General features: G+C 47.2%; 5 protein-coding genes and 3 pseudogenes across 8 annotated transcripts; all 8 read left to right on the forward strand.

Annotated features, from left to right (window-relative positions):
* The first annotated feature begins 715 nt into the window (after positions 1 to 715).
* LOC120708530 (abscisic acid receptor PYL5-like) lies at positions 716 to 1,321 on the forward strand. Its single transcript, XM_039993828.1, has one exon. The coding sequence runs from the start codon at positions 716 to 718 to the stop codon at positions 1,319 to 1,321; it is 606 nt and encodes a 201-aa protein (XP_039849762.1).
* Positions 1,322 to 3,525: 2,204 nt separating this feature from the next.
* On the forward strand, positions 3,526 to 5,270 carry LOC120708526 (phenylacetaldehyde reductase-like). 2 transcript variants are annotated; one of them, XM_039993822.1, is made up of 6 exons: positions 3,526 to 3,798; positions 3,882 to 4,054; positions 4,135 to 4,320; positions 4,427 to 4,589; positions 4,706 to 4,892; positions 4,980 to 5,270. In XM_039993822.1, the coding sequence occupies exons 1-6, from the start codon at positions 3,666 to 3,668 to the stop codon at positions 5,119 to 5,121; spliced, it is 984 nt and encodes a 327-aa protein (XP_039849756.1). In that variant the 5' UTR covers positions 3,526 to 3,665; the 3' UTR covers positions 5,122 to 5,270. The 2 variants fall into 2 exon arrangements, with proteins under 2 accessions (XP_039849756.1, XP_039849757.1); XM_039993823.1 differs by having other exon boundaries at positions 4,706 to 4,839; positions 4,930 to 5,270.
* A 46-nt stretch (positions 5,271 to 5,316) lies between these two features.
* Positions 5,317 to 7,324, forward strand: LOC120708527 (annotated as a pseudogene).
* Positions 7,325 to 13,811: 6,487 nt separating this feature from the next.
* On the forward strand, positions 13,812 to 15,753 carry LOC120708528 (phenylacetaldehyde reductase-like). Its single transcript, XM_039993825.1, has 6 exons — positions 13,812 to 14,018; positions 14,111 to 14,280; positions 14,380 to 14,565; positions 14,659 to 14,821; positions 15,185 to 15,371; positions 15,457 to 15,753. The coding sequence occupies exons 1-6, from the start codon at positions 13,877 to 13,879 to the stop codon at positions 15,596 to 15,598; spliced, it is 990 nt and encodes a 329-aa protein (XP_039849759.1). The 5' UTR covers positions 13,812 to 13,876; the 3' UTR covers positions 15,599 to 15,753.
* Positions 15,754 to 23,411: 7,658 nt separating this feature from the next.
* Positions 23,412 to 24,268, forward strand: LOC120710243 (annotated as a pseudogene).
* A 7,455-nt stretch (positions 24,269 to 31,723) lies between these two features.
* Positions 31,724 to 44,371, forward strand: LOC120708531 (annotated as a pseudogene).
* A 431-nt stretch (positions 44,372 to 44,802) lies between these two features.
* Positions 44,803 to 47,269, forward strand: LOC120708529 (gamma-interferon-responsive lysosomal thiol protein-like). Of its 2 annotated transcripts, XM_039993826.1 has the most exons (6): positions 44,803 to 45,329; positions 45,669 to 45,734; positions 46,028 to 46,168; positions 46,290 to 46,382; positions 46,465 to 46,581; positions 46,986 to 47,269. In XM_039993826.1, exons 1-6 carry the CDS (start codon positions 45,075 to 45,077, stop codon positions 47,046 to 47,048), a joined length of 735 nt encoding a protein of 244 aa, XP_039849760.1. In that variant the 5' UTR covers positions 44,803 to 45,074; the 3' UTR covers positions 47,049 to 47,269. The 2 variants fall into 2 exon arrangements, with proteins under 2 accessions (XP_039849760.1, XP_039849761.1); XM_039993827.1 differs by lacking the exon at positions 46,986 to 47,269 and having other exon boundaries at positions 44,810 to 45,329; positions 46,465 to 46,902.
* A 945-nt stretch (positions 47,270 to 48,214) lies between these two features.
* LOC120708532 (probable methyltransferase PMT23) lies at positions 48,215 to 54,285 on the forward strand. Of its 2 annotated transcripts, XR_005689384.1 has the most exons (9): positions 48,219 to 49,155; positions 49,774 to 49,923; positions 50,190 to 50,460; positions 50,608 to 50,718; positions 51,993 to 52,164; positions 52,390 to 52,650; positions 53,371 to 53,565; positions 53,676 to 54,008; positions 54,106 to 54,285. XR_005689384.1 is itself a non-coding variant. In XM_039993829.1 (8 exons), the coding sequence occupies exons 1-8, from the start codon at positions 48,409 to 48,411 to the stop codon at positions 53,878 to 53,880; spliced, it is 2,112 nt and encodes a 703-aa protein (XP_039849763.1). In that variant the 5' UTR covers positions 48,215 to 48,408; the 3' UTR covers positions 53,881 to 54,285. The 2 variants fall into 2 exon arrangements, 1 of the variants encoding a protein (XP_039849763.1); XM_039993829.1 differs by having other exon boundaries at positions 48,215 to 49,155; positions 53,676 to 54,285.
* Positions 54,286 to 57,018: the final 2,733 nt, after the last annotated feature.

Raw genomic sequence — 57,018 nt, forward strand, 5'->3', positions numbered from 1 at the left:
CTCAATCCGATAATTCCCTAAAAAAAAAAGCTCAATCCGATTTTCTTACACCATTTTGAATGAGATATTGTATATTCATATTTTCTAGAATGCTACGTAAGCGAAGGGTATTTAATTCATAGTTCAAATAAAGTCATACAATCAGTCTTTCAAAAAAAAATTGAAGTCATACATTACATTGTTTCATTTTTGTTGCTTCCTAAGCTACATACAAGACACAAACTATCTTAATATTGTATACTCCTATAGGATTTTACCCCCATAAAACGTATTTCACCCCTGTTTTCATTAACTCTTCGTCTCATCACCAAAAACGGTAACATAACGTTATATTTAATAAAAATAAAATTTCGATTGAGAATGATCTTAAAAACCTCCTACCCCTTTTAGGCATTTACTCCATACCATCCATTAAATGCCACAAAGTCAGAAGTCTCTCGTTCCAAAAACTGCACTGACTATTCCCAGTCAGTTCCTAGAGTAACCCTAAACTATCGCATGGATCAACTTAATTAACGAACCACACGCACAGTAACAATAGAGCTTATTATGTGTCGACCACACAATATATATTCAACATGCAACCATCCATTTCTCTTTCCAACATATATATAGCATCTCCATGTGGCTATGAGACCCTTTGCTCGTTCACCCCTCCTAACCAAATCCTCCTCGCAGATTGGAAGAACGATCAACGACACCGCCTGAGAGAAAGATGCCGTACGCAGCCACGAGGACGTTGCCGCAGCAGCATACCCGTATCACCGCCACCAACGGAAAGGCCGCGCCGGCGTGCCCGGGGCACGCGGGGGTGCTACCGGAGGAGGAGGCGCCGCACAACGAGCACGCGTTGGCTGCGGGGCAGTGCTGCTCGGCCATCGTGCATCGGATCGCGGCGCCGGCGGACGAGGTGTGGGCGCTGGTGCGGCGCTTCGACCAGCCGCAGGCGTACAAGAGCTTCGTCAAGAGCTGCCGGCTCGTGGACGGCGACGGCGCCACGGTGGGGTCGGTGCGGGAGCTGGTCGTCGTGTCCGGGCTGCCCGCTGACAACAGCCGCGAGCGGCTCGAGATCCTGGACGACGAGCGGCGGGTCATCAGCTTCCGGATCCTCGGCGGCGAGCACCGCCTCGCCAACTACCGCTCGGTGACCACCGTGCACGAGGCAGCAGCGCCGCCGCCGGACGGCGGGCCGCTCACCGTTGTGGCCGAGTCCTACGTGGTGGACGTGCCGTCAGGGAACACGGCGGAGGAGACGTGCATTTTCATAAACACCATCATTCAGGCCAACCTCCAGAACCTGGCGCGCAAAGTTCTGCGGTAGCTCGTGATGTTATTGTTAGTGTCGCACCAGAGCACAGAGCTGATCCCCTCCGAGCCGGCCAGCCGTTGGATATACCTCCACAGTTGGCCTAACGGTTTCTTAAGTTGGTACTGTCACGTACACTTTTGCAAAAAACAAGTTATTTGTAGTCTCTTCTGAATTTGAGATCTTTTGTTCTCTATGCTATACTCGAAAAAGTAAAGTATTGTATGGTTCCGTTATATTACTCGTAATATTAGACTGGTAGTGTAGCTACATGTATGCATGTGTATACCTTGAACTGGCCGGAAATTTTGTCCCACAATTCTTGTTATTCTTACCGTTTTGATAGGTGCATCGTAGTGTACATGTGCATGTAGCAATTAATGGTAAATATAGCTAATAAAGAAAAATAATTAATATCATTTCATATTTTTGTTAATTTATTTGGGTTTTCCTAGGCCCTATTTGTTTCAGCCTATGCCGGATTTTGAAGGCTCAATGGTGAGAAATCCAAAAATCAGGTGACTCATAGAATCTACAATTGAGAATCCACAATCAGCTGGATTCTCGATTGTAGAAATCATCTGATTTTTGAATTTTTTTTCAAAATTGGAAATTGGCCACTCTATTGGATCTAAACAGGGCTTTTTTTTTCCCGTGGGATATTCCCAAAACATAAATTTGTTTAGCACACACTGCGCTCTTCATTTTCGTGCGATGGACACTCTAAATATACTATTTAGCTTCTTACACACCAGCTCTGAAAAATGGATTTGCAGCCACCGAAGGAAAGAATGCCTAGTAAATGGATGATTTTGCCCTTGCTTCATTCTGTGATGGGTGCAGCTTCTGCTGCTATAGCCTTATCTTTGTCTCTTCATTGCATTTTTCTCTTCTGCACGCACATCACCTCCATTCCTGTCCTGCTGCCGCGCGGCGCTGCACCGCCGTTCCTGACTTGCCAGCTACTGCACACCGCACGCAAGTGAGCAAGCAACGAGCTGAGTATGCATGCCGACACCTCCAATCAACCTGAGTACCTGGCCTACAGGTGAGCGATGGAGGAGGCCGAGTTACATGGTAGAATGGCGCCGGGTATTTATGCTTGATTGTAAGTAAACTAGATAAAGTCTTTTAACATCCCAAATTGATGTAGTTTGAGATATGTTAAAATTTGTGACACATGCTGATCCTTATTCGTACATGCGTAAAAAAAATATTACGTGTGCGAACTCTTTGATATGGTCGGTTAGACATCTTGACAAATTGCTATTGGAAGGCTTTGCCGTGGCCCTGGTTTTGGTTTGTTATTAAGTCCACGAGCATTTAAGTCTTTTTAATAGGTCATCTCTCACTTCCCATGCTGGAAAAGATTAATTTTATGGAAGCGGTGTGTTTGGAACAAAACTACATTTTCGCAGTGTCTATGGACCTAAATCTATGAGTGGAGTGCGCTGGGCACAAAAACGGGTCCGTGAGACAAAAACCCATCTAAAAACCTTTTCAACCCACTATGAGCATAATGCTTGGGCCTGCTAATCGCTGCCAGTCCAAAATAGACCTAAGCAACGGCCCATGTTCGCCACCCTCCACTTTAAAGTTTTCAAAGCCGATGGTTTGGCCCACACAAGGCCACGACAATTAATCTACGCGCAGAGTAGTATGGTCAGGTTGTTCGGGAGATCAAAGCAAGGATGGCAGATCTTGATAAGTGCGAGATCATCTATAAAGGGAGGAGGATGAATGTCGATGCTCATAGACTAGCGAGGGGAGCCCTCAGCATGCATGTTGGCCGACATGTATGATTTCTAAATCCACCTGATGTAAAAAAAAATTCTAAGCGGAGAGCGTAGACAAGTCCTGTGTTTAGATCCGTAAAATAGTGGTAAAAAATATTACATCAAACACTATAGTATAATGTAGTATTTTTTGTTTGTTTGTGATAATTGTTGTCTTACTATGATCTAACTAGGCTCAAAAGATTCGTCTCGTTGTGTACATCAAAACTATGTAATTAATTTTTTTATTTATTTACATTTAATATTTCATGTATGAGACAAAAAATTTGATGTGATAGATGAATAGTAAAATTTGGAGAGAGAAATTTTAGAACTAAACATTCGTGGCAGGCCGCAGGCCTCCGCTTGACATGACACGCTACTGGCCTACTACTGCGCTACGCCTCTCGGTGCCACGTATATCTCCCTCCACACGGTGTGCGGTGTGCCGTCGGCGTCACCTCCCGCTCTTGTTTGTTCCTGGCTTCCTCTTCCACAGTTCGTCAGTTCCACCGTGCCGTAGAGCGGAACAGGTCAGGCCAGGCCACCACCATCCACCCAAGCTCCCGACGAGGTCGACGGCGATGGCGTCGGACGGCGATGGCGGCGGCGACGGCCTCGTCTGCGTGACGGGCGGCAGCGGCTTCATCGGCTCGTGGCTCGTCCGCCGCCTCCTCGACCGCGGCTACACCGTCCACGCCACCGTCAAGAACCTCCGTGCGTGCCGTGCTCCGTCCCTCCCTCGCGTGCCTGCCTCTGCGCTCGCGCTCTAACCCAGCCGAATCGGGAACCCCGTGCAGAGGACGAGGGCGAGACGAAGCACCTCCGGGCCCTGGACGGCGCGGGCGCGCGGCTCTGGCTGTTCCAGATGGACCTCCTCGACCCGGCCTCCGTGCGGCCGGCGGTCGAGGGCGCCCGCGGCGTCTTCCACCTGGCCTCCCCCGTCATACTGCACCCTACGCAGGACCCCGAGGCAAATTCCTTCTCCAGATCCATGGTCGGACAATCGCCGGGGGAAAAAAATCCACATCTTGCTTTTCCTGCTGCTTTCAGAAGGAGCTGGTGGAGCCTGCGGTGGAGGGCACGCTCGGCGTCCTCCGCGCCGCCAAGGACTGCGGCGTCGGCCGCGTGGTCATGGTGTCGTCGCAGACGGCCATGGTGCCCAACCCCAGGTGGCCGGCGGACAAGGTCGTCGACGAGGATTCCTGGGCCGACGTCGACCTGCTCAAGGAACTCAAGGTACATAACTAACAGATCATCGCATCGCAGAATCCGATTCAGATACAGAAACAGTTCAGGATGGATCGTGCATTCGTGCTGCTGATTCCATACCTCTGGAGCTCAGCTTTGGTACAGCGTGTCCAAAACACTGGCAGAGAAGGCTGCGTGGGACTTCGCTGAGAAGCAGGGGTTGCAGCTCGCGGTGCTGAATCCAGTGCTGGTGTTGGGCCCGACATTGACGCCGTCGATTACCGGTAGTCTCCAAGTATTTCTGCAGATTATGAAGGGTCAGTCATCTACAAGACTACAGCTGTGACAGGCTTGCCGCTCATCATCTGTGATCTATCTTTATTTTATTGCGATGAGTAGTAATCTTTTTCTCTAAGAGATCAAGCTGCACCAGGCCAGAGGTTCGACATGGACGAGTACTTCCTTGGCTGCGTTGATGTCCGGGACGTGGCGCAGTCTCTCGTAGCCTTGTATGAGAGCTCGTCGGCACAGGGACGCCACTTGTGCGTGGAGTCCATTGAACGGATGGTTGATTTCACCAACAAACTTGCCGACCTTTATCCTGAACTTCCGGTTCAAAAGTGATATGCTTCTGACAGCTCCCTTTTTTTTTATCAGATTCAGATGCACCCTGTTCTTCACTTGCTAAAACTTCTTTTCACATTCAGAATCCAAGAGGACAAACAGGAGTGGGTGGTCAGGGCAAAGGACCCATCCAAGAAACTGATCGAATTGGGTGTTCGTTTCATTCCATCCGACAAAATCATCATGGACACTATGGATTGCTTTAGGAGCAAAGGACTCATCTAGCTCTTCATGTCGATTTCCTCATGGAAAAATAGCCCATCTAGGTCGAATGCGATGGTGGATCAAAACTGCTGCTGTTAATTAAAAAAAAGTGCTGCTGTATGTAAGTTTTCTAGTCGAAAATAAACTGGCAGGACACATGAGTATCTCTCTGTGATGTTTGTCGTTTTGGCAGTATCAATCTTCCGCATGCCGGCATCCGTTCCCACCGTGATGCGTTCACATGTCAGCCCAACCAAAATATGAAGTAATGGTACCAGGTCTCAGTGGTAACAGATCACGGGGCAAAATAGCCGAACCAAACAGCACCTTTCTCTTATCGAAAAGAATCTTGATCCATTTGAGTGATCTTGTGTAGACGGAAGTAACCAGCACAGCGGGACACATTTGTGGCAGCTTCTGACTGCATACGGGCCGTGGCCACGCCACGCCACGCCTGCTAGTAGCTGCAACACGCCAAGGGCCGGCCCAACCAACGTGCGGTGCCTCTGTCTGGCCGTGTCTCTCTCCCCTTGGGTTTCTGGTGCCTTTGCTCTGCGAGCGACACCGGGTGCGAGATGGCGTCCGCCGGGGACAGCGGAGGCGCGGCGCGGCGCGCCGCCACCTCGTCTGCGTGACGGGCGGCAGCGGCTTCATCGGCTCCTGGCTCGTCCGCCTCCTCCTCGACCGCGGCTACGCCGTCCACGCCACCGTCAAGAACCTCGGTAACATGCTCCCTCTCTGCTCCGCGCGCCAGATGAAATGGAGCGAGATTATCTCTTGTTCTTGACGGATTTCCCCCTTGCAGATGATGAGGGCGAGACGAAGCACTTGCTGGCCCTGGACGGCGCGGACACGCGCCTGCGGCTGTTCCAGATGAACCTCCTCGACCCTGCGTCCGTCCGGCCGGCGATCGACGGCGCCCGCGGCGTCTTCCACCTGGCGTCCCCATTTATACTGCAGGCACAAGACCCAGAGGCATGTAATTCCTTCTCAATAACCACCCGATCGATGGATATGGCAGCTTCAGACTCCCGTCGCTCGAGTAGGTAACCCTTTGGTTCTGCTGTTCCAGAGCGAGCTCCTGGAACCGGCGGTGAAGGGCACGCTCAACGTCCTGCGTGCCGCCAAAGATGGCGGAGCCCGCCGCGTCGTGCTGATGTCGTCACAGGCGGCCATGTTGCCGAACCCGAACTGGCCCGCGGACATGGTCATAGACGAGGACTGCTGGGCCGACGTTGAGCTCCTCAAGAAACTTCAGGTAAAGATTGAAACCTGGAGACTGTTGCTTCTGAATTCTGACTTGTGCTATGGGTTGAGGCCTCTACTGATTTATCCTGCTCTGAGCTGCAAGCTTTGGTATAGCGTATCCAAAACACTGGCAGAGAAGGCAGCATGGGACTTTGCTGCAGAGGAGGGATTGCAGATGGCTGTGCTCAATCCAGGGATGGTGTTGGGCCCGATGTTAGCACCATCAGTTAACGCCAGTCTCCAACTTCTTCTGCAACTTCTGGCAGGTCAGTCAGTCACATCATTATTAGAAACAAGGGCTAGGAGCCATGGGCACTTCATCTTTTTTTTTAACAAGGCACTTCATCTTTTTATTGCAACTTTGCAACGAATACAAAGAATGTCTTCTTTTCTCTAAAAAAATACAAAGAATGTCTTCTCAGAGTGCAAACTACCCAGCAGGTGAGAAGCTTGATTTGGCCGACATCTACATTGGCTGCGTCGATGTGAGAGACGTCGCGCACTCTCTGATAGTGTTGTATGAGAACCCATCAGCACAGGGACGCCACTTATGCCTGGAATCCATTGAACACTTGGTAGATTTCACCAACAACATTGCGGATCTTTACCCTGAACATCGGGTTCAGAGGTGATACGTCTCTAAGAACATCATATCTTTTTGTTTCTTCCACCGGAAACAATGTTTCTCCTCCATTTGCTAACGTTTTCTTTCACATCAGAATCCGGGAGGACAAACAAGGCTGGGTGGTGAGAGCCAAGGACCCTTCCAAGAAATTGATCGGTTTGGGTGTTCGTTTCACTCCATTCGATAAAACCATTAGAGACACTGTTGGTTGTTTGAGGAGCAAAGGGTTTATTATCTAGCCTGTAAACTGTGCTCTATATGGAAAATTATTATACAACTGTTCCCTAAACTCAAATAAAACTGCTAGAATGCCTATACATACATGTGCGATGTTTTCACGTGCTTTTGTAATTCAACCTGTTTCCCTATATCTAATTACCCACCGTTCATAATTTTAAGCCTCAAACTTTTTTTCAGTTTGAATGTATTGCTAAGGCAGAAAGATTGCTCCTTGCTGCTGAGACATGAAAAAAAAATACAATGAGGGAAAAAGCTGATAAACATACATTCACACGAGAAATTTTACGGTGCTTGAAAATTTTAAGAGCCGTTGAAAGGCTCAGATCCAACGGTTAAAAAGTAGAAGGAACCTATTACGAAGAACGTAGAACGTGGACTGGAACTTATTATTTTGTGGATCAAGAACTACTCATGAAAATAATTGAAAGTGATCGGGTGCTCTAGCCTAAGAGGGGGAGTGGGTGAATTAGGCACTCTAAAAACTTATACCTATGGCTCCAACTAGTTTGCACAAAACTTAAACTAAAACATGTTATCTAGATGTGCAACTAGGTTGTTCTAGTGTGAAAACCCCTATCCCAAAAGAGTTTAGCAACATATAGCCTTTCCTATCAAGAAACTATTCTATGAAAGTAAAGGCACACAAATTGCTAGTATGAAATGCGGAAACTTAAAGAGCGGGATAGGAGAAAGCAAACTCTTGACGCGGGTGTTTATCCCGTGGTTCGGTTAGCCACAAAGGCACACCTACATCCACGTTGTTGTAGCACTCACTAAGAGTACTGCTACTCGGTCACCAAGTCTCTTCCGTGAACACAATCACGGTCACCTTGGCCCCGGGTTCCACTAAGGAGCTTCTCCACAAAGGATGGGGGTCTCCACGTCCCCCGCACAAAGTTGTCGTCGCCGCTCCACACCAAGTCGGAGGGTCGATGACGTTGCCGGCGAGCTTCACGCTCCAAGGTGCCGGCGCACCAAGCTCTTGTTTTGGTTCGCTAATGAACCACAGCACAAAGGCTCTAAGCCTTGCAATCTCACTCACTAAGAGTTAATCCTTTACACAACACTCTCAAAGTGTGCTAAGGGCTAAGGATATGATCTTGATGCTTTTGTATGGCTTGGAGATGTTTTTGGGTGTGTGTGGGATGTCCAGCAACTCCAGCAATCTTCAAATGGCCGGGGTGAGGCGTATTTATAGGCCACCAAGTCTTATAGCCGTTGCTCCAACGGTCAGCTGAAAATCTGCGTATCACCGGAAGAACCGATGCCTCTTGGCGGGGTAGCGTCGGTTCATCCGGTCACTCATAACCCGAAGTAGCCGTTGAAGTCCTGACAGCTGACGCAGAGACCACCGGTTGAACCGATGCTTTGTACCGATGCATCACTGGTTCATCCGGTGCTTAAGAATCTTCTCCTGGGCGCTGACGTCATTGCACCGATGCAATACTCCGATGCACCGTCGGTTCAACCGGTGCTGAAGAAACTTCTCCTGGGCACTTGACATCGTCTCTGGAACATAGGACGCCCAATGCACCGATGCCCTTTCTTGGACCGTCGGTTCAACCGGTGCCTATAGGCTAACTTGGCTTTGTTTTCCTTCTGCACCAAAGTACCATGGTGTCGGTTCTTCCGACTACCATCGGATGCTCCGATGCCCATGACGTCGGTTCTTCCGGTGCTCCTGACCGAAGAGCTTTCAGGGCGCTGCCCTGAGACCCGCGAGGGGCGGCTCCCCCTCGAGCCCCGTCCGCTAACCGGGTAGCGGAACCCTCGTAGGGGCGGCCCTTCGGGCCTTGCTACGCCTATCTTCTCTTTCTCTTTGTCATCACTTGAACCTAAAAGCCTGAGAATGATCATCTTAACAATCATATTAGTCCAAGTGTTGTGTTGTCATTCGATCACCTAAATCACTCGAAATGGCATAAAAGGTGCCATGTTCATTACAATAATGCTATGGCTATTTTGGTATTTTCCTTTATGGTTTTTCGTTCAATTCATTAACACGATCAATCAGATCCCTATACGTGGACCGAGGTCTAGGTCGAGACAGCCTACACGAAGAGGCTCTGGCCGGAGCTCCAATCAGGGATGGCTAGTCGATGGAGGACTGCGCTTCGGCCGCCGCCGCCAGGAAGCAGCCGCACGTGGATGACCAGTTGAGGTCGAGGGAGGGCAGCGAACAGGCCGCCGTCGCCGGGGAAGAGCTGCGCGCTGGTGGCCGTCGGGGGACGCGCCGCCGCCGTCGGGCAAGAGCCACACGCAGGCCGCCGGGTATTGAATGGGTAAACAAGACGTATTTATGCTAAAGTAAATTGACTAAACTATCCCTAATTAAAATGAAACACTCTCCGTTAAAATCAACGCTCCAGAAAATTTAGGCGCGCAGGAACCACCAGTTCCTCCCATTAAACAAGCAAAATAGAAAAAAGGCTGAAGTCTCGACCGACATATACTATTTATTTATCACTTTGAGTATGTTCATATACTTACTCTAAGATACTTCAAATGTATATATATGAAAAATTTCAAAAGCAGCCCTATTTTTAAATATACTATAATTATACCTTAGTATTAATATATAAAATAAGTATGTCCATATACTCTATGTATGGTCACATACCCAAAACATATATCATCATAGGTATTTTAGTATGAACACATACATACTCTTTGTTGGATCAGATACGTCATATATCATGAGATATACACATGAGAATAGTTACAAGCGAGTGTAGAAAGGAATTTATATATATATATGCGCTATTCTACACCCTAGGTGTAGAATAACATTCTACACCCATCACCAAATCCACCCCAGCCGGCCAACCCACCCAGCCCGCCTGCCCCGCGCCAGACTCCTTCCAAAGTCCAAACCGGCTCGGCCCAGCTTTCATTACCCCTCGCCTCCTCCCCCAGCCCCACCCACCCATTTCCGATCCAAATCACCACGGCGTTCGCGAGCGGCAGCATCGCGGTGGTCCTGAGAGCGCGGAAGCACAGGCGGCGAGAAGCAAGCAGCGCGGCGCGGAGGCGGCGCGCAGCTTGCAGGTCGCGGAGGCAGCGTCAGCGGTGAGCGGCATGGCACGCCAACTGCGGCGGCGTTGAGCGGCGTGGCGCGGAAAAGGCTCGCGGGGCGCGAAGGCTGCTGCGGCGTCCAGCAGCGTGGCGTGGAGGCTACGGCGGCGTCAAGCAACGTGGCGTGGAGGCTGCGGCGGAGTTGCGAGGCAGCTCGTCGGTGTCCTCGAGCAACTGGTGCGGCATCAGCTAGCAATGAAGTGCGGTGGGGCAAGCAGTGGCCGCGGGATGCATGACGAGCGCGATTCCGCGCGCCACACCCGCTCGGATCCTAGCGTGGTGCCTGCAGCGGCCTCGAGCGACGCATTGGCTGACGCTTGCCGTTATCCCCATTCGTGTCGGACCCTTGCGCAGCGGCTGCGGTCACCTTGAGCTACTGGGTGTGGGCCGAACGCATCCCTCCCCGGCGTGAGGTGCCAGCGCGGGGAAAGATGTGCGGGGAGTCGAGCTTGGAATCCCCCATCCTCCGAGGAATGCATCACTGGCTGCCCCAGGAGGACTACGAGAGGCTTGGATCTCCGCATCCAGATGGACACCGTCGACTTGATTTGCAAGGTGCATTACTGATCAATGCTTACGCATGTCTTGTTGACATGATCATATTGATTCAACGATGAATCTGACAAGCAAGATTTTTGCAGACCTCCCACCACCTGCTTGGCTGTCAACTACCATGGTCACTTCCTCTCGCTCTACCAGCTTCAGTAAGAATCAAATCCTACGAACCGAGTATTTAGTATCAGTAATTTTGTTAGTTTTTTAGGTGGTTCAGTATTCAGTATTTTTTTGGATTGCCTAGTGCTGATGATCTAAGCCTGAACCAATTAGTTAGTTTAGTAGTTCTGTATGCATTTTTGAGTTCAGTAATTTTATTATTGCAAGCATAATTATTTTTTTATTGCTTAGTTTAGGCTGAGTACAATATTATTTCTAGTAGTTGTGTTAGCATCTAGTATCAATAATTTTCGATCATTATTGAACATTTGATGCTTTGAGTTAATATAGTAGTTCAGTAATCATTACTGAGTTATTGGACCAAATAATGAAATACTAGACTACTAAACTGCATGAGATTGAATAGAGCTCTGTAACAAAAACTACTAAAACTAAAAAAAAATTACCGAGCTCAGTGTAATTTTTTATATTCAGTAATTCAGCATAGTTTGAATAGGCTAATTACTGAATGAACTCTCTAAAGCCAATAATGATTTCGATAGCTAAATAAAACTAAAAACCATGGTGTAAACTACTGAACTCAACCACAAAAGTTAATATAGTAGTTGTGCTAGTATGTAGTATCGGTAGTTTTTCGTTGGGCCAGTAGTACCATGACTTTTTTTTTCTTTGGCTCAGTAATATTTCCAGCACCATTAATTTGTTAGATTTAGTAGTTAGTCTTGTGTTTTTTTTTTCAATTCCTGAGCACTGATCTGAAACGAGTAGGTACTCTAGTAGTTCAGTGGTCATTACTGAACTATCGGATCAAAGAACGAAATACTAGATTACTGAACTATATAAGATTGAATAGAGCTCATCAAGTAAAACCACTAAAACTTAAAAAACTATTGACCCTGTGCAATTTTATATTCACTAACTTAAATTAACATAATTTTTTTTGAACGGAAACTGTGGGGGAGTCCCCCACAGCAAATGCATTAATATAATTTGAATAGGCTAATTACTGAACCATCTACAGTGGATATTGATTTGGATGGCTGAATGTTGAAATTTAGGATACTAGTTTTGTTAGGATTTAGTATCAGTAATTTGTTAAGTTTAGCAGTTAGTCCAATATTTTTTTACTACTGAGCATTGACGATCTGAACTGAGTAGTTAGTCAAGCAGTTCTATTAGCATTTTTAGTTGAGTAAGCACAATTGTTCTTTTTTTTATGTTGTCTACTTTGAGCTCTATACTATATTATTTAAGTAGTAGTATTAAGAACTTTACCCACTGCGATTTAAGAACTAGCCCTAGGGAAGCTTCATTATGCGGACACGACACCGCTTTCACAAGGGAAAAGGCTAAGTGAAGAGAGAAGATGCAGTCATGTGACATGTACAAATTTATCTGTTATCTGTAGATTTTTTTTGGAGGCTGCATGCTCAAACTGTTAATTGTGACTGCTATGTGTAAATATACATGTTCAATGCCAACTATGTGTATGCAGATTCAGTAATACATCCAGTAATTCCTTTGTATGTCTTGGATTCAGTAATTCGTAGATCTGATATCCAGTATTTATGTATGTCATGGATTTAGTAGTTCAAAGATCTGTTATTCAGTATTTTTCATGTGCATCCAGTTGATTTTCTCACATTTTGTTGGGTGATTTGAGACTTTCACCAACAATTTTTTTCAACATTCGTTTGGGTTCAACCTTGTGCTCCCCCTTCGAATGCGCAATTGAATTGTTGCCCAACGGCTCAAAGTTAACCTCATGAACTACGGGAAAAACACTAGATTACTGAAATATTGAGCTACTGAATAGTGCCCTCTATATTGAATAGAGCTCATGGAATTTTATATTCAATAACTCAACATAGTTTGAATAGGCTAATTACTGAACCATCTAGAGCCAGATACTTCAAATGCTGGCAAAGCTTTCAGTAATTTCCCACACCGAACCTGCTCATACGCGGCTGCTCTGCACCTGTTCCCTGCGAAGGCCGCGCCGCCGTAGGTCCCCTTCGTGGTGGCTGCTCCGTTGTTCCGTGCAGCGAGCTGCTCCCATGCCGCCGCCGCCCCTCGCAAGGCCACGCCGCTGCTCCCTGTGTGGGTCGCGCACCTCCCAACACGCCTCCCCTGCTCGCGCTCGCCTCTCGCCACGCTCCGCGCAGCTCGCGCTCGCGTCGGCTTCTGTCCCCGCCGCCGTGGCCTCCACGCCCATCGGCCCGTGCGCCGCCAATCCAGGGAGGGCTCGCACTCGCAGCTCGCACGCTCCGCGCGCTCGCGGCTCGTGCTCGCAGAGCGCAGAAGGTGGACTCGTAGGGGACGGGTTGGGTTGAGTCAAGGGGGTGGAAGCCGGATTGGTTTGAGTTGGTTGTGGGTTGGCTAGCTAGGTGTAGAATGGGATTCTACACCTAGAGTGTAGAATAGCGCTGCCGTGTGTGTATATATATATATACACACACATATATATAGACACACTAATCAATATATTGATGTGGCTTCCCGTAGAAACATATGGACATGTTTGCAAGTATATATGAATGTTGACAAATCTTAGATGACTCGTCCTTAGCAGCAAGAGCTGTTTCCGTTATAAAGAGATTAAATTTTCTTCAGGCATTACAGAGCATGCGGATCACACGAGTATATATTTATCTTTGCACAAGATATGCTGGTCAGCGCGAGATGCTATAGATTAATCTTTCTAATGTACGGGAGTCAAACACGGGAGTGGAAAAAAGAAAACGCATGCAAGACGGGAATCAGGAGTCAAAACACGGGTGTTGAAAAAAGAAAATGTAAGCGAAACCGGAATCAGGAGATCGATAGAAATACGGCTGCGCGTCTCCGTCTTGGCCGTGTCCCTTTCCGCTTCGGTGTCTGGTGCGTCTATTCTGCGAGCGACACCGGTGCGAGATGTCGTCGACCGTGGACAACGGCGGCGCGGCGCGCCGTGATCTCGTCTGCGTGACGGGCGGCAGCGGCTTCATCGGCTCCTGGCTCGTCCGCCTCCTCCTCGACCGCGGCTACACCGTCCACGCCACCGTCAAGAACCTCGGTAACATGCTCTCTCTCCGCTCCGCGCGCCAGATGAAATGGAGCGAGATCGTTTCTTGTTCTCGACGGATTTTAGTTTTCTCCCCCTTGCAGATGATGAGGGCGAGACGAAGCACCTGCAGGGCCTGGCGGGCGCGGACACGCGGCTCCGGCTGTTCCAGCTGGACCTCTTGGACCCTGATTCCGTGCGGCTGGCGATCGACGGCGCCCGCGGCGTCTTCCACCTGGCGTCCCCGGTTACACTGCAGACAGAAGACCCAGAGGCAATTCCTTCTCCTTCTCAACAATCCCCCGATCGATGCTTACCACAGCTTCAGAATCCCATCGCTCTAGTAGATAATCCTTTGATTCTGCTACTCCAGAAGGAGCTCCTGGAACCGGCGGTGAAGGGCACGCTCAACGTCCTGCGCGCCGCCAAAGATTGCGGAGCCGGCCGCGTCGTGCTGATGTCGTCACAGGGGTCCATGTTGCCAAACCCCGACTGGCCCGCGGACAAGGTCATAGACGAGGACTGCTGGGCCGACGCGGAGCTCCTCAAGAAACTTCAGGTACAGGGTTAGACCTGGAGGCTGTTTCTTCTGCATTCTAACTTGACTTGTGCTATGGTTTAGGCCTGTGCTGATTTATCCTCTGCGCTGCAGCTTTGGTATGGCGTATCCAAAACATTGGCAGAGAAGGCAGCATGGGACTTTGCTGCAGAGGAAGGATTGCAGATGGTTGTGATCAATCCAGGGATGGTGTTGGGTCCGATGTTATCTCCATCGGTTAACGCCAGTCTCCAACTTCTTCTGCAACTTCTGGCAGGTCAGTCAGTCACAGCATTAGATGCTAGGTCTTGGGACAGGTTTGGTTGCCTAATGTTTAAAAATTAAAATAAGTTTACTTCAAAAAAATAAAAATTAAAATAAGCCCATAATAAGCCCATGTGATGCTACATAATCATGAATTAATTAGACTTAATAGATTCATCTCGTGAATAATCCCTAGTCTTATGTATTTAGTTTATAATTAGCTTATGTTTAGTCTTCCTAATTGGAATCAAAATATTTGATGTGATGGGGTTATTTTAAGCTTTTGGAAATCGCTGAGACCCGAGCCATGGGCACTTCATCTTTTGATTGCAACGAATACAAAGAATGTCTTCTCAGAGTGCAAACTACCTAGCAGGGGAGAGGCTTGATTTGACCGACGTCTACATTGGCTGCGTCGATGTGAGAAACGTCGCACATTCTATGATAGTGTTGTACGAGAACCCATCAGCACAGGGACGCCACTTATGCTTGGAATCCATTGAACGCTTTGTCGATTTCACCAATAACATTGCTGATCTTCACCCTGAATATCGGGTTCAGAGGTGATACGTCTCTAAGAGCATTTTTTGATTCTTTTACCGGATACAATGTTTCTCCTCCATTTGCTAACGTTTTCTTTCACATCAGAATCCTGGAGGACAAACCAGACTGGGTGGTGAGAGCAAAGGACCCTTCCAAGAAATTGATCGATTTGGGTGTTCGTTTCACTCCATTTGACAAAACCATCAGTGACACTGTTGGTTATTTGAGGAGCAAAGGGCTTATCTAGCTTGTAAACTGTGCTCGATATGGAAAACTGTTATACAACGGTTCCCCAAACTCAAATAAAACTGCTAGAATGCCTATACATGCATGTAGATGTTTTCGCGTGCTTTTGTAATTCAATCTGTTTCCCTATACCTAACCCACCGTTCAGAATTTTTAGCCCGCAAACTTTTTTAGCTTGAATGTATTGCTAAGATAGAAAGACTGCTCCTTGATGCTGAGACATGAAAAAAAAATACAATGAGGAAATAAAAAGCTGATAAACATGCATTCACACCTCACACACAAGAGACCGTTAAATGATCCAACAAGAAAGACTCAGTCTCAAATCCCACCTTTGGACGGACTCCCGCTAAAAGGTGGGTTGTCCGACTTAGTTTTTTTAAGGGCTTACTATGTCTTCGGTTTCACCTATTTGTGCGTTGGTAGCACCCTAGAACCAAATGGATTCTCTTAAACTACACAATGGGAGCAACAAATCATCGCCTCCACTCTGATGGGCAGTAGCCATGCTCTCTGTCGTGTAGTCTCTAGCTGTTTCATACTTATCCTAGTTTTTTAATCATTCTATGTTATGTTCTCTATATTTTGGTAATAATAATTTAATTCTTCCTATAATATATCTTTGAAAGTTGTTATATAATTCTCCAGTCGTAATTTATGCTCATATACATCTCCACTCATGAATTTATGACAATTTGACTAAGACACAATTGAAATTTCAAAGATTTGAACATTAACAATTTCAAAATATTTAATTGAAAATATAAAATCACATGTGCCCATTTGTCTTGAACATACAATCCCATACATTTGCTAACTAGACACTATAACTATATTTTGATAGAAAAATTATGGTCAAAGTTGCACCATAAATACCTAAAGCGTCCCCTCATAAGAGGTGACTTGAATGTGATACAAATATCAGTCCCAGGAGGCTGATACACATTTATTACATCAGATGGTACATCACCGTACAATCATCCGAGGAGGTGGACACTCAAGACAGACAATAACAAGAAGTAAAAATGCTACGGTGATACACCAAAGCACGAACCACATGGGATCCAGCTCGGGCTCAGAGTATCGCGCCAGCGGAAGCATCCTAAACAGGACCAACACCACAGGCAGAGTTGGGTGCGGACGCAACCTCTACTCAACGTCTTCAACCACGAAGTCCGGATCTTCCTCTGAAGCAATAACATATATCGGGGTGAGTACAAATATACTCAGCAAGTCCAACCGCATCCATGGAGGGGGTATAAACAGAGTATATGCACAGGATTAATCAAGGATAAGGCTATCTGTTAATTTGCGGTAAAGCTAATTTTATGCACGGGTTTATTTGAAAGAACATGATTTTCAAAGCAATTATCTTGACACGTAGGGTTGATCCACACAGGATCCAAGTTTTAAATTGCTACCGGACTCTTCATCCGTCGTAGCACACGGCACAGTTGTCGGACACTTTACCAAAACAACACACACCATCCCAACCATTCCTAGAAGAAACACTAGTTATGTGACCAAACCATAACCCGCTCAATACCGTGAGCACGGCTATTCGAATAGTTTTTAACTCTGCAGAGGTGTACACTTTACCCACAAGCGGGGTACCACAGCACGATCACCTTAGTGTCGGTGTAGATCCCATCGAAGCCATTACCCACCTTAGCTAGACCTGAGTAGCCAATACGGGATCCACCAAGGGGTCGTTGACCTGCCAACGAGGCCCAACCGGGGTATAATTCACAAAGATCTTATCCAGTCTCCTTGATCACCCGCTGCTCACCAGCTCTCCTGATGACTAACAGACTAACTAGTGGGGTTTATGCTAAACCGTTGCCACACACAACGGTCGAGTGATTGTACGATAAGTTGAGTTAGGTGAGATGACACATCAACTCGGTCCTTAATGGTGACAAGACGGATATCTCCCAACCTTACTCAACCACACAGGTACGAGCACACCTTCTGGCAGTTCACACAGAAATACCATCCATCTCATCGAAACACGTCTTTCATTTATTTTCAACAAATCCACCTTTTTCCCTTCCCACACACTCACACATTTTCTTTTATAAATAAACACATTTGATGTGTAGTAGAACGAATATAAAGCCCTGAGCAATTTTAGCAGTGATTAACATCCACACAGAATGAATCATATGTAGACATCAATCTAGGTGGTCAAGGAACGGTTATAACAAATCAAGGGGTGGCTATCCAACCATGTTTTAGCAGTAAAAGCATATGCAGTTTTATAAAATAGGCCTGTAGGTTGTGTTTAAAAATTTTTTGGACAAAATATGCATCAAAGGATGAGATTGAACTTGCCGTTCACAAAGCCTTCCGGGAAGTCCTGATCGAGGTACTGTCCTTCGGGTTCGGGCTCACGGTACTGGTCCTCGCACACCTGCTCGCGGTACTGCTCGTTGACGGGTTCTCCCTCGTTCACACCGTGATCTACGGCGCACACAAACAAACACACAATAAAGAAAAAGAAATAAAAGTTTTATCGTTGAGCTCGAATCGGAAGAAATTAACATATGGAGATGGGAGTAGTATTTTTGGGTGGTTTTCTAATGGCACGGCCGGATTTATGTTAGAAATGGCGTGGTAAAGTTTCGGGGCAAACGGAGGATTTTTGGCGCATGAAATGATGAGTCGAAGGAGTGGTTAGGGGTTAAATAAGGATCCGAGGGCCTATTTGTAATTATTTTTGGGAGTGGCAGGACTTGAATAGAATTTTGGAAAAGATTCGGGCTACTCTGGAAATTAGGCAGGGACCTACTCATAAATATTTTATATAGTGGAGGGGCTTATTCATTAAAAGAAATAAGAGAGGGGCTTCTTTGTAATTATTTTTGGGGTGGCAAGGGCTTGATTGTAATTTTAGAAAATATCCGGGCTACTCTAAAAATGGGCAGGGGTCTATTTGAAATTATGTTTATATGGTGGGAGGGCTTATTCATTAAAAGGAATAATAGAGGGGCTTATTGGAAAATACTTTTAGAAGAGGAAAGGACTTAGTTATAATTTCTAGAAATATCTGTGGCATACTAGAAGGTGTAGGGGCCTATGTGTAATTGTTTCTATATATTGGATGGGTTATTTCTTAAATGGGGAAAATATGGGGGGCTCATCTGGAAAAGAACTAGAGAAAGGGGGGTTCTTTAAAGAAATCAGGAAAGGGTAGGGGGCTCTGTGCAAAAATGCCTCCTTCCTCCTCTCTCTACCGGAAAATAGAGGAGGGGGCGCAGGGGTGGCGGCGCCTGGCCGGCGGCCTTCGAGGCTCGTCGGCGCCCGGGGTGAGAGGGAAAAGGACGGGGAGGCCGAGGGGGGATAGATTCCCCTCCTCACCTCGAGCGGGGATGGGGTGTGGCAGTCTGGCCACGGTGGTGCGCGGTGGCCGGCGGCGATGGTCGTGGCGGCGGCGTTGTGAGGCGAGGGAGGGGGCTAGCGGCTGCAGACGAGCTTGAGGAGGTGGAGGGGCAGCGAGGAGGTCTGGCCACGAGGGCCGGCGGGCGGCGGGCGGGGTAGCTCGCGGCGGCGGCGTTGCTTCATAAGGGAGGGGGGCTGGCGGTGGTGGCCGGGGTTTGTGGGGATGGCGAGCTGCGGTGGAGGGGTATTTATAGGCCAGCGAGGCGAGAGGGAGGGGGTGCCGCGGTGGTGGCGGCCGGCGAGCTCGAGGACGAGCTTTAATGGCGGCGGGGCCGGTGGTGGCGCATAGCGGCGTGGAGGTGACGGCCGTGCAGAGGGGCGGTGCAAGTGGGAGGGGCGGTAGCCAATGGAGGTGGCACCGTGCGTGGCCGGCTCTGCTCCTCGGGCGAGCGCGTGCGCGACGAGGTAGGCAAGGGGGTATGGTGGCGCAGAGGAGAGGACGGGTGAGCAGGGCAGCGCAAGGGGGAGGGCCGGGGGTGGCCGGCTGGTGGGGGTGATGGCTGGCGCCGGGCCGCTCTACCCGTGCAGCGCGTGGGAGGAAGGAGGAGGAGGGAGAAGGAAGAAAGGGAAGGAGGGAGAAAAAGAAAAAAGAAAAGAGAAAAGGAAAAAAAGAAAAAGGAAAGGGGAAAAAGAAAAATGGAGAGAGAGAGAAAGAGAGAGAGCTGTCGACGGGATTCGCGTCGGCGGTCGGCCACGCGCGCGCTGCGGCGTTCGGCTGGTCAGCGATGAGCACGCAGAACGAGAGAAAGGGAAAGGGGATAAGACGGCGATTGGTACTGATGTCGGGATGGCGGATCGCCGGGAAATTTTTTGGGAAAAACAGGATCTCGGATAGAAAAAGATTTGAGATGATTTGAGCTCAACGACGAAAAATATTTCGAAAATGATTTTTAGCGAGTGATTTGTCTTAGTAGATTTTCGGGATGTTACAAACCTACCCCACTTAAAATGAATCTCGTCCTCGAGATTCGGCTGGTTCGTAAAGAGATGGGGAAATTCCTTCTTTAACGCATCTTCGCGTTCCCACGTAGCTTTTTCTACTCCGTGTCTGCTCCATTGCCCTCTGCAAATCCGTACTTCTGAGCTCCTTGTTCTTTTTGTGACAGTGTCTAAGATTTTGACAGGCACTTCTTGATACCGAAGATCCTTTTGCAGATCAATTGTTTCCACTGGTACTATTTCTTCTTCAGGTACCCTCAAGCACTTTCTGAGCTGAGACACATGAAATACTGGATGTATATCCGATATTTCTTCAGGTAATTGAATATGGTATGCTACTGCTCCAACTCTTTTCACTACTTGGTATGGTACGATATACCGAGGAGCTAATTTTCCTTGAACTTGAAATCTTCGAGTCTCCCGAATCGGAGAGACCTTAAGGTATACAAAATTTCCAACCTCAAAACATAATTCTCTTCTTCGCTTGTCTGCATAACTCTTCTGCCATGATTGGGCTGCTTTTAGCTTCTCTCTAATCTCAGCCACACGGTCTTCTGCCTCTTTTATGAGAGCTGGTCCAGTTAAAATACGTTCCCCTACTTCTGACCACATCAAAGGGGTTCTGCACTTTCTTCCGTAGAGAGCCTCAAATGGCGACATGCCTAGGCTTGTCTGATAACTGTTGTTGTATGAGAACTCCGCATAGGGCAAACTCTGTTCCCAATCTTTACCATAGGTAAGGACACATACCCTTAACATATCCTCCATAATTTGGTTTACCCTTTCAGTCTGTCCATCAGTTTGCGGGTGATAGGCCGAACTAAAATTGAACTTTGTACCCATGGCTTTATGCAGGCTTTTCTAAAACTTAGAGGTAAATTGGGTCCCTCTATTTGAAATGATTTTGCTGGGCACACCATACAATTTCACTATGTGGTTTATATAGAGTCAGGCTAATTTTTCTCCACCATAATTGGTCCGTACGGGTATGTAGTGTGCGATCTTGGTACTGATGTCGGGACGGCGGATCGCCGGGATTTTTTTTGGGAAAAACAGGATCTCGGATAGAAAAGGATTTGGGATGATTTGAGCTCAACGACGAAAAATATTTTGAAAATGTTTTTTAGCGAGTGATTTGTCTTGGTATATTTTCGGGATGTTACAATACTAAAAGAATTAAAAAAACTATCGCATATATTTTGAACTAAAAGGTATAACTATTGGGGTGTCTAATGGTACATTTTGGATTGTTCTTGTGTGAAATTTTCATTGTTCTTATAATGCATTTTGATTCATCCAATAGTACATTCCAACTGCTTTGATAATGTATTTGAATTATTTTAGCATGTATTCCAATTGTTCCTCTAGATCTTTAAAAGTCCAGTGTCATATTTTACTTTGAATTGTTTCCGATATATGATTTATTAAATTTTATCTTGTGCCATATTTAGAAGAAAAATTTAGAAGGAACAACAATAAGAACCATTTATACAGATGTAAAGGCCCAATGGTACGTAACTTGATAGTTCAAGGGGGCATTGTGGGCCAATATATTCACTAACCAGGGCAGTTTGAATTTTAAGGCCCCATGGTGGACGACCTACTATGTGAGAGGGATTAAAAGACATCTCTAATGTAAAGTTAGAGGGTATTAGCTCATCCCACATCAGGGAATGAGTTGCAATGTGCTTGCTCATGACTGTGGCCTCACGCTATTCGATCCCTTTCTTTTACGTTAAAGGAACCTATTCCGTGTGAGAGGTGCGGCGGTGGGTGGCAGCCAGCAAGAACCGCCTAGACGGAGGCTCCCACAACAAGGAACACACATGCTTAGCCACCGAATTCTGTCTACATTCATCCCTCAGATCTTGTTATCCTCAACTTACTTGTGTGGTTTGCCTATCCGCTTCCCATTGCCCCCATCCAGCATTGCTTCACCAGGTTGCCTAATGACTACTTCTCTTTGTATTTACGTTAAAAGAACCAATTCAATGTAAAAGGTGTGCTAGTTGGTGGCATGTAGCAGGCACCACCTTGGTGAAGGATCCCATAACAAGCAACAACCGAATCCCGTCCATATTCATTCTCCTCCATCATTATATATCTTCAACTTCCCTATGTGTATTGCATATCCACTTCCATCACCCCCATCAAGCATTGCTCCCGCTCACCAAGCCTACTTCCCCAACATCTTTAGCGCCTTCCCCAACATCATTGTCAGGCAGCACACCATCTGGTGGACTCGCCATCCAACCCAACCCCATCTCAAATTCCATATATTTCTTGCCTCTTTGATAAGACTTCTTCATTGGCAACCCTTCGGATCCAACACTCCTTCACCACCTCCACCTTATTGTCCCGCCTATCACGCTAACGCTCCACCACTATCTGATCAAAGACCTCTTAGGATATTCCTGTAACCCTAGCAAGCCACCAAATCCCCCGACTCCTTTGTGAATCTTGAACCCCTAGATCCAATCTTGAACCCTAATGACATTGAAGATGTACTCGTCGTCAACCACGATTACCCATCAACCGAAATAGAAGGTTTGCATTATTCATTCTCACTTCATTTCTATATATTCTTACTTGTTTCATCCCCTTCCTTTCAAAACATGTGGCTTGTTGCGGTAGACAAAACGAGATTCTTCTCCCTTCAACTATTTTTTTTATTTAGGTATATTTTCTTTTATTTTCGTAATTTTCCAAAATCTCTGAGGCTCTATATGGTAAGGTTGCAAGTGCAAATACACTTCAATTAGGTATAATTTTGTAGAAAATCGCCTGCAATGAACATTGGACTATATCTTACCATGGACATCCACTCTCTTCCATTTTTCTGAAGTCATCACTTGTCATCAAATGGCACATCGTACAACACTACCAGCTGGTACAAAAAGATGCTAAGGCGGCTTTATTTTCCCTTACTAGGTGCAGCAGTATTGATTTATTAATTATCAATTGATAATATACCATATGCGCATGCAGGACCTCATGTTCCCTTTTTGTTGTATTCATTAATTTATCATCAACATCATATTTCATTAGTCTATCACAAATATATCATAGGCACTCAAAGTTGATATCAAGTCTCCTATTCTATTGCCAGCAACCAAGAAGCACAACTTGACTTATTTCATTTTGGGCTTGTACTCCATACCATCCATTGGAAACTGAATAGTCAAAAGTCTCTTATCCCCAAAACCACACCAAGTATTCTCAGCCGAGCTCTCTAGGATAACCCCTAAACTATCACATCATCTTACCCAACCATGTAGAAATACAGTTGTTGACTTCATAAGGATAAAAAATGACAACAAATAATGTTATTACTCAGTACACACAAGCTCCATATAGCTATGAGTCCTTTATTTCTTCATCCATCCTAACCCAATAATCCTCATCTCGTCTTTGCAGAGAGAGAAATAAGTTGATTAAGAACGCCTAATACAATACTACTGGACATCACATCAAGGATGTCTTCGCAGCAGCACGGTCATATCACGACCAATGGGAGCGCCGCCGCTGCGTCGACGTGCCCAGGGCACGCGAAGGTGCCGAGTGCGGTGGTGCGACACCATGACCATGTGGTGGCCGCGGGGCAATGCTGCTCGGTCGTGGCGCGAACAATGAAAGCGCCGGTGGATGCGGTGTGGTCGCTGGTGCGGCGCTTCGATGACCCGCAAGGGTACAAAGGCTGCATCGCGAGCTGCGACATCGCGGAGGGCGATGGTGCCACGGCGGGATCGGTGCGGGAGCTGAGTCTCGTGAGCGGAATGCCTGGCAAGAGTAGCCGCGAGCGGCTTGAGATCTTGGACAACGAGCAGCGGGTGATCAGCTTTCCGCATCCTGGGCAGCGAGCACAGCTTCTTCAACTATCGCTCTGTTACTACCGTGCATGAGGTGATGTCGCCGGATGGGCCGCTTGTTAGATATTCTAGGATCTTAAGCTCAAAATGGAACCACATAGATGACATGAGATGCACATACCTTGGTCACTAGGGCCTCCCATCACTTGCCTCTGTGTGTGTGTTCTTAGTGTGTGTGTGTGTGTCGGTTGTGTGATTTCCCCGGTGTTGGCAACGTCCAGGCGATCAGTACCTTGAACGGGGTTCTCACCCCGTTATTTATACTCGTTGCACACCGAGGGGAACCGCCAATGTTGGGTCGGTTGCCGTCCCTGATCAGGACGGCACGGGAACGTTCGTTCCCGTTCATTGATTTTCCTTTATTAGCTTATCTTATCACTTTACTGTTCATTCATTTAATGAGCTTACTGTTTAAGCTCACAGATCATTATCCCAATATTCTCCCCCTTGATCGTAGGACTTAAACTTATAAGTTTATTTCTTAATAAAATAGTACATCAAGACAAAAAAATATTACAATGGTTAATAACAAACATCATTGAACCCAGTGACTATAACATACTACTTTATTTCGAAACAAACTTCTTTAACTTAGGAGCTCCATAAACTTATTACATCAGACTTATACAAACTTACAGACTTACTCTTCGACAGACAGTACACCAAGACACTAAGTTACAATAGTCAATTAAGTACTACTGAACTAAGTGACTATGGTTCCTGAACAATCTCCGAGGAAGTCCACATTAAGATTATGAGGAGATGATGTCATATTGGTCCCAACTAATCCGGGATCAAGGGCTTATCTACCAGACCCATATTGGTAACGTGATCTTTGAATACACTGGGTGGTAGGCCCTTTGTGAGTGGATCCGCCAACATATACTTAGTGTTTATATACTTAATACTTATTGTCTGTTCCTAGATCCTTTCTTTCACAACATGGTACTTAATGTCAATGTGCTTGGCACCACTCATTGACTTGTTGTTAATCGAATAGATTACTGCTGGTTGATTATCGCAGTATAATGTGAGTGGCTTTGAAATGCTGTCGACCACTCTAAGTCCCGGGATAAAATTCTTTAGCCATACTGCCTGCCCGGTAGCCTCATAACATGCCACATATTCAGCCTGCATTGTCGACGATGCAGTAACACTTTGTTTGGAGTTTTTCCACGATATAGCTCCTTCTGCGAGTGTGAAGATATAACCTGACGTGGATTTCTTAGTGTCAACACATCCTGCAAAATCAGTGTCTGAGTAACCTATGACTTCAAGGTTATCAGACTTCTTATATGTGAGCATGAGATCTTTAGTGCCTTGCAAATAGCGAAAGGTCTTTTTGGCTAATTTCCAGTGTTCTGGTCCTGGATTTGACTAAAATCTGCCAAGCATCCCGGTCACAAATGTCAAATCAGGGCGAGTGCACACTTGTGCATACATTATGCTTCCGACGGCTGAGGCATAAGGAATTAACTTCATCTGCGCAGCTTCATACTCATTTTTTGGACATTGGAATTTTCCAAATTTATCGCCCTTAACAATAGGAGCAGGCGAGGCTGAACACTTATGCATATTATACTTTTTCAGCACCTTTTCTATATATGTCTTCTGAGATAGGCCCAAGATCCCTTTGGATCTATTTCGGTGAATTTCTATGCCCAGAACATAAGTAGCTTCATCGAGATCTTTCATCTCAAATTTGGAGGTAAGGAACCTCTTTGTTTCCAGCAGTAAATTCTTATCACTGCTGGCCAGGAGTATATCATCCACATATAATATCAGAAAGATGAATTTACTCCCCTAAACTTAGCATAAATGCAGTTATCCCTTTTATTCTCTTCAAAACCAAATTCTCTGATAATTTGATCAAACTTAAGGTACCATTGTCTTGACGCTTGTTTCAACCCATAAATGGATTTCTTCAATTTACATCCCAAATGTTCCTTTCTTTCCACAACAAAACCCTCAGGTTGTGCCTTGTATACATTCTCATACAAATCACCATTCAGGAATGCCGTTTTAACATCCATTTGATGCAACTCCAAATCATAATGAGCCACAAGTGCCATGATGATTCTGAATGAGTCTTTAGAAGAAACAGGGGAGAAGGTTTCATTGTAATCAATGACTTCCCTCTGTGTAAAACCTTTTGCCATGAGTCTTGCTTTGAACCTTTCGATATTACCCTTGGAGTCACGTTTAGTCTTGTAAACCCATTTGCAGCCTACTGTTTTGGCTCCCTTAGGGATTTCTACTAAGTCCCATACTTCATTAACATTCATGGATTCCATTTCATCTTTCATAGCATCAAGCCATTCAGATGAATGCTCATTATTCATGGCCTCTTTAAATGATGAGGGATCATCGTCCAATATCAACTCATTCGTATCTTCACTCATATAAGTGACATAATCACTAGGATTAGCTGATCTTCTTTCTCGTTGTGACCTTCTTAGTGGTTGCTCATTATTTTGCTCATTCATCACAACTGGAGGCTGTTGAATATCCTCATTAGACTCATCATTAGGTGCAATACTTGAAGTGGTTGCAGGAGTTTCAACAGGTGTTGTATCAACAGTCCTTTGGACTTGAGGTGCAACATCAGCATGCACAGGGAAATAGGATCTTGAGTTATGGGCATTGGAACATATTCCCGTTTTTCTTCTAAATCAATTTCCCTGGGAGTCATGCTCCCCCTGATCACTTCATCTTCCAAGAACACAGCGTGTCTTGTTTCAACAAACTTAGTAAACTGATTCGGGCAATAAAATCAATATGCCTTTGACTTATCAGGATAACCAATAAAATGACAACTGATTGTCTTGGGGTCTAATTTTCCCATATTTGGATTGAAAACTCGAGCTTCAGCAGGGCAGCCCCACACATGTAAATAATTTAGAGTTGGTTTCTTCCCAGTCCATAATTCAAAAGGTGTCTTAGGAACTGATTTGCTGGGAACTCTATTAAGAATGTGTGCAGCTGTCTTTAGAGCTTCCATCCATAAATTCACAGGCAAAATGGAGTGACTCATCATACTTCGTACCATATCCATTAGAGTGCAATTACGCCTTTCAGCTACTCCATTTTGTTGTGGTTCACCCGGTGCAGAGTACTGGGCTTTTATGCCATTTTCTTCCAAAAACCTTGCAAAAGGTCCAGGAGTTTGGCCATAAGGTGTATGCCTTCCATATTATTCTCCACCACGATCGGACCTTACAATTTTGATCTTTCGATCATGTTGATTCTCAACTTCTGCTTTGAAAATTTTGAACTTGTCTAATGCCTCAGATCTTTCTTTAATTGGATAAATATATCCATAGTGGGAGTAGTCATCAGTGAATGTGATGAAAGAATCAAAACCATCCACTGATTTACATTAAAAGGACCACAAATATCTGTGTGGATTATTTCCAAAACTCCCGTGCTTCGGTTTGCACCTTTCTTGATTTTCTTTGCATATTTTCCTTTGATGCAATCAATGCAATGTTCAACATTTGCATCCGAGAAATCCAAAATATGGAGGATATCTTCTTTAATGAGATGCTCAATTCCCCCCCCCCCTCGAAATATGGCCTAAACGGTAGTGCCATAATTTCGAAGAAGTCTCATTAAAGTTGTTCCCGTCTAACGGCGAGACCAACCTCTTTATTGTCATACATAATTATACATCTATGGTCTCCAAAAGTACAACGATAACCACTATCATCTAAGGATGAAACAGAAACTAAGTTTCTTTTCATAGAGGATACATAAAGAACATCATTTAGTTGAAGTCTAAAGCCAGTATGAAGAGTAAGAGTGAAGTCTCCAATGGCCTTGACTTCTGCTTCAACTCCATTAGCAACTCTAATTCTTCTTTCCCCTCTTCTTAGGGTCCTCCTCGTAGCGAAACCCTGTAAAGAGTTTGCAACGTGAATTGTTGCACCTGAGTCAATCCACCAAGAGTCGATGGCATAATCAATATAAAGGGATTCATCAACAAAAGTTATAACATCAGTACCTTTCTTATTGAGCCATCTCATAAAGCCAATGCAGTCCCTCTGACAGTGTCTACTTTTTCCACAAAAGTGGCATCCTTCGGGATCTTTTTCTTTTTCCTCTCCACTGGAGCCACCTGCTGGCTTGTTCTGCTGGCCTTGCTTAGAAGATTGCCCCTTTTCTTTGAATTGACCAGGCTTAGGCTTCAAGTATTCCTTCTTAAATTTCTTATACCTTTTCTTTTCAGAATGCTTGAATTGATTAGCATGATCAATCCTTTCTGCCTTAAGCATTTTTTCTTCTTCTTGCACACACATGGCAATCAACTCATCAATACCCCACTTTATTTTCATAGAGTTGTAGTTGATCACAAATGGAGAGAACTCCTGGGACAGTGACGACATAATGAAATGGACAAGAAAACCATCAGAGATTTCCATCTCCATTGACTTAAGCTTGGAAGCCATGTGACATTTCTTCATAATGTGCTCCCTTAGACTGCCAGTTGCATCATATTTTTCACACACCAACCTTTTGATGAGGGTGGTGGCATAAGCTTTAGAGGAGCCTTTGAATTGCTCCTCAATCTTAGTAAGATAATCCCTGGCAGACTGAGTATCAGGAATTGCTCCTCTTATTATATCAATAATGGAGCTTCTAATGATCATAAGGCATTTACGATTTGAAACACTCCATTTTGCCTTTTCTTCATCATATTCCTTTTTCAGGACTTCATAATTTTCATCCTCTGGTTTAGGCTCAACCGGAGGATCCTTATGGAGGGCATAATCAATATCCAGCAGAGCTAGAGTGATCTCCAGCTTCTCCTTCCATAAAGCATAGTTGCTTCCATTAAGCTGCTCAATATTGCCTAAGACACTGGCAATTTGAGACGCTGCATAAGAGAGAATCAACATCATTAAATAAGCATCTTCTTTTATTGATCAAATTCAAATCAGCTTTGGCCAAAAATAAATGAGAACAACAAAATTTTGCGAATAAGTATTTATTAATCAGCTTTGGCCAGAATAATAAATACAAACCACACTTTATTGAATTTTATGAACTTCTTTTATTAATTCAATCAAATCAGCTTTGGCCAGAATTGATTTGAATTAATAAAATTTTGTGACCAAATAAGTGTCAATCAGCTTTGGCCAGAATGACAATTATTTGCCACACTTAGTCAGAGTAATTATTTGCAGCGGATATAATTTATAACACATAAAATAATAACTTTGAATAATAAACATAATGTAATCATCATAAAAATTAAATAAACATAAGAAAATTTCATCATATAATAAGTCTAATTATTATTTGTATCATTAATTGCTAAAACACAATAAAACATCTTTAAAGAATTAAACATGAAATAACATTTATAACCATAATGCTTAAAGATAAAACAATATTTATAGCCTAAATTTCAGCATTATTTTGGCCAATAAGCTTTTTCAGCCCGTTACTATGCAGCCCAAAGCTTTTAAGCCCAACACTATGCAGCCCATTATTCATTTCGTAATTTTTCCATAATAAAAACGGCCCAAACATCAAATTTCGGCCCAGGCCGTTTTCGGCCCAGCCCGTTTTGGCGCCCCCTTAAACTTCCCGGGCTCCAGGCCCAAAAACCTGGGCCTGGGCCGGGAAACCGCCTCCCCCTGCCGGCCTCCGCCGGCCCGTTCCGGCCGCGGGACGCGTGCACCGTCGGATCTCATCCGACGGTCGACGTCGCGTGCGCGCCGCCTTAAAAGGCCGGTCGGCTGCGAGCCCCCCAAACCCTAATCATTTTCTCCCTTCTCTTCTCTCTCTTCTCCACCCGGCGCCGAGCGAGCGGAGGGCGAAGCGAGCGACGGCGGCGAGCGGCGCCGAGTGCCTCACCAGCGCGGAGGAAGGAGACAGCACTGCCGAGCTCCGCTCGCCAGAGCTGCGTGCCGTGAACGCGGGCATGCAGCTTCATCGAGAGTTGCTTGACGGTGCCCTAAGGGCACCTTGCTGGCCGCGCGTAGATCCGCGGCGGCGGCGGCGGCGAACTTCAGATCCAGCCGGCGGCTGGCCACCTCAGCCTCATGGCGCGCTCGAGGGGTCGGTGCCGTTGGTGCGGGGGGCGCGAGGCCACTCGGGACCAAGTCCCGAGCGCGCGCTCGCCATCAGTGACGGCCATGGCGGTAGCCATGGCGACGGTGGTGGCCTAGAAGGCCCTTTAGGTAAGTCCTCGACCCTCTTCTTTAGATCTTAGGGTTAGGGTTTCTTAGATTTGGGGGTTTTGGGGTTTGGCTAGGGTTAGGGCTTCGGGCTTGCAAGATTTGGGTTTAATTCTTCATGACAGAGGCATAAGCTTATAAAAGATGAACAAAATCACTTAGGTTAAGCATGATTTGTGTGCTCAGAGTACTATATAGGGTTCCAATTCGATGCTAACCAGGCTCTTGATGCCATTGTTAGATATTCTAGGATCTTAAGCTAAAAATGGAACCACATAGATGACATGAGATGCACATACTTTGGTCACTAGGGCCTCCCATCACTTGCCTCTGTGTGTGTTCTTAGTGTGTGTGCGTGTGTCGGTTGTGTGATTTCCCCGGTGTTGGCAACGTCCAGGCGATCAGTACCTTGAACGGGGTTCTCACCCCGTTATTTATACTCGTTGCACACCGGGGGGAACCGCCATTGTTGGGTCGGTTGCCGTCCCTGATCAGGACGGCACGGGAACGTTCGTTTCCGTTCATTGATTTTCCTTTATTAGCTTATCTTATCACTTTACTGTTCATTCATTTAATGAGCTTACTGTTTAAGCTCACAGATCATTATCCCAACACCGCTCACCATGGTGGTTGAGTCCTACATGATGGACGTGATGGCGGGGAACACGGCTGAGGAGATGCGCTATATCGCAGACACTTTCATTGGATTCAATCATCAGAACTTGGCCCATCGGGCATGATTCAATCATCCACAGCTGCGCTGCTATTTTTTTCTCTTTGTTAGGGGGCGTGTAGGATCATGGTGATTTTACAAAAGAAATAAAAATGACCATATTAGAGTATCTCCAAGAGCTCTTGTATCTTGGGTGAGATTTCTAAACAAAGAAAAAGAAGACAAAAAACCCCTATCCAACAGAAACTCTATCTACCTCGTTTTCTATCCAAAGGATGCCGCTAGGCATCTTTGCCTAGCGTTGAGTGCTAGCCATTCCTTTTTGGATTTTGGAGAAACTGTTGGATTTGATCTCTTTTTCACTAGCTATTTTATTTTACATAATAGCTATATCAGGATTTTAACTATTCATAGATATAAGAGCTCTTGGAGATGCTCTTAGTCCTACTTAACTATAGCAGTTGTGACTGAGAACCGCGCTATTTATTTGGTTATCTAAAATAAAAATGTATTAGAACCAGAAAAATAACATCTATTTAAGTCTTTTAATTGGTTATATGCCCTCCCCTATACAGTTCTTTCTTAGTATTTTATATTGCTTTAATTAGATGAACTTTACTATACTATAAAAGAACACTCTTCGTGAGAAAAAAATTGAAGGCTAAATGACACTTATATTTGGTACGGAGGGAGTAGGATTTTAGTTTACGCGGGATCATAATAAATAAGAGAGAGTGGAGAGAGAAAGAAATCGGGCCTCATACAAAATTCAGTGTCAACATGAAAATCTATGTGCTGAACACTATCAAGCTGTGCAGCGAGCGTGAGGTGGTATCTTCATAATAAATAAATGGAGAATAAATAAATAAATGGAGAATAAATATGATAGATGGAGCAGAGAGAGAGAGTTCAATAGAAACCTACAACAAGAATAAACCCATATCTTGATGATATGGCAACATGGATACTAATATAGACACTATGTTTGGGATTATCTTTAGCTCTATCTACTAGCTAGGCCTGATGTACACGTATAAATATGTAATCTTATGATCAATACAAATACAAAATGTGTGGTAACAACGGAGCAACAATGGCATGGCCGTCGGCCTCAACCCTTGCAGCCGCGTCGTTCCCGCCAAAGACTAAACGTGCCCCCGGTCCTTTTCTCCACGCCGGACGCCCGGACCTGCCATCAGACCATCGCCTACCATGCCGGTTTATGCGTTTTTTAATCAAGAAGAAATCGGCAGCTGCTCTCCTCTCTTCTATACATTGCTTGGAGGAACGAGAGTGGCTTGCATAGAGCTAGCGGCACACGGTCAGGCCACGAATCAACGACGAAATGGAGGGTACCGGCGGCGGCCGCCACCTCGTCTGCGTGACGGGCGGCAGCGGCTTCATCGGCTCCTGGCTCGTCCGCCTCCTCCTCGACCGCGGCTACGCCGTCCACGCCACCGTCAAGAGCCTTGGTAACATGCTCCCTCTTTGCTCCGCGCGCCAGATGAAATGGAGATCGTTTCTTGTTCTTGACGGAATTTTAATTTTCTCCCCCTTGCAGATGATGAGGGCGAGACGAAGCACCTGCGGGCCCTGGACGGCGCGGACACGCGCCTGCGGCTGTTCCAGATGGACCTCCTCGACCCGGCCTCCTCCATGCGGCCGGCGATCGACGGCGCCCGCGGCGTCTTCCACCTGGCGTCCCCTCTGGCACTGCGGGCGCGAGATCCGGACGCAACACAATTCTTCTTCTTCTTCTGCGTGATCGATCATCCCCTTCTGCCTGCTGTCTCTTTCGTATTGTGACTCCGTCCCGATGCTCGCAGAAGGAGCTGCTGGAGCCTGCGGTGAAGGGCACGCTCAGCGTCCTCCGCGCCGCCAAGGACTGCGGCGTCGCCCGCGTCGTGCTCATGTCGTCCAAGTCGGCCATGGTGCCCAACCCTTCCTGGCCGGCGGATGAGGCGATAGCAGAGGATGACTGCTGGGCCGACGTCGAGCTCCTCAAGAAACGTCAGGTACAGGCGTACAATGTTGCTAGATGTAGGTAATGCCTGTTATGGTGTTTGCATATTAAAATAAAATGAGCAATTTAGGACTTTAATGATTTGTTCAAGTGATGCACACAACAATGGTACAGACTTTCATGATCCTGTACAAAAACGTCTTCGAGGTGCAGATTTGGTACAACGTCTCTAAAACACTGGCGGAGAAGGCCGCGTGGGAATTCGCCGAGCAGGAGGGCTTGCAGCTGGTTGTGCTGAATCCAGGGACGACGCTGGGCCCATTTTTCACGCCGTCGATCAACACCAGTCTCAACATTCTGCTGCAGCTCCTGCGAGGTTTGTCATTTGCAACGTCAATCTTAGTTCCAAATTTGCAACATGATGAACACATGGTACAAATAGTTCTCTGACGGCGCAAATTTGTACCAGGCCAGGAGCTTGAGCTGGACGCCGTCTACACGGGGTGGGTCGACGTCAGAGATGTGGCTCGATCTGCTATGGCGCTGTACGAGAACCCATCCGCGCAGGGACGCCACCTGTGATTTGAGGGATCGAAGCCGGCGACCAGAGGGGGTGAATGGGAGCCGATCAAAATTTCTTCGAAATTCGAACCGTCGACCTATATCCCGAAAATCACCCAAGCCCTCAAGCGTTCTGACCAGAGTTTGGATTAGCTATGGAAAAGCTAAACCAACACAAAAGTCCTCGAACGAGCGAGTGAAACCACGAAGCAGATCGGAAGCGAATCGGGAAAACTGCAGAACTGATCTGCCTGGACCGGTCTGACTGGTCGCGGCTGTTCAAAAACTAGCAGACCGGTCTGACCGGTCTTGCCTACCGGTCTGACCGGTGGCACTCAGAAAATTCCCCGAAAACTTGGATTCAAACGATAAATCTCAACCAAACGACCACGAAAATCGATGAAACTTGGGGGATAGCTTCGCCCCTACTCCGTGAACATATCCCCAAGAGATCTCGTCCTAAAGATAAAAAAAACTCGAGAATTCGAGGGGAGATCAAGAAGAGTTGGGGTTTTCTCGAAAGCTCAAGGACTTCAATTCTGAAGCACTGGTGATTCCAGAGGATTTAGCATGAGGCTAGAAACATGGGAATTACTACAAAGAGCTCAAAGAACCGTCTCGATCATGTGCATCAAAATCAAAACGAAAATCCATCACAAAAGAGCACAAGAAGGATGGGATTGGATTGATTCAAAAGCCCAGAGGGCACAAGGAGGATGGCGCCTCCTTTCCCAATCAAATCCAATACAAAGTCTCACAATTCCATAACAAATCTACTCTAAAGAGAAGAACAGAGGGAGGGAGACGCAGGGGCGGCGGCTTGGAGAACAGAAGAGTTCACAAATAGATTACAAAAGCCGCAATTAACCTAACGAAAGTCAAGGGGTATTTATACCCGCGCGACTGGTCAGACCGGTTGGTTAGACCGGTCTGACCGATGCTAGGGACCGGTCAGACCGGTTGGCCTGCAGCACCCCCTGTACTCGATCTCATCCGACGGCCGAGATTCTTTCTTCGAAACGAAGTCTTCTCCGCGATGCCGCTATCTTGATGAAGATCAGGTCCGCGGTTTTGGAGGGTCCGCGAAACCAGGGTCGGTGGCCAGTTTTGAGAAAACCGCCAAAACCTCATGCGCGGGAAGATTCCCGCCTCCACGTCGTGGCTCTAGACGCCGTTCCCGCCTCGGCCTTATGACGACACTAGACGCCGCCCGACGCCCGTCACCTCCTCGCCCGCAGCGAGGCCCTAGATGTCGTCGACGCCCGTCGCCTCCATCAGTCCCGAGACCGACGCCCGTCACCTCCACGACTTGGCGTCTTCAACCGTCGTCCGCCTCCTTGGTTTTGTGGCGCAAAACAAGAAACCCGCTTTCCGTCGCCGCTTGCGCCCTCGATCCAGGAGTGGACGCCACAGCTGCCGCCCGGTACGAGCTCCGGTCCCGGCTGCCCTTCACCGCCGTCCACCGCACGGTCCATCGGCCACAGCACCTCCACGGCAGCTCCCCGTCGACACTCGACGCCCGTGTACCTGCAATCCAAAGACCAAGCGCACGATCACACCGCACGGTTGACAATTCACTCATCACAGCCAGGATAGAGTACTCACATTCCTCAATGTCCCCCTTGATGAGTGCATTGTCAACACACCACAAACGAACCAAGAGAAGTGAAACCATAAAAGAACAAAGGAGCACAAGAAAGTGACGAAAAGCTCAGAAGGGCAAGAACAGTCACTTACTCAAGCAAAATTGATCCCCTAAGACAAGGGCAAAGGCTCGACGCAATCGATCAAAAGCCAAAACATGACTCCTCAAAGACAGAGGTAACGCTCGATGCAGTCATGCAAGAAGCAGAAGGAAAACGAGGAAAACCAGGAGCCAAAACCAAAACAGAAACTCCCCAACCAAAGTTTTTCCCTCTCACAAGTGCAACTCTCCCAAAATGATGCACTCTCAAAGCCCTGTGCACAACAAGTTTTTCAAAAATCAAACAAGTCTCCCCCTTGTTCGATCACTTCTCCCAAAAATTATCCCCCTTGTTGGCACATGCACACATTAAGCCTAAAAAGACCTAAAGCTCCCCCTGAAGCTGAGACTCCCCTGAACAGATGCTATGCAAAGAATGCAATGCAGGAGGTGTAAGTGAAAGCATTCAGGAATACAAGGATATGAGCAACATCTAGTCACAAGCATGTGTGCATCCATAAACAAGACCTGCATCTAGCTCAACAGAGTATATCAAATCAGTCTAGAGCTAGGCAAGTTCAGTTTAGGAGAAATAAAAGCATCACCCAAGATCTAGCACTAACAAGTAGGGAATGGAAAGCAGTGCTACTCAAACTCATACAGGTGAGCCAAACCAGCCAAAACAAGTTGCCAACATTCTTTTTTCAATCAAATTTTTAGCAATCAATTCTTAATGCCAGGGGTTGAAAGTTTGTCATGCTTTACTTAGCAACAAGGCCAAGCCTATGCCAGAAGACAATCAGAAACTTAAAGCACTCGTTTCAGTCATGCACAACCTTGCCCGGGTTCTCACAAGTGCAAAGTGAGCCATCCCGAAAGCTCGATCAGTGCGATAAGCAATCCCACCTAGATCTTTTCAATCCATTTCAAGAACTGTTCAAGCAAATTTATCAGATTTAGATCATTTCAAGTATGAATTGCTGAACGAAAAGCCACACTAGCATGAATAAGACAGCAAAGCATATCAACACGCCCTAACATGCTAGTAGCCAAGACATGGTGATCATGTTTTCAGATGATGTCATATACACAATGGAGCAAGCTATACATGATCAAGTTTATCAACTCACACTAACAGGCACTAGAAGATCATAGCAATGTATACAAGAATGCTAGTGCAAGTGAGGCAATGCAAAAGGTAAACATGTACAATGCATATGCACAATGCAACTACTAAATCTAGAAAACCAAGAGAAGCAAAGCAAAATCTACAAACCTAACCAAAGAAAAGTCAGCAATCAAAAGGGGTAACAAACCCCAAGCTCCCCTCGCAAGCGAGCAAAGGTGTTCTGCTCTAGCGGTTTGGTGAGGATATCTGCGGTTTGCCTCTTTGAAGGGACATGGATCAGGTCTATGTGTCCTCTCTCATGGTTGTCTCGCAGGAAATGGAACCGGATGTCTATGTGCTTGGTTCTGGAGTGTAGGACAGGGTTCTTTGCAATGCTAATGGCTGACATATTGTCTACAAAGATGGGAACCCTACCGAAACTCAAGCCATAATCCTGCAAGGTTTGTTTCATCCAAAGTATCTGGGAGCAGCAGCTAGCAGCGGCAACATACTCAGCTTCTGTGGAAGAAAGCGCTACGCTAGCCTGCTTGCGAGAGGACCAAGACACCAAAGATGTACCGAGAAATTGACAAGTGCCAGATGTCGACTTGCGATCCAACCGACACCCACCGAAATCGGCATCAGAAAAGCCCACCAAAACCAGAGAAGAATCCGCAGAATACCAAAGACCAAATTCAGGGGTGAATTTCAGATACCTGAAGATGTGTTTCCCCACCTGCCTGTGGGAGGTGCGCGGCGAAGCCTAATACCGCGCAGAGGCAGACGCCGAACTGGATGTCCGGTCGCGTCGCCGTCAGGTACAGGAGAGAGGCGATCATGCTCCTGTACTCCTTCTGATCCACCGCCTCGCCGTCCAAGTCCTCATCAAGCGCCGTAGATGTACTGATCGGAGTCGGCTGAGGAGACAAGTCACTCATGTCGAACTTCCGCAGCAAGTCTCTAGTGTACTTGGCTTGATGGACAAAAGTGCCCTGAGGAGTTTGCTTGATCTGCAGCCCGAGGAAGAACTGCAACTCACCCATCATGCTCATCTCAAACTCCCTGGACATCTGCTCAGAAAACTTGGAGACAAGAGAGTGAGAAGAGCCACCAAAGATAATATCATCCACGTATATCTGGACTAAAAAAATCAGTGCCAGATCGCATGAGGAACAAAGTTTTATAAACACATCCCATTTTGAAGCCCTGAGCTAGCAAAAAGGTTTTCAATCTATCATACCAAGCTCTAGGTGCCTGTTTCAAACCGTAAAGAGCTTTCTGAAGTTTATAAACACGGTTTGGAAACTTGGGATTTTCGAAACCAGGGGGTTGCTTCACATAAACCTCTTCTTCGATAAAACCATTCAAGAAGACAGATTTAACATCCATTTGGAAAACCTTAAAACCCTTGGAAGCAGCAAATAAAAGAAAGATTTGAATAGCTTCCAAACGAGCAACAGGGGCAAAAGTTTCCTCAAAATCAATACCCTCTTTTTGGCAAAACCCCTGGGCAACAAGACGAGCCTTGTTTCGAACAACCAAACCATCCTCACCCTGCTTATTTTTGAAAACTCACTTCGTTCCGATGGAATTAGAAACAGGTGGAGGCTCGACTAAGACCCAAACTTGGTTTCTCTCAAAATTTTCAAGTTCCTCATACATGACATTGACCCAATTAGAATCAGAAAGAGCGTGTCCAATATCTTTGGGCTCAAAAGAGGCAACAAATGCTGAATGAGCAAAGCCAGCGATACTTGTTACCTTGGACCTGGTGACTCGCTCGTTGAGATCACCTAGCATCTGTTGAGGTGGATGGCGACGCTGAATGTGTCGCGGTGCTTCCCGTGTCGAAGTCGCCTCCTCCTCAACCAAAGCTGGTGTCTCCTCAGGTGCAGCTGGTGAAGCCTGAGTCGCCTCCTCGAACAGCCCCCGAGAAGTAGACGTAGTCGGGTCGGGGCCGTCGTCATCGTCCGACCTCGTGGCAGAGATAGCTGGGTCCATAGTACGCGTGGTAGCCTCAGCATCGCCATCTGCAGCTTCTTCCTCCTCATCTTCAAAGATAGAGGTGCCGAGCTCATCATCTCCTGCAACTTCAAAGACAGAAGAATTGCACGGTGCAGTCTCGTCGAAAGTGACTTCACAAGTCTCTCTTACGATGTTAGTATCAATAATCAGCACACGGTACGCTCTAGAGTGAGAAGCATAACCGAGAAAAATACCGTCAGACGAGCGAGACTCAAACTTATCAAGATTTCCATCTTTCAGCACAAAGCACCGGCAACCGAAAACTCTGAGATGGTCAACACGGGGCTGGCGTCCACACCGCAACTCATAAGAAGTCCTATGCATGAAAGCACGCAAGAAAATGCGGTTGGACACGTAACAAGCAGTGTTAACCGCCTCAGCCCAGTATTTGTGAGGAGTCCTATGCTCATCGAGCATCGTCCTCGCCATCTCTACCAGCGTCCGATTCTTCCGCTCTACAACTCCATTCTGCTGTGGAGTGTAGGGAGAAGAATACTGGTGTTCAAGCCCTTGATCACTGCAAAAGGCGTCAAAATGAGCGTTTTTTAATTCTGTGCCATTATCACTGCGAATCGCTCTCATGGCCTGGGGTAGCTCATTTTTCAACCTCAAGATCAAGTCTCGAACAAACTCGAAAGCCTCATCCTTGGTTCTCATGAAAAAGACCCAAGAATAGCGAGAAAAATCGTCCACGATCACAAGAACATACCACTTCCCACCAACAGACATCACCCGAGAAGGACCGACAGTGTCCATGTGTAGCAACTCTCCAGGGTGAGAGGTCATCACCTGATTAACAGGCGGATGTAAAGTGGCAATCATCTTCCTGTGGCAACACGGATGGCAAACAAGGTCCTTTTCAAACTTCAATTTGGGCAATCCTCGGATCAGGCCAAGTGAGCTCAGTCTCGACAACAAGTCAAAGCTCAAATGTCCAAGTCTCCTATGCCACTTCCACAGATCAGAAGAAGGACCAGCCATCAAGCAGTGAGAAGGGCCAAGAGGAGTTCCAAAGAAGTCAACCAAGAAAACCCGATCGCGAGGTGTAATCCGGCAAACCAAATCTCCCCTGGAATCCAAAACACGCGAGCAACACTCCTTGAAGCGAACCTCAAACCCCTCATCAAGAAGTTGCGAAACAGAGAGCAAATTAAAGCCAAGATTCGAAACCAAAGCAACTTCTCTCAGGGTAAAGCGATCAGAAACTCGAACAGCGCCAAGTCCACGTACCTTTCCTCTTCCATTATCCCCGAACACAATGTACTCCTTTGAGCGCATCGGGATGAGGCTGAAGAACCATTTGTCATTTCCGGTCATGTGGCGCGAACAACCGGAGTCCATGATCCACCTGTTCTCCAAGCCTCCGACCTGCACATCAGTAGTGAGACAAAAGGTGAGCAAATGTCTCAACACTGGGGTTAGCAAAGTGAGAAGCAAACCAGTGTCGAGCCATTTGCTCTACAGAAGGGTTAGCAAAACCAGGCAAAGCGTATCCCCCGTCCTGTCTACCGCGTGACTGACGAATACCACCGCGAGAAAGCGTGGAGCCCCAAAACCTCCTCCAAAGCCTCGGTCCTGTGATCCATAGCCGTACTGAAAACGACCAGGAGCACGACCGGCAAAGCGACCACCCGCTGGAGCACGGTAACCACCACCGTCTCCCTGACCTCCACCTACACGGCGCGCCCTAGCATCTTGCCTATCACCACGCCGAGAAGGACCATGCACCCAAGCAGAGTACATGTCCGCGTTCCGTCTCTCCTGCTCTCTCCTCACAGCCCGCTTCCTCCTGAAGCAAAACTCCTCCAGGTGACCTTCCCTGTCACAGAACTCGCAGTGGTACCTCAACTCACGCTTGGGAGGTGGAGGCCTAGCCTGCGGACGGGGAGGAGCAGCCCTCTTCTTCTGGGCAACCTGGGCTGTGGCAGCAGGAAGCGCGTCGAGGGGATTCCTCAGTGCATTGGGCTTTGGAACCCAAACCTGCTACTGCGGAGGTGATTTCGGTGGTTCTTTAAGCACACCATCCGCGGGGTCAACAAGCGAAGGCTGCGTACTCGTGCTAGTAGTGTTTCCAGCAGCCTTGCCAATCTTACCATACAACCTGTCAAATTCTGACTTCGTGTATGTGTAACCGACCCCAAACCCATCACCACGCTTGAACTGCTTAATCATCATGCCCAACTGCGGCTCACTGCTAGAAACCCAACTCAGAATCGCCCTAAGATAGGTATTCTCATTCTCCAAGTTGGCTTTCTCTACCGCAAGACTATCCAGATCAGCAATCAAACCAGGGCAAACAGAGCAGTCAATAGGTGGGCTAGACTCTACGACCTTAGTCTTTCCAAAAGACTTGATCAAAGCGTTCTTCTCATCTAGCTCCAACCTAAGCGTGGGACAAAACTTACAAGCGCCAAGCAAAGCAGGCCTAGATCTAAGCTCCTCTAGTTCACAAACAACAGTAGCAAACTTGGACTGCAAAGAAGCTAGATCAGACTTGAAGATAGGACACTCATCGCATTCAAGTACATCACTAACAATGGGAGCATCCTTGACAAGTTCAAGCTCAAGCTTGGCCTTGGCTAGCTCGTGAGACACGTCAGAAAGCGAAGTCTTAGCAACATCTAAGTTCGCGACGTTCTCATCATGCTTGGCACGGAGAGCAACAAGATCATTCATGTGAGATTTGCAGCCAGCGCACTCATACTCACTAGATTTCTCCCTAGCACAAGCCAGCTCAGCCCTAAGCTTTCTACGCTCTCTAGCTGCTTCCTTAACCAGCCTCTTCTGGTTGTCGAGAGCGGCGTACAACTCCCTAACCTCTGTATCAAGCAGTTCGATCGTGGAGTTTACCTCTGAATCGCTCTCGGATCCAGGAGAAGAGCCGGAGTGCGTCGGTGTAGCATGTCCACCCGAAGACGCACGAGCACCATCGGCTTCGCCCGCCATGGTGCAGAAGCTCTTGCGCCGACCGGCCGCCAAGCAAAGGCCGATGAAGCCGGTGGCTTCCTTGTCCCGCTTCTTCTTCTTCTTGTCGTCGTCGTCGGAGGTCGGTGAAGAAGAGCGGTCGGTGTCGGAGCTCTTGTCGAGGTCGCTGAGCTACGCCAGGAAGGACTTCTCCCGCTTCTTGGCCTTGTACTGGAAGCGCTTCTTGAGCGATTCCTTGTCGAAGCGTCCTCCCCGGTCACGACTGTGCTGCTTGTGGCGCCGACGCTCCTTGTTGGAGCCTCCCTCGTCGCGGTCGCGGTGGCGGTAGTAGTCGAAGGAGTTGTTCTGGCCACCGCCGGACTTCTTGGGGCAATCGGCGACGAAGTGGTTCAGATCGCCGCAGTTGTAGCACCGGGGGTTCTTCTTCCTCTGCCTGTTGTGGTAGACGCGCTAGAACTTGCTGATCAGGAGGCACAAGTCGTCGTCGCCCAGCGTCTCCAGCTGCTCATCTGAAACAGAAGGCAAAGAGGCAAGAGAAAAGCCAAGAGCAAAGTTAGCGTTAGAGCTCGATCCACCACCTGGGCCAGTCACAAGAGCGATGCTCTTGGAAGGAGGGGCACCATTGAGCTTGGCTCGTGTCTGGTTATCCACCTCCGTGGCCTTGAGCTTGCTAAAAAGCTCGTTCACGGTTATAGTCTCATAGCCTGCAGAATCAATGATTGTGTTCACCTTGAGATCCCACACAGAGCGGTCAAGTGTGTAAAGCAACTTGAGAGCCTTCTCGTGCTCTGTGTACTCAAGGGCACCAACAGATCTGTTCGCATTGACTTTGTTCACAATCGACTGAAAACGACTGAACATCACGTCAATGCTCTCACCCGGCTCCTGTGTGAAGTTCTCGTACTCACGCCGGTGAGTCTCGAACAGTCTGGCCTTCACCTGAGGTGTATCCTCGTGGTAGTTCTCAAGGCACGTCCAAATTTTGTGGGCTTCCTGAAAACCCTGGACGCGTGAGAACTCCGCATGAGAAACACTAGCGAACAAGGCATTGACGGCCTTGGTGTTAGCCTCGTGCTGGGTCACCTGTAGAGGCGTGGTCCGAACAGCCAGCACCTCGTAAAGCTGGTTCGTGGTAATTTCCCAGACCTCGGCTCCCATGCTCTGCAAGAAGGCTCTCATGCGAACCTTCCAGTAGGCATAGTCCTCGCCGGAAAATACCGGGATCTTACCAAGACTCGTCATGGTTGCCAAGTGGTTTTCGAACCGGTTAAGGTACTGAAAACCTCAACAAAGTTCTGATACCAATTGAGGGACCGAAGCCGGCAACCAGAGGGGGGGGTGAATGGGAACCGATCAAAATTTCTTCGAAATTCGAACCGTCGGCCTATATCCCGAAAATCACCCAAACCCTCAAGCGTTCTTACCAGAGTTTGGATTAGCTATGGAAAAGCTAAACCAACACAAAAGGCCTCGAACGAGCGAGTGAAACCACGAAGCAGATCGGAAGCGAATCGGGAAAGCTGCAGAACTGATCTGCCTGGACCGGTCTGACCGGTTCACTGGACCGGTCTGACCGGTCGCGACTGTTCAAAAACTAGCAGACCGGTCTGACCGGTCTTGCCTACCGGTCTGACCGGTGGCACCCAGAAAACCCCCGAAAACTTGGATTCAAACGATGAATCTCAACCAAACGACCACGAAAATCGATGAAACTTTGGGGATAACTTCGCCCCTACTCCGTGAACATATCCCCAAGAGATCTCGTCCTAAAGATCAAAGAAACTCGAGAATTCGAGGGGAGATCAAAAAGGGTTGGGGTTTTCTCGAAAGCTCAAGGACTTCAATTCTGAAGCACTGATGATTCCAGAGGGTTTAGCATGAGGCTAGAAACATGAGAATCACTACAAAGAGCTCAAAGAACCGTCTCGATCATGTGCATCAAAATCAAAGCGAAAATCTATCACAAAAGAGCACAAGAAGGACGGGATTGGATTGATTCAAAAGCCCAGAGGGCACAAGGAGGATGGGGCCTCCTTTCCCAATCAAATCCAATACAAAGTCTCACAATTCCATAACAAATCTACTCTAAAGAGAAGAACAGAGGGAGGGAGACGCAGGGGCGGCGGCCTGGAGAATAGAAGAGTTCACGAATAGATTACAAAAGCCGCAATTAACCTAACACAAGTGAAGGGGTATTTATACCCGCGGGACCGGTCAGACCGGTACGCTGGACCGGTCAGACCGGTTGGTTAGACCGGTCAGACCGGTGCCAGGGACCGGTCAGACCGGTTGGCCTGCAGCACCCCCTGTACACGATCTCATCCGACGGCCGAGGTTCTTTCTTCGAAACGAAGTCTTCTCCGTGATGCCGCTATCTTGATGAAGATCAGGTCCGCGGTTTTGGAGGGTCCGCAAAACCCGGGTCGGTGGCCGGTTTTGAGAAAACCGCCAAAACCTCACGCGCGGTAAGATTCCCGGCTCCACGCCGTGGCCCTAGACGTCGTTCCCACCTCGGCCTTCTGACGGCCCTAGACGCCGCCCGACGCCCGTCACCTCCTCGCCCGCAGTGAGGCCCTAGACGCCGTCGACGCCCGTCGCCTCCGTCAGTCCCGAGATCGACGCCCGTCACCTCCACGACTTGGCGTCTTCAACCGTCGTCCACCTCCTTGGTTTTGTGGCGCAAACCAAGAAATCCGCCTTCCGTCACCACTTGCGCCCTCGATCCAGGAGTGGACGCCACAGCTGCCGCCCGGTCCGAGCTCCGGTCCCGGCTGCCCTTCACTGCCGTCCACCGCACGGTCCATGGGCCACAGTACCTCCACGGCAGCTCCCCGTCGACACTCGACGCCCGTGTACTTGCAATCCAAAGACCAAGCGCACGATCACACTGCACGGTTGACAATTCACTCATCACAGCCAAGATAGAGTACTCACATTCCTCATGCTTGGCGTCCATGGAACGATTGGTCGACTTCACCGCCAAACTTGCCGATCTGTATCCTGAATTCCCAGTCCACAGGTGATCCACTTCTGAGCACCTCGCGTGCTTTCCATCATAAGCAGCAGCGTCATGCGATTTTTTTTGCTGAATTCTGCTTCTACTTCAGAGTCAAGGAGGACAAACAAGGCTGGTTGATGAGGGCAAAGGACCCCTCAAAGAAGTTGATCGATTTGGGGGTTCGTTTCATCCCATTTGACCAGACCGTCAGGGAGACTGTGGATTGCTTCAGGAACAAAGGGCTCATCTAGCCTGCAAACATGTCTTGTTGTATGTTTCTTCAGAAAAAAAGAGTGCTGTGCGATAGTCTTCCAGCTGAAACAAAATAAAATGCCAGAATGCATGGACATGACATCATTGTCATCAATACTCGATATATGTTTTGCACTGTCTCTTGTTAATATACTAGTTCTCTACTGGGGCTGAAAAGCAAAAGAACAAGGAACCAAACATTAAAAAAACTAGTAGAAAAGCTATAAATGAACTGGATAAGAAAGAAGCAAAAGCATTCATAGGCGAGTAAAGAAAAGTGTCTTGTGCAGATCTCGGATCTCTCTCGATCAGGCTCCATACCTTTGTCATGCATCTTTCTTTTAAGCCCCCATGTAAGAGTAGAGAATACCACCCCTGAACTTGGGGCTGCACCCTATCAATTTCAAAACCTGAATCTTCAGATACCTTGTACTACCAATCACCAGTCCTATTGCCAGTTTCGGGTAGAGAAAAGGAGTCAATTTTGCCATCCAGCGTATTAGCTACCGTTCTTCTTGATAAGTCTCTGTTGCCTGTTGGAACTTGGATGTGCAGAGCCCACCTCTGAAGAAACTATACACCTGCGGTGGCAAAGAATCAAAGCTGGATCACTTGATCCGGAGCAAGCAGCATCGCAACACCGTACCCCTCAAAAACCTCTGCCCCGCGTAACCTGGGAAAAGGGATCGCCGAACAAAATCTGCCTTGTTCCAGTGGATCAAGCGCATCGGCATCTCCTCGTCCCCATCCTTTCCCCTCCGAAGGAAAAAGCATCTCTCGCGCATAGGCCATCATATCCCTAGCCTTCGACTTAAACTAAAAGGTAGTGGCGCCTTTTTCTTTGCTCCGTCGCCATGGCTTCCCCAAGACTTCCTCTTCTTCTCCGCCTCGCCCCCCTCGTTCTGCTCTGCCTCTGCCTCTCACCGGTGTGCGCCGCCGGGAGAGTCCCGGTGTCGGTCTACTACGAGACGCTGTGCCCGTTCTGCTCCGCGTTCGTCGTGAACGACCTCGCCAGGATCTTCCACGATGGGGTCTCCTCCATCGCTGACCTCAGGCTAGTCCCGTTCGGCAATGGGCGCGTCTCCGCAGACGGATCCATTACCTGCCAGGTCAGTGACTCAGTGTCTGCCGTCGTAGCATTCTTTGAGTCGAATTCGATATGTTTCTCAAGAAATTCAAGCGAAATTTTGGAAGAACTGAAGTCCATCTAGTCTGATCTTAGTCTGCACTCTGCAGCTAGCTACTCGCATTCAGTTTGGTGGCCATTGTTAAACGCAATGGGGAATATCGTGTTTTCTGTGCTAGTACGGTTTCACATTCTTAATTGAGCGTGTGAAATGGTTTTCACAAATTTTGAGATTATTAGTACGGCAAGCGATGAACTATTTATCTTTGATGAACAGGCTTCAGTTTGCTCACTCCACTAGTCGACTTGCTTTGTTTTGCAGCATGGAGAGGGCGAGTGCCAACTCAACGCTATAGAAGCTTGTGTGATCAGGCTATGGCCTAATGCGGTATTGTCTATAGCCATGGATCATGAATACATCATTTTTCTTTTTTAAAAAAGTGAGAGATGAAAATGGTTCTGAAATTAATCTGATACAAGCATCTGTTGGCAATGAATTTCCAATAGTTCAATTTTGACATTGCCGTTTATTTCGGACTTTAATGATTCAGTTGTGCGACGAACTGAATTTTCTGATACTTATGCAATGGGTCTGCCCAGATCTGTTCCCCAGAGAAAAATGAGCTTAAAAATACAGGATCGGAGAACTATACGTTATAATATACATTTCTCTGAATGCAGGAGCAGCATTTCCCTTTCGTTCAATGCGTTGAGCATTTAGCACTGACACGGAAATGGGACGCATGGCAGTCTTGCTTTCAGGAAACTGGCCTGGCCTCTCAGCCTGTTATTGACTGCTACAACTCAGGATATGGCAGGCAGGTGGGGTGAACAGTTGCTGGCCTTTCTGCTGCTGGTTCAATCTTACAGTATGCTTCAGAACATTCGTATACCTTCCTTGAGTTTCCGCAATCTGACGAGCAATCAAACTGGAATTACACAGCTTGAGCTGCAGAATGCTGCCGAGACGAATGCTCTACAGCCTCCTCATCAGTTTGTGCCATGGGTGGTCGTTAATGGGAAACCGCTTGGTGAGGTAAGCTGGACCATTTTCTTTTCTTTTCTAAGATGTAGTAATATTACGCTTTCAGGAATCCAGTCTAACTTAGAGTCTGCAGGATTACATGAACTTTGAGGCCTACATCTGCAGCGTTTACGATGGCAAACTTCCAGAGGCGTGCAAGGGGAAGCACCTAGCAATCGCTCAACACACGAGAGCGAGCGGAGGAGACAAGGTGTGCCCAGTTAGCAAAATTATCAGCTAATTTGCGTATGAGAAAAAAAAATTGAGAGCGCTTACTTTGAAATAGAATCTTGTTTCAAGAGGTTCTACATATCAAATGGCCTGCTGGATCTTCTTGTATTTTGAAGTTTTTTCACAAAGACTTGTATTTGGAGTTAGACACCTTTTTGACAGAAAAACATCCACCTTCTTTGAAACTTGAAAGAAAGGAATGTGATAGTTTCCATGCTTTGATGCTTCCAGCATTTCAGAACAACTTTTCCTGTAGTATGTGACTCATTTGCTGAGAATTCACCAACCTGTTTTACTAGCATTTTCCTTTGATGTTCGTACACTCTGCTTAAGATGAGTCCTGATTGGTTGGTACTTTGGTTTTGATGCTCCTATATGATCCAGAGGAATCCGCACGAGGTGGCCGTTGCACTTGCCATTGGTATCGCCCTATGGTTCGGATTATGAAGCGACGTCCCCTCAAGATCAAGTAGTCAAAATTTTCAGATCACGGAGCCAGTCCACACTAGACTAACAGATAACAGCATTCTACAACAGGAACCTGAAAATTTCTTTGTCAACAACTGAGGAAGGCAAGCAAAATTGCTTCGATCTGCCTTTGTTTAACTGTAAAGATCAAAGTGATTCGCTGACCCAGATAAGATAAATTGGAGTCCTCTTGTACATAACAACTGAAACCGTAAGCAATACTGACCGTTCGAGAAGGACTGGGTTGCGTGCACACTGCACTGACAGTTCTCAGTTCAAGATGCTTTGCTTGTACGCAAATATGTGTAGTGCTGAGTTCTCAAAGCAACGCTGGCGGCCAACACAAGCGTGAATCTCAGCGTAGAACGTCGATCGATTCGAGTTCCGGAGAACGGAGTCGCAGAAAGTTCTGAATCGGATGGCTCTCATGTTGATGTTGGCTGTGAGCATGTGACTGCCCCTGGCCCTGGCCGCTGCAGCAGTAAACAAAAGCTAACTAGAGTTGGACGGGTTTAGACTATTGGCCATCCCATGCTAAATTGCCAATCACGAGTAAATCCAGATTCTAAAACATGCTCTTCACGAGTAAATCCAGATTCTAAAACATGCTCTTCACGAGTAAATCCAGATTCTAAAACATGCTCTCCACTGTAGCAATTTAGTGTCTAATCACGGCCTAATTAGGTTTATTAGATTCGTCTCGCGATTTACAGTCCATTTGTGTATTGTGATTTTTTTTGACTATATTTAATACACCATGCAGGCGATTTACAAAAATTTTGGAATTTTGAGAAATGGATCTAAAAACAGCCTAAGCCGGCAAATATTTTGTTATGATTAAACTAATAATATTTCTCATGTTTTCATTGTTTATGATTTTTTTTAAAAAAAATAGCTATATTCTAGAACAAGAAATAGGTTATTGTCAATTTCAAATTGATCTATAGCACACATTTTAAATATTTTTAATGGAGCGTATGCTTATAAAACGAGCATCAAATCCTTCAAACAAAAAAAAACTGATCCCCAAAGAAAGAAAAATATATTGTTGTTTTTAAGGTCAAACCTGCCACAAGTACCTTTCAGAAAATACATACTCCTGTCAACCATCAACATGCAAAAAACAGGAAAAGAAAAACAGTCTGAACTCTCAGAACAAATCTGAGCTCACTGATTCTCCTCCCCAGCGCCAGCCGCCAGGCCTGCACCGAGCACAGCCCATACGGCCGCGCGCGCCCTCTCCTCCTTCCCCAGCCGCGGCAGCCGCCGCCTCGAGTTCTATCCCCTTCACCTCCCCGCTTCCCCAACCCCTGTTCCCGATTCCCATACCGCAGGAGGAATGGCGATCTCCTCCGCCCTCTCCTTCCTCTCCGATCGCAAGCGCCCAATCGTCGTCGCCGTCATCCTCTTCATCGTCCTATCCTCCCTGTTCCTCCTCCCCAACCCCACTCCTTCCGCGCTCCCGTTCTTCTCCTCCCCCTCCTCGCACCTCTCCTCCTCCGAGACCTCGATTCCCGTCTCCTCTAACGCATCTACACCCGAACCCCCGACCTCTGCTGCCTCCAACGGGGTCAGCAGTAGCAGCAGTGCCGCCGGTTCCGTTCCCGTCTCTGCTGACGCGTCACCGCCTGTAACTGGAACCGCCGTCGCGTCCGACGGGGTCGGCGACAGCACCACCGACCCGCCTCGGCCAGACGCCACCGCCGACCCCGGGGACGCCGAGGCCGACGTGCCCCAACCAGATCACGGCACGTCCCCTGCCGCGGCTGAAGAGAGTGGATCGGCTGGCAACAATGAGACCGCCGCGGGAGTCTCGGCCGAGCGGGATGCGGAGGGGCAAGGCGGCGGCGCCGCCGTGGAGGAGCCGGTGGAGCTGCCATCGTGGGAGCTCTGCGAGGTGGGGAAGGGGGTGGTGGCCGCGGACTACATCCCCTGCCTCGACAACGTCAAGGCGATCAAGGGGCTCAAGTCGCTGCGGCACATGGAGCACCGGGAGCGGCACTGCCCGGAGCCGAGGCCGAGGTGCCTCGTGCCGCTGCCCGAGAGGTACCGGCGTCCGGTGCCGTGGCCGCGCAGCCGTGACATGGTGAGGACGCCCGCTATTCTTCGGTAAGCGAGGAAGCGGTTTCTACTTCTGTTCGTTTTATTTCCCAATGGTTGAGTAGCGGTAGCAGTAATTTAATATGCTAATCTGTGCTCCTATGTTCTAGTTAGGATGCACTTTTGTAGTAGGTGGGTGCACCAGTGCCTCGATTGTAAGATCCAACTGAACACATGTTTTTAACATTCTCGATCTGAATAACAGTCACACACTTATGGAAAGGGTAGTATAAAACTCTATCAGATTACTGGCTGCAGGCTTAGAAGTTAGTGATTTAATATGCCCATCTTCTTGAGTTGTACATAAAGCATGTTGCCAGGTTGGACATTATGTGCATCCATGTGATAAGTGGTAACATATACCGAGGCAAACCTTTTCTATCCATTTCGGCTAATGGCCATTGGGAACATGGCTATGCTGTATAAATACTGTCCATTAGATGAAAATTCAATGCATGGGTAGTGTTTGCCTTTTCTGTAAATGCAGATTTTATCACATATCTGATATCTCTAATGCTAAAATTTGTAACGTAGCTAGTTCATGTTTTATGTTTACCTTGGTTGAACAATCAGTAACGTGTACCATTTCACTTGCTAATCTCAGATTTGGTATAACAATGTTCCTCACCCAAAGCTAGTAGAATACAAGAAGGACCAGAACTGGATCAGGAAATCTGATAACTATTTTGTTTTCCCCGGAGGTGGGACTCAATTTAAAAATGGTGTGACTGCATACATTCGATTCATTGAACAGGTAAATGTTACTTCGGCTCCTTATGTGATTCTGAGCTATGTCCAGTCAAATATTCATGCATGTCATGCTGCTTTTCAGATAGAAGTTCATTATATTATTTGTATGTTTGTAATATCAGCATTGAAGCCCTAGTGAGTGCAAAGAAAAGCCATACTTGCATTATTTGGATAACCATCACAAATTGAAATTTTTTTCTCAATTAAACATGACCAATACACTGTTCTCCTTTTTTCTGTCATCTCACAGCTTGCAATTATTTTTTATAGATTTTACCAAACATTCAATGGGGAATCCATACAAGAACTGTCCTGGATGTTGGATGTGGTGTTGCCAGCTTTGGTGGATACTTGCTTGACAGGAATGTCATTACCATGTCTTTTGCACCCAAAGATGAGCATGAAGCTCAGATACAGTTTGCGCTGGAGCGTGGGATTCCTGCTTTTTTGGCAGTGATTGGAACACAAAAGCTTCCCTTCCCTGATAATTCATTTGATGTGATCCACTGTGCAAGGTGTAGGGTCCACTGGTATGCTGATGGCAAGTACTTTGGAACACTGTTATATTCTCTTATATTACTCTCTATTCTATTCAATACAAAATTGTTGGCTTATTTTGTTCTACACTATTTCGTGTAATGTGTGAGATACATGCGTTTTTTAATGCTATTGTAATTGGGGCGTACAGGTGGAAAACCATTGTTGGAGCTCAATAGAGTACTCAGGCCTGGAGGATATTACATTTGGTCTGCAACTCCTGTCTATCGCAAAGAGCAAAGAGATAAAGATGACTGGAATGGTTTGTGAATTGTGACAGTCATCTATCACCTCATATTCTTTCAACTCAAATTTTCACATAAAATTAGTCTGTCAAACAAATTATGCACCTTTGCAAAATAACAATTTGTTATTTAGGCTTCAACCACAAGGTTTTTTTTTTGGATCCGATGCCCCACATATTAGCACCATAAAAGAGTAGATTTCTAGTTTCATTTCACATCTAATCATTTCAGTTTGCAATATAGCATACCAAGTAAGAACATTTATTGACAAAAATATGAGAAATGCAGTGGCTATGTCAGTTAATGGAATTCATCAGTTGGTCTATTAGGAAATAATAGTCATTGTTTTAAGAGTAAATTTCACTGGCGGTCCCCAAATTTGTCCCGAGATTTCAAGTAGGTCCCGGTACTCTCAAAATGCACATCTAGGTCCCTGAACTTGTCCCGAGTTCTCATCCCGGTCCCGGTACTCTCAAAATGCACATCTAGGTCCCTGAACTTGCTAATCCATTTCATATAGGTCCAAATCTCCATAACATGCTCTCCAAACAGTACGATTAAGTGAACTAACAGGTGGGGCCCATATGGCAGTCACAGCGTCATCGATCAGAGCGTGTACAGCCCCTGACTAAAAGAACTGAAGAGAGAATGAGTAGTGTTAGCTTAGCTCTACTCAATGTTCAATAGCTGACACCATTCAGCAACATTCAGCAATAGCCAATAGGACGTTGCTGAATGTTGTCAGCTATTGAACATTGAGTAGAGCTAAGCTAACACTACTCATTCTCTCTTCAGTTCTTTTAGTCAGGGGCTGTACACGCTCTGATCGATGACGCTGTGACTGCCATATGGGCCCCACCTGTTAGTTCACTTAATCGTACTGTTTGGAGAGCATGTTATGGAGATTTGGACCTATATGAAATGGATTAGCAAGTTCAGGGACCTAGACGTGCATTTTGAGAGTACCGGGACCGGGATGAGAACTCGGGACAAGTTCAGGGACCTAGATGTGCATTTTGAGAGTACCGGGACCTACTTGAAATCTCGGCACAAGTTTGGGGACCGCCAGTGACATTTACTCTTGTTTTAAATGTGGTTGTTATCATGTATGACTTGTTTTAGGTGGTCATACATAAAATTGAAATTGTTTTTCACTACGGTTAACAAAATAGGTTTGCATTGGTAACTTAATTGTTTCTGCTTCAGTCTGCAAAGTCCTGCTTGTTTTGCGAACCTATCACATAATTAGGCAGAGAACAATCTCTTATTACTGACTGGATTTGTGTTACAGCGATGATTGCTCTGACCAAGTCGATCTGCTGGAGGACAGTGGTAAGGTCTCGGGATATCAATAAGATCGGGGTTGTTATATACCAAAAACCAACATCAAATTCATGCTACCTTATGAGAAAAAATAACGAACCACCTCTGTGCTCTGAGAGTGATGGATCACGTTCTCCTTGGTACATTTTCTTGCTGCCCTTTTTTCTTTTTCGTGCACATTGTTTACTCATGATCTATACCGGTGTCTATGAACACTTTGCCTGGGCATGGATGCATTAGTGGCCAAGACACACGATTTGTACCATCTTGGGTCGTGGCTACTGATGCATCACCTTCAGAGGGTTGTGCTATGCTTTTTATTAGTTCCATAATCCATATATATTATCTCATATTTTATCTTTCAGGTACACACCTCTCGATAGTTGCCTGTTTCCTGCTGTTTCAAGTTCAGGTGGAGGAAATAGCTGGCCCATTTCATGGCCTGAAAGACTTAACATGAAGCATTCAACTACATCTAAGAACACTTCCATTCAGTTTTCTCAAGAAAAAATTGATTCTGAAGCAAACAATTGGAAGGACCTTGTTTCAGAAGTATATCTCAATGAATTTGCAGTTAATTGGTCTAGCGTTCGCAATGTTATGGACATGAATGCTGGTTTTGGAGGGTAAGCAAAAAAACTGGTTTGAGCTCTTTGTGCAATTTAAGGTGACTAATTGACCATATCAACTGTCACGACAATGAAAAAGGGCGTACCCAGTGCCGTAGGCTTCCCGCACTGTGCGGGGTCTAGGGAAGGGTTGTTTTTAAGCCCCAAGCCTTACCCACACAAATGTGCAGAGGCTGGGGCTCGAACCCGGGACCTTCCGGTTACGACAATGCCATTTCGAAATTCTAAATTTCATTTCTGCTTGGTTCCTATGAATTTATTTCCTTTAATTTTACGGAATCTTGTTAGACTGCTCAGATGTGTCAGACAATCAGAATTGCTAATTTGATAAGGTACTGAAACAATGGCTATTCACCTTATAGCTGGTGTAGTTCTTTTTTGTTCTTGTTAGACCTTATAGATCAGAATATGCTGTATTTTCAGCAATTGGCTTTGCAACCCTTGGCTTGAGCTTTTCTAGTGTTTAATGGAACATAGTTTGCATTCAGCCTGTCACTGTTTTGTAGTCCTGAATTGAGAGTTGGGAAGGTACCTCATTAAAATCAAGGGTCCAGCTTTATTCAGAGGGCATCTGATCTGCTTGCATGATGCTTTTGGATTTTGTTATTACATTCAGATTCGAATTTACTTTTCAGATATTCTTATTTTTCTTAAGATAGTGATCAACTAAGTGCTTCATTTGTGGTGAGACATTGATCAAGATTGTTTCCTCAACAGATTTGCATCATCTCTTATTCAGCAACCATTATGGGTTATGAATGTTGTGCCTGTTGATCAGCCAGATACATTGCCCATCATTTTTGACAGAGGTTTGATTGGGGTATATCATGACTGGTGTGAATCTTTTAATACATACCCACGAACTTATGATCTTCTTCACATGAGTTATCTCCTAGGGTCCCTTACAAAAAGGTAAATTAGCTTGTCTTCTTATTGTTGAAGAACTCTTGCTGTTAATATTCTGGCACTCTCTTGTACACAACTTTATAGAGAGCAAGCTTTATATTTGTTTTGTACTTTAGGTGCCATATCACTGAAGTAGCAGCGGAAATTGACAGAATACTTAGACCTGGTAGATGGTTTGTGCTCCAAGACACTATAGAAGTGATAAGAAAGATGGACCCTGTTCTTCGTTCTCTGCATTACAAGACTACGATTATAAAACGTCAGTTTCTTGTTGCCACAAAGGGCTTCTGGCGCCCTGACAGTACAGGTCCTCAGTCATGATGATTGTGCTTCCACGCTAGATGGAACCATGGATTCAATCATGGGTACATCTAAAGTTGTGTTGATTCTTCTGATTCATATTACATTGATTCTTCTCATAGCATAGATGATTGTAGCCCCATATCAAGGTGAGTTTCAGAGTTCCAGTTTCCCCTGCTTTGTTTCACTATTTTTTGAAATGTTTTGGACATGTGAATGTGAATTTCTGTTTGGTATTGCAAACAGGTTGAATCATCGGTTAGTGCTAACATGTCTGTTAGGTGATTCTAGAAGCATTTTTTTGTATATTTATAGCTATAAACTTCAAGAATATGCCATCAGTATTTTGTATATTTAGCAATAGAATTATTATCTTGCAGAATCATGGGTTTCGAATTATTTCTCCTCTGTTCATTTATGTTTCTCGTCCCGATGTCTATAAACTGCATGACTATATGAGTATATGACTAGTTACAGTTAAGCCATTCGAGGCCAAATTATTTGGTTGCGATTCGGCACAACCGATATCTTACCTATGGGCTATGGAGCTCTATCTTATAGGAACATTCTAGTATTCTAGAAACAACGACCCCATGAGATGAACTACTAGAACTCCAGTGGTATTATTATTTTATTTACCCTTGCCCTGTAGCTAATTCATCCTCTAATCCTCCGAGCCCTGCTGTACGATGCCATGAGCCGCTCGATCACAGCACCTTCAGGCACCGAGCCGTTACTAGGCACTTTGGTTAAAATGTTGGTGCCACCATTTCTCTGGTATGGATGCCAGTGCCGTTGGGCGAGCACGGAACAAGCCGTGAGGAGGACAAAGGGATGCTTTGCCGGCGAGTTCGTCGGCTTCTGGGTTGGGAATTTTCTTGAACATGTGGCTGTCGAGGGTTTTCTTTGCCAGCCGCTGTCGATGTCTGGATGCATCGTGGGCGAGCGCGTGGAGGCCACGGCACGGGCACCGCTTGGCACCGTAAAGGTCCTTGCGGCAGCATGTTTCCCTCAGCAGGGTGCCGTTTGTTTCTCCGCGTCTTTCAGGCGTCAGCTGTCATCACCCAGTGAGGCGCAGCGAGAGCCGGTGTGGGCATGTGGCGAGGATCATCCGTGGACCGGCATGGGGCTGGGCCGCTGGCACGCGAGGTGGGGAGATGCAGATGCCCAGTGAGGATATTCACGGTGTGCCGATGTGATCGGTCATTATTGACATGCCGCTGTCCATGGAAAACCCGCCACTGCAGCCTCCGCGGACGCGGACGCCTCGTAGAAATCGGCTGCGAGCAAGTGAGCATTAAGATGGATGGCAGTATACTTTCCATTGCCATCCGAACCAGGTCCAGTGGCCTGCTGCACCTGAGATCTGAGATTGCGATCGAGAACCGCTAGGGGGAGCCACCCCCTGGGCGACACGGGGGCGACGCCGCGCCACCCCACACTCCCCTCCTGTTGGCCGCCGCCGCCGCCCGGCCGGTAGCTAAGCCGAAGTCAGCTTGGCTCGCCCCCTCTCTCCCTCTTCCCTCCCTTTTCCCCCAATCTCGTGGACCTAGGCCTTCTGCCCCACCGTCGGTAGCCGGCCGCCGGCTGCGGAGGTGCAGATCCGGCGCCTCCATTGCCGGATCGGGGCTTCCTTGGGTGGGATCTGGCCTCCCTCTGCGGTTTTGGCCGGGGCCGGCCCTCCTTTGGCCGCGGCTCGCCCCCTGGCGGTGCGTGCGCCGGCGGTGGTGGTGGCGGCATGGCGGCGCTGCGCCAGCGCCGCGCGGTGGCTGCTGGCACTGTGGCGGCGGCGGCGGCGCGGGGTTCCGGTTCCCCTGGTGGCACTGGCGCGTTGGACTTCCTCGGGCGTGTGTTCGGGGCGGCCGCCTTGCCTCCGTCGGCTGTTGCCGGTGGTCCTTCCGCCGCTGCCGTCCGCCCGGCCCGGGGCCGCCCGTCGCCTCGCACGTGCCTTCCTCTCTGCTGCTCCTGGTGGCCGCAGGCGGGCGGGCTCCCCTGTGTTGTGGTGGCGTTGTCGGCCCTCGGCTTTGGAGAGGGTTTGAGGTGGAGGCGAAAGCCTTGGGTCTTCTCGCAGACCAATGACGACGACGCCTGCGGGCGCCGTTCACCTTTTTGAAGGCGTCATTTTTTTCCACCTCTCCCCTCTTTTTGTTGAGCTCTCCGGGCGAAAGCCTTGACCTTTTTGGTCGGACGACGACGGCGCTAATGGCGTCGCTCCCTCCCTGGAGGCGTCGTTTTCGATGCTCAGCTTGCGGTGGTCGTCTGCTGGTGGTGGTCGCTGGCTCTCTTTGGAGGGTTTCTGCATCTGCGCCTGCCTTTGCTTTCATCGTCATCATCCTCTGGGTTGCATTGGTCGTTGTCTGGCGGATGCTTTGTCGCCCTGTTCTGGTGGATGCTTTGCCACCGTCGTCGTTTCGAGCGGATGTTTTGCCGCTTTAGTGGGTTGGGTGGATGCAGCGGATGTTTTGCCGCTTTAGTGGGTTGGGTGGATGCTTTGCCACCCTGGTGTGTTACCGATCATTGTACCCTTGGCGTTGTAATTCTCTATTGCAGGTTTCAGTTGCGGTCGTGTCTAGGTTTGCGGGATTGCCTGTGTCGTCCCCGTTTTTCTTGTTGTACTTGTTTTTAGGTCGTCTGCCATCTTATTGGTGGTGGCTCTATTTCCGCCTTAATAGTCTTTGCTTATTAAGATTTGTACAGATTTGTACTGGTTGTATTGATTTCCTCTTAATGAAATATGGGCCCAGCCACGTTCGCAAAAAAAAAAAACCCCACTAGGGAGCAGCCCTTGCGGTCGCGCGCCGCAGACGACGACTACTGCGTCGTCCCCTGTCGGTGGCTGCCCTGCCGTTCACGAGCCGATTCCTGCTCTTGGCCATGATTCCCGCTGACCCCAGCAGCCGGGGTACTGGTAGTCTCACCTGCGCCCGGCCACGTACCGCGCGTGTGCGCGCGTTCAAACTTCAAAGACGGTACCAGACTACTGCCAGTGCCATATAAGCATAAGCATGGCTAGTAATTTAGCCGGCTGTCGGCTGAATACATGTGCCAGGTCATATTTAGTCAATAATACAGCTGACTCATATAGTAACTATGCTATAGACTGGCTGGGAGGAGAGTTATATTAAATGCACAAGTAATCAATGTTTGCATGTGCCGATG

Source organism: Panicum virgatum, chromosome 5K, assembly GCF_016808335.1.
Source record: "Panicum virgatum strain AP13 chromosome 5K, P.virgatum_v5, whole genome shotgun sequence".
Lineage (NCBI taxonomy): Eukaryota > Viridiplantae > Streptophyta > Magnoliopsida > Poales > Poaceae > Panicum > Panicum virgatum.

What these genes read in the sequence shown, in the direction of transcription:
- LOC120708530 (XM_039993828.1), top strand. Translation starts at nt 716, where the DNA reads ATGCCGTACGCAGCCACGAGGACGTTGCCGCAGCAGCATACCCGTATC.
- LOC120708526 (XM_039993822.1), top strand. Translation starts at nt 3,666, where the DNA reads ATGGCGTCGGACGGCGATGGCGGCGGCGACGGCCTCGTCTGCGTGACG. An exon ending in ACCTGCTCAAGGAACTCAAG is followed by an intron (nt 4,321 to 4,426) that starts GTACATAACTAA and finishes TCTGGAGCTCAG; the next exon opens with CTTTGGTACAGCGTGTCCAA. An exon ending in ATTTCTGCAGATTATGAAGG is followed by an intron (nt 4,590 to 4,705) that starts GTCAGTCATCTA and finishes AAGCTGCACCAG; the next exon opens with GCCAGAGGTTCGACATGGAC.
- LOC120708528 (XM_039993825.1), top strand. Translation starts at nt 13,877, where the DNA reads ATGTCGTCGACCGTGGACAACGGCGGCGCGGCGCGCCGTGATCTCGTC. An exon ending in TGCAGACAGAAGACCCAGAG is followed by an intron (nt 14,281 to 14,379) that starts GCAATTCCTTCT and finishes CTGCTACTCCAG; the next exon opens with AAGGAGCTCCTGGAACCGGC. An exon ending in AGCTCCTCAAGAAACTTCAG is followed by an intron (nt 14,566 to 14,658) that starts GTACAGGGTTAG and finishes TCTGCGCTGCAG; the next exon opens with CTTTGGTATGGCGTATCCAA.
- LOC120708529 (XM_039993826.1), top strand. Translation starts at nt 45,075, where the DNA reads ATGGCTTCCCCAAGACTTCCTCTTCTTCTCCGCCTCGCCCCCCTCGTT. An exon ending in ACGGATCCATTACCTGCCAG is followed by an intron (nt 45,330 to 45,668) that starts GTCAGTGACTCA and finishes TTTGTTTTGCAG; the next exon opens with CATGGAGAGGGCGAGTGCCA. An exon ending in ACTCAGGATATGGCAGGCAG is followed by an intron (nt 46,169 to 46,289) that starts GTGGGGTGAACA and finishes GGAATTACACAG; the next exon opens with CTTGAGCTGCAGAATGCTGC.
- LOC120708532 (XM_039993829.1), top strand. Translation starts at nt 48,409, where the DNA reads ATGGCGATCTCCTCCGCCCTCTCCTTCCTCTCCGATCGCAAGCGCCCA. An exon ending in GGCCGCGCAGCCGTGACATG is followed by an intron (nt 49,156 to 49,773) that starts GTGAGGACGCCC and finishes TGCTAATCTCAG; the next exon opens with ATTTGGTATAACAATGTTCC. An exon ending in AGATAAAGATGACTGGAATG is followed by an intron (nt 50,719 to 51,992) that starts GTTTGTGAATTG and finishes TTTGTGTTACAG; the next exon opens with CGATGATTGCTCTGACCAAG.